General features: G+C 44.5%; 2 long non-coding RNA genes across 2 annotated transcripts; both read left to right on the forward strand.

Annotated features, from left to right (window-relative positions):
* The first annotated feature begins 18,316 nt into the window (after positions 1-18,316).
* On the forward strand, positions 18,317-30,284 carry LOC139836065 (uncharacterized). The gene is made up of 3 exons (XR_011751971.1): positions 18,317-18,649; positions 28,678-28,758; positions 30,002-30,284. It is a non-coding gene; the product is annotated as an uncharacterized lncRNA (long non-coding RNA).
* On the forward strand, positions 19,435-21,645 carry LOC139835211 (uncharacterized). The gene is made up of 4 exons (XR_011750971.1): positions 19,435-19,474; positions 19,551-19,975; positions 20,134-20,258; positions 21,512-21,645. It is a non-coding gene; the product is annotated as an uncharacterized lncRNA (long non-coding RNA).
* Positions 30,285-72,089: the final 41,805 nt, after the last annotated feature.

Consider the following 72,089-nt stretch of genomic DNA (forward strand, 5'->3'; position numbering starts at 1 on the left):
CAGGTGATGCCATTGTTATTTCTATCCACTTCGTCGTAAGCTAACAAAGTAACTGCCTGCTATTAGTTCCTACATGCTATCGCTCTGCCATCCTGCAGTACAAATTTATTTGAAGTCATGACAGCAGCTACTTCCATCATAATTTTGTCTGCCATCTGGTTCTACAAGTTGGTGTGCATTCCCTCTTCTACAAGTTCACAGGTGGTCCCACTATATTCCGTTTCTGGTCCATCCTAAGTCGTAGCATTAACTATCCTATATGTGTTGCTCATTACAACTTTATATCCCGAAACAAATTGATTTGTTTCCCTTATCTACAAGTTTATGAGTGATGCCATTATAACTCCTATCTGTTTTATTCCTAGATATTATAGTAACATCCTGCTATTATTTAGTTCATGGCCAATTTTAAGTAATTGCACATGTTGGTTCGCATTCCCTGCTCTATAGCTTTTGGAATCGTAACTTCTATATTTGGTTTACATTCCCTGCTCTGTAGATCTAGCCATCATAACTTTATCTTGCTCAGTCGTTGTTACAAAAATTATGGCCTGCTACTATGTTGTTTGTGCCAATTTTTTACTCCATGAACATGTTGGCTTGCATTCCCTGTACTACAGGTGATGCCATTGTTTTGTATCTAGTTCATTGTAAGCTAACAAAGTAAGGACTTAGTTTGGCATGCTATCACTCTGCTATCTAGCCTGTAGTACAAATAAACTTGTCATACTACTAGATAATTGTAGGATAACGTTGCATAGAAAACAAAAATTTTCCTACGGCGAACACGCAATCCAAGCCAAGATGCAATCTAGAAGACGGTAGCAACGAGGGGGTATCGAGTCTCACCCTTGAAGAGATTCCAAAGCCTACAAGATGAGGCTCTTGTTGCTGCGGTAGACGATCACTTGCCGCTTGCAAAAGCGCGTAGAAGATCTTGATCACGATCGGTTCCGGCGCCACGAACGGGCAGCACCTCCGTACTCGGTCACACGTTCGGTTGTTGATGAAGACGACGTCCACCTCCCCTGCTCCGGCGGGCAGCGGAAGTAGTAGCTCCTCTTGAATCCGACAGCACGACGGCGTGGTGTCGGTGGCGGTGTAGAAGTCCAGCGGAGCTTCGCTAAGCTACGCGGGCAATATGAAGTGGAGGAGCAAAGCTAGGGTTTGGGAGGGGGTGGCCGGCCACTCAAGGGGGGCGGCCAAGCTATGGTCTTGGGGGTGGCCGGCCCCCTCCCTTGGCCCCTCATTATATAGGTGGATCCCAAGTGTTGGTGTCCAAGTCTTCGAATAAGACCCGAAACCAAAACCTTCCATAGGAGGGGGAAACCTAGCCCAACTAGGACTCCCACCCAAAGGTGGGATTCCCACCTCCCATGTGGGGGGTGGCCGGCCCCCTATGGTGGAGTCCACTTGGGACTCCACCCCATCTAGGGCTGGCCGGCCATGGAGGTGGAGTCCCTTGTGGACTCCACCTTCCTTGGTGGTTTCTTCCGGACTTTTCTAGAACCTTCTAGAACCTTCCATAGAACCTTCCGCGACATTTTATTTCACATAAAATGACATCCTATATATGAATCTTATTCTCCTGACCATTCCTAACTCCTCGTGATGGTCCGGGATCTCATCCGGGACTCCGAACAAATATTCGAACTCCATTCCATAATTCAAGTGCTACCATTTCAACATCCAACTTTAAGTGTGTCACCCTACGGTTCGAGAACTATGCGGACATGGTTGAGTACTCACTCCGACCAATAACCAACAGCGGGATCTTGAGATCCATAATGGCTCCCACATATTCAACGATGACTTTAGTGATCGAATGAACCATACACATATATTACCAATTCCCTTTGTCTCGCGATATTTTACTTGTCCGAGGTTTGATCTTCGGTATCACTCTATACTTTGTTCAACCTCGTCTCCTGACAAGTACTCTTTACTCGTACCGTGGTATGTGGTCTCTTATGAACTCATTCATATGCTTGCAAGACATTAGACGACATTCCACCGAGAGGGCCCAGAGTATATCTATCCGTCATCGGGATGGACAAATCCCACTTTGTTGATCCATATGCCTCAACTCATACTTTCCGGATACTTAATCCCACCTTTATAGCCACCCATTTACGCAGTGGTGTTTGGTGTAATCAAAGTACCTTTCCTAGTATAAGTGATTTACATGATCTCATGGTCATAAGGACTAGGTAACTATGTATCGAAAGCTTATAGCAAATAACTTAATGACGAGATCTTATGCTACGCTTAATTGGGTGTGTCCATTATATCATTCACACAATGACATAACCTTGTTATTAATAACATCCAATGTTCATGATTATGAAACTAATCATCCATTAATCAACAAGCTAGTTTAAGAGGCATACTAGGGACTTCTTGTTTGTCTACATATCACACATGTACTAATGTTTCGGTTAATACAATTCTAGCATGATATATAAACATTTATCATAAACATAAAGATATAAATAATAACCACTTTATTATTGCCTCTAGGGCATATCTCCTTGATCTCCCACTTGCACTAGAGTCAATAATCTAGATTACATTGTAATATACCTAACACCCATGGCATTCGGTGTTGGTCATGCTTTGCCCTAGGGAGAGCTTTAGTCAACGGATCTGCTACATTCGGATCGGTGTGTACTTTGCAAATCTTTACTTCTCCATCTTTGATGTACTCGCGAATCGAGTGGTAACGCAGCTTGATATGCTTCAGCCTCTTGTGTGACCTTGGCTCTTGTGCATTGGCGATGGCACCCATGTTATCACAAGAAATGATTAATGGGTCCAATGCACTAGGAACCACACCGAGCTCTACAATGAACCTCTTCATCCATACCGCTTCGATGAAGCCTCTGAAGCCGCTATGTACTCGATTCTCGTTGAAGACTTCGCCACCGTGCACCGCTTCGAGCTTGCCCACCATCGCAGCACCATTCAATATAAACACGTACCCAGATTGTGACTTAGAGTCATCGGGATCGGTGTTCCAACTTGCATCGGTGTAACCGTTTACAACGAGCTCTTGGTCACCTCCATAACAAAGAAACATATCCTTAGTTCTTTTCAAGTACTTCAGATATTCTTGATCGTCGTCCAGTTGTTCCATTCCTGGATCACTTTGATATCTGCTAGTCAAACTAACAAAGATGTGCTATATCCGGTCTAGTACATAGCATGGCATACATGATAGATCCTATCGCCGAGGCATAGGGGATGTTACACATCCTTTCTCTTTCTTCTGCCGTAGCCGGTCCTTGAGTTTTACTCAATACCTTGCTCGGTAACATTGGTAAGAACCCTTTCTTACTTTCGTCCATTCTAAACTTCTTTAGAATCTTGTCCAGATATGTACTCGTGATAGCCCTATTAGGCGTCTTGATCTATCTCTATAAATCTTGATGCCTAATATATATGATGCTTCACCAAGGTCTTTCATTGAAAAACTATTATTCAAATAACCCTTAACATCGCTAATAGTTCTATATCATTCCCGATCAATAATATGTCATCTACATATAATATCGTGAATGCTACAGAGCTCCCACTCACTTTCTTGTAAATACAGCCTCTCCATGACACCGTATAAACCCGAAGTCTTTGATCACCTTATCAAAGCGTCGGTTCCAACTTCTTGATGCTTGCTTCACCATAAATTGAACGCTGAAGTTTGCATACTTTGTCAGCATTTTTAGGATCGACAAAACCTTTGGGTTGTACCATATACAACTCTTCCTCAATGTCTCCATTAAGGAACGCCGTTTTGACATCCATCTCGCCAAATCTCATAATCGAAAAATGCAGCTATTGCTAACAAAATCCTCACAGATTTTAGCTTCGCTACAGTGAGAAAGTCTCATCGTAGTCAACTCCTTGAATTTGTCGGAAACCCTTTGCGACAAGTCGAGCTTTATAGACGATAATATTACCATCAAGATCTGTTTTTCTCTTGAAGATCCATTTATTCTCGACAGCCTTTCGGCTATCGTAAGTCTACCAAAGTCCATACTTTGTTATCATACATGGATCCCATTTCGATTTCATGGCTTCTTGCCATTTGTTGGAATCGGGCTCATCATCGCTTCTTCATACGTCGCAGGTCCTCATCATTGTTATCTACAATCATGACATTTAGACAAGGATCATACCGATCAGAGTGGCACGTTCCCTTGTCGATCTGCGAGGTTCGATAGTTTCCTCGTTCGAAGTTTCATGATCATTATCATTAGCTTCCTCTGTTGCCGGTGTAGGCGTACAGTACAACTTCCGTCATCGCGCTACTCGATCAACGAGTATAGATTCATCAATCTCATCGAAGTTCTACTTTTCTTCCAGTCACTTCTTTAGTGAGAAATTCTTTCTCAAGAAAGGTTCCGTTCTTAGCAACAAAGATTTTGCCTTCGGATTTGTGATAGAAAGTGTACCCTATAGTTTCCTTAGGGTATCCTATGAAGACGCATTTCTCCGCTTTGGGTTCTAGCTTGTCCGGTTGTAACTTCTTTACATAGGCTTCGCAACCCCAAACTTTCAGAACGATGACTTAGGTTTCTTATTAAACCATAATTCATACGGTGTCGTTTCTACGGATTTTGATGGTGCTCTATTTAAAGTGAATGCGGCTGTCTCTAATGCATAACTCCAAAATGATAACGGCAAATCTGTAAGAGACATCATACTACGAACCATATCTAAGAGAGTTCGATTACGACGTTCGGACACACCGTTTCGTTGAGGTGTTCCCGGCGGTGTCAATTGTGAAAGTATTCCGCATTTCTTTAAATGCATGCCAAACTCATAACTCAGATATTCACCTCCACGATCGGATCGTAGAAATTTGATCTTCTTGTTACGTTGATTTTCTACTTCACTTTGAAATTCCTTAAACTTCTCGAAAGTTTCGGATTTATGTTTCATGAAATAGATATACCCATATCTACTCGGATCATCTCGTGAAGGTTAGAACATAACGATAACCACCGCGCGATGCTACGCTCATTGGTCCACATACATCTCGTATGTATGATTTCCAATAAGTCAAGAGCTCGCTCCATCATACCAGAAAATGGAGTCTTTGTCATTTTACCCATTAGACATGCTTCGCATCTATCAAGTGACTCAAAGTCAAGTGATTCAAGTAATCCATCAAGATGGAGTTTCTTCATGCGTTTCACTCCAATATGACCAAGACGACAAGTGCCACATATAAGTAGAATTATCATTAAGTTTAATTCGCTTAGCATCAATGTTATGTATATGCGTATCACTACTATCGAGATCTAATAGAAATAAGCCATTCTTTTGTGGTGCTCGACCATAAAAGATATTATTCATAAAAATAGAACAACCATTATTCTCAGACTTGAATGAATAACCGTCTTGCATTAAACAAGATCCAGATATAATGTTCATGCTCAACGCAGTACATAATAGCAATTATTTAGGCTTAAAACTAATCCCGAAGGTAGATGTAGAGGAAGTGTGCCGATTGCGATCACATTGACCTTGGATCCGTTTCCAACGCGCATCGTTACTTCATCTTTCAAATAGCTTGTCGTTTATTCTTTAGTTCCTGTTTCGAGTTACAAATATGAGCAACCGAACCAAGATCAAATACCTGTACTAGAACGAGAACCAGTGAAATGAACATCTATAACATGTATATCAAATATACCTTCTTTCTTCTTCTTGACAAGGCCGCTCTTCAGATCAGCCGGATACTTGGAGCAATTACGCTTCCGGTGTCCCTTCTCCTTGCGGTAATAGCACTCAAGATCGTGCTTAGGGCCGTTCTTAGGTTTCATAGGAGGCGTGGCAGCTTTCTTGCCACCCTTCTTGAATTTTCCCTTAGACTTGCCCCTGTTTCTTGAAATCGGGTGGTCTTGTTGACCATCAACACTTGATGCTCTTTCTTGATCTCAATCTCAGCAGCTTTTAGCATGCCAAAAAGTTCGTGTAACTCCTTGTTCATGTTCTCGCATATTGTAGTTCATCACAAAGTTCTTGTAACTTGGTGGCGGTGATTGAAGGACACGATTAATCCCTACTGTTAGGAATCACTATTCCCAAGTCATCGAGTTTCTTCGCATGCCCGGTCATGGCGAGCATGTGCTCACTAACGGAGCTGCCTTCTTCCATCATACAAATGAAGAAATGTTTCGATGCTTCATAGCATTCCATCGCCGCATGAGTCTCGAATATAGCTTTCAGCTCATTCATCAACTCATGAGGATCATGGTGCTCAAAACGTTTTTGAAGATCGGATTCCAGATCGCACAGGATGGCACATCGAACTTGAGAGTACCGAGTTTTCCGAGTCGCGTAAACAGCCTTTTACTTCATCGGATTCATTTTCTCGCAGGAGGGTCACCTAGCGGTGCATCAAGCACAAATTGCAGATTTCCGCCGAGAGAGGAAGATCCTCACATGACGGAACCAATCGGTGAAGTTGCTACCGTTGCTCTTAAGTTTCTCTTTCTCTAGGAACCGATTAAAATTGATTGGGGACGCCATCTCTACAACATATATTTGCAATAGTTTAGACTAAGTTTATGACAAATTGAGTTCAAATTTTAATTCAACATAATTAAAAACCTAAGTGAACTCCCACTCAAAACAATATCCCTCGCATTGTCTTAGTGATCACACGAACCAAATCCACCGCACCTAAACCCGATCATCACGAGAAAAGGTGTGATTTCAATGGCGAACACTCAAAGTGTTCATCATATCAACCATATGATTCATGCTCTACCTTTCGGTATCACGTGTTCCGAGACCATGTCCGTACATGCTAGGCTCGTCAAGGCCACCTTAGTATCCGCATGTGCAAACTGTCTTGCACCCGTTATATGTACTTATTGAATCTATCACACCCGATCATCACGAGGTGCTTCGAAACGACAAGACTTGGCAACGGTGCTACTAAGGATGAACACTTTATTATCTTGATATTTTAGTGAGGGATCATCTTATAATGCTACCGTCGCGATCTAAGCAAAATAAGATGCATAAAAAGGATTAACATCACATGCAGTTCATATGTGATATGATATGGCCCTTTTGTTCTTGCGCCTTTGATCTTCATCTCCAAAGCACGGATATGATCTCCATCATCTTCGGGCATGATCTCCATCATCGTCGAGGCGTAGCGTCAAGGTCAATGGCGCCGTCTTCATGATTGTCCTCCATGTAGCAACTATTACAACTACTTTGAAATACTACTCAACATGAAATTTAAAGACAACCATAAGGCTCCTGCCGGTTGCCACAATACAATAATGATCATCTCATACATATTCATCATCACATTATGGCCATATCACATCACCAAACCCTGCAAAAACAAGTTAGACGTCTCTAATTTGGTTTGCATATTTTACGTGGTTTAGGGTTTTCGAGAGAGATCTAATCTACCTACGAACATGAACCACAACGTTGATACTAATGTTTTCAATAGAAGAGTAAATTGAATCTTTACTATAGTAGGAGAGACAGACACCCGCAAAGCCTCTTATGCAATACAAGTTGCATGTCGAACGAGGAACAAGTCTCATGAACGCGGTCATGTAAAGTTAGTCCGAGCCGCTTCATCCCACTATGCCATAAAGATGCAAAGTACTCAAACTAAAGATAACAAGAGCATCAACGCCCACAAACCATTGTGTTCTACTCGTGCAACCATCTATGCATAGACACGGCTCTCGATACCACCGTAGGATAACGTTGCATAGAAAACAAAAATTTTCCTACGGCGAACACGCAATCCAAGCCAAGATGCAATCTAGAAGACGGTAGCAACGAGGGGGTATCGAGTCTCACCCTTGAAGAGATTCCAAAGCCTACAAGATGAGGCTCTTGTTGCTGCGGTAGACGATCACTTGCCGCTTGCAAAAGCGCGTAGAAGATCTTGATCACGATCGGTTCCGGCGCCACGAACGGCAAAGACCTCCGTACTCGGTCACACGTTCGGTTGTTGATGAAGACGACGTCCACCTCCCCGTTCCAGCGGGCAGCGGAAGTAGTAGCTCCTCTTGAATCCGACAGCACGACGGCGTGGTGTCGGTGGCGGTGTAGAAGTCCGGCGGAGCTTCGCTAAGCTACGCGGGCAATATGAAGTGGAGGAGCAAAGCTAGGGTTTGGGAGGGGGTGGCCGGCCACTCAAGGGGGCGGCCAAGCTATGGTCTTGGGGGTGGCCGGCCCTCCCTTGGCCCCTCATTATATAGGTGGATCCCAAGTGTTGGTGTCCAAGTCTTCGAATAAGACCCGAAACCAAAACCTTCCATAGGAGGGGGAAACCTAGCCCAACTAGGACTCCCACCCAAAGGTGGGATTCCCACCTCCCATGTGGGGGTGGCCGGCCCCTATGGTGGAGTCCACTTGGGACTCCACCCCATCTAGGGCTGGCCGGCCATGGAGGTGGAGTCCCTTGTGGACTCCACCTTCCTTGGTGGTTTCTTCGGACTTTTCTAGAACCTTCTAGAACCTTCCATAGAACCTTCCGCGACATTTTATTTCACATAAAATGACATCCTATATATGAATCTTATTCTCCTGACCATTCCGAACTCCTCGTGATGTCCGGGATCTCATCCGGGACTCCGAACAAATATTCGAACTCCATTCCATAATTCAAGTGCTACCATTTCAACATCCAACTTTAAGTGTGTCACCCTACGGTTCGAGAACTATGCGGACATGGTTGAGTACTCACTCCGACCAATAACCAACAGCGGGATCTGGAGATCCATAATGGCTCCCACATATTCAACGATGACTTTAGTGATCGAATGAACCATACACATATATTACCAATTCCCTTTGTCTCGCGATATTTTACTTGTCCGAGGTTTGATCTTCGGTATCACTCTATACTTTGTTCAACCTCGTCTCCTGACAAGTACTCTTTACTCGTACCGTGGTATGTGGTCTCTTATGAACTCATTCATATGCTTGCAAGACATTAGACGACATTCCACCGAGAGGGCCCAGAGTATATCTATCCGTCATCGGGATGGACAAATCCCACTGTTGATCCATATGCCTCAACTCATACTTTCCGGATACTTAATCCCACCTTTATAGCCACCCATTTACGCAGTGGTGTTTGGTGTAATCAAAGTACCTTTCCGGTATAAGTGATTTACATGATCTCATGGTCATAAGGACTAGGTAACTATGTATCGAAAGCTTATAGCAAATAACTTAATGACGAGATCTTATGCTACGCTTAATTGGGTGTGTCCATTATATCATTCACACAATGACATAACCTTGTTATTAATAACATCCAATGTTCATGATTATGAAACTAATCATCCATTAATCAACAAGCTAGTTTAAGAGGCATACTAGGGACTTCTTGTTTGTCTACATATCACACATGTACTAATGTTTCGGTTAATACAATTCTAGCATGATATATAAACATTTATCATAAACATAAAGATATAAATAATAACCACTTTATTATTGCCTCTAGGGCATATCTCCTTCAATAATAATTTTGCGTGCCATCTTGTTCTTCAAAAGCTGCATTATTGACTTGTTTCTCTGACTTGGCATGACGCTCACATATGGAATGCTGAACATATTGGTTTGCATTCCCTCTTATACAAGTTCACAGGTGATCCCACTATATTCTGTATCTGGTCCATCCTAAGCTCCAGCATTAACTATCCTCTATGTGTTGCTCATTACAAGTTTATATCCCGAAACATCTTGATTTGCATCCCCTTCACTATAAGTTCAGGAGTATTATTTAGTTCATGGCCAAAATGAAGTAATTTCACTTGGCACATGTTGGTTCACATTCCCTCCTCTTTAGCTTTTGCCATCGTAACTTCTATTTTTGGTTTACATTCCCTGCTCTGTAGATGTAGCCATCATAACTTCATCTTGCTCAGTCGTTGTTACAAAATTTATAGCCTGCTACTATGTTGTTCATGCCAATCTTGTACTCCCTGAACATGTTGGTTTGCATGGGACTCGACAGTAGTAAGTCTGCTGTTTCATTCTAACATGCTCTGTTATATTGGCTATTGGTATGCGGCATGCACTCTTTGTTTGCTTATTGTGCGCATTACAATGATCTTGTTATAACGAAGAAATGATTAGTTCCAAATTCTTTGGCAAACAATATTGTAGTGTCTTTGCCTTTCCATTGTTGATGTCGTAACTTGTAATGTCTTTGTTTCAGATATAGGTGCTGCATGGACAACTTAAAAGATTGCCGGATCGCTTCATTGTATTGCTAGGTTTAATTACCATTCAATTTCTCTGGGTTCTGTAATATTTTTTCAAAGCCTGCAGCTGATGTAATATTTAGTTAGTTTTTATAGTTCTTTCGCGCATTTTTTCTTTGGTGCTTGTGGTAAGTGAGGCTATCCGACAGAAATCATGAGCTGCGTAAATATTCTCAGTAAATCACAAATTCCCATCACTTAAACGGCCCAATTAAGCGAAATCACACATGTGCCGGCACGCAAAATCCTAAAGCGCCTATTATGCCGTCATATAAGCACTAACTAAACGGGCTGGCCCACGTACATATTGGGCCAGCCCACTTGCTTTAAGGTGGACCCCACCCACTACTGGGCCGGCCCAGTAACAGAAAAGTGGGCCCCACAAGCTTATTGGGCCGGCCCGCTAACTCGTCTGGCCAGCCCACCTTATTTACCGTGGACCCCACATACTAATTGGGCCGGCCCACTAACTTGTTGGGCCAGCCCGAAAGCTTTTGTGGTGGACCCCACACACTAAATGGGCCGGCCCTTTAACAGGTTAGTGGGACCCACCTGCGTTTTTGGCCCGACCCACCATCTTGTTGGGCCGGCCCACTCGCCATACGGTGGACCCCACATACTAAATGGGCCGACCCTTTAACAGGAAAGTAGGACCCACCTTGGTTTTTGGCCCGGCCCACTATCTTGTTGGGTCGGCCCACTTGCTATACGGTGGACCCCACGTTCTAAATGGGCCGGCCCTTTAGCAGGAAAGTGGGACCCACCTACGTTTTTTTGGCCCGACCCACTTTCTTGTTGGGCCGGCCCACTTGCTATATGGTGGACCCCACATACTAAATGGGCCGGCCCTTTAAAAAGGAAAGTGGGACCCACCTGTGTTTTTGGCCCGGCCCACTATCTTCTTGGGCTGGCCCACTTGCTATATGGTGGACCCCACATACTAAATGGGCCGACCCATTTACAGGAAAGTGGGACCCACCTGTATTTTTGCCCGGCCCACTGGCTTGTTGGGCTAGCCCATTTGATCTATTGTGGACCCCACGTACTAAATGGGCCGGCCCGATAGCAGGAAAGTGGGACCGACATGCTAATCGGGCCGGCCCAATAACTTCTTGGGCCGGCCCACTTGCTTCAAGGTGGACCCCATTTTTTAAATGGGCCTGCCCATTAAAGTTCTGACCAGTCAACCTGAGAGGTTAGGCCCGGCCCACGTAACTAATGGACCAGCCCAGCTATATAGTTGACCGGTCAAACCAAGTCAGCTGGCCTGGCCCGCAAACTTAATGGGCCGGCCCGCTTAAGACGTGGCAGGCCTCGTGTGGGCCTACCATCTACCACGGGGTTTAGCCGGTTAACGCCGTTAACTGGCAGTTAACGGCGTCTGCCACGTGTCAGTTTGCATGACGTCAGCAGTCAACGGGCTCCCGGAAACACTTCTGCAACGGTCCGATATATGTCCGAGATACACCTCCTCGCCCTACCTTTTGTTTGTTGTTTGCCAGCTTTGCGAGTCGTAGGCGAGTTTAGGGTTTTTGTTGATATCTCGAAATGTTCGGGATAACTTGTTGGGATGTTGACACATGTACTACCTTTTCGAAAATGAAGTGGATAACTTTTGCTACAACTTAAAAATTGCTAAGGGATATAATATGCAGAGGCATCTGTGAGCCCCTTTGCGAAAGCATCGGAACTTTGACTTGCTAATGTCCCCTAGGACCCGAGTTCTTGTTATCTGTTTCTAAGACTGAGCGCGCTAACCACTCGTGGGAGGTTTTATCGGGACCCCCCATCACCCATTACCATTTCTCAAGTCTGTTGAAAAGGGGGCCACAACCTTGGTTTTATTTGCCTATGCCATGTATGCCATGCTTTACTTACTGTTGTCTTCGGGTGTTTATTACTGTTGCCTTCGGGTGTTTATATTCTGTATTGTACCCCGCGGAACGTTTAGCGAAGCGTGTGGTTCGCACGCCTAGCCGTTAACGCAAACCCTGAGTCCACATCGGAGTACGGCCGAACTTCGTTCCGGGTAGCTTAGTCGGGTGGCCCCCCTAGGCATTCTTGTTGATTTGGGAACGGTCTTGTTGTGAGACTCCGCGCTTGTCTACGCGGGTTCGAGCATGCGTGTATGGTAACATTGGTGCACCCCTGCAGGGTTAAATCTTATCGATAAGCCATGTCCGCGGTTATGGACGACTTGGAGCTGTTTAACTCGATCATAGAACAACTTACACCTAAAGTTGTCGCTAATAACTTGCTAATTATTTGCGTAGTAAGTTAGCCCTATTATAATGGAATGGATATAAAATTGTCAACAGTGTGAGTGCCTTGTTAGTACCTCTTGGCTAAGGGGGATCGCACTGGCTGGGTTGTTGTTTGCAGAGTATAGAACTGCTAGAATATGCGCTCTCTCACCTTCTCTATTAGACGGATGTTGTAGCGTGTCTCTATTGGTTAGTGCTTTGCTGCCGCTAAACTCCACATATAGCCAGGCGAAGTTTACACCGCCCACCAGCAAGCATAGCTGGTCTTGTCTCGCAAGTACGTGCCAACGGTACTTACCCTCGTTTTTCTCCCTCTTTTTCCGGAACACGCTTTTCGACAAACAGGTACTACAGATGATGAGCAGTACGCAGGTGGCTACTTTGTCGAGTTCACGGACGACGACTTCGTTGCGTAGCAGGATCGTTCCTAAGGCAGCAGCCTGTGGCATGTTGGTTATGGGAACACCGCTTGATTATCTTCAGGACTCTTAGTCCAATTTGGATCTTGTCTGTACCCAGACTATTTGGCTATCTTATGTATGATGTACTGATGGGATATGTTTCGAGTGTCATTTGGATCTTTCTCATTAGAGCGTTGCTATATATATGAACCTTATTTCCATCTTTTGTGTCGTACATAGTCATGTTGTGATATTCAAGCTGTATTCTACCCTTGTATCATGTTCACAGTGTGTGTATGTGTGAAGTGCACAGGAAGGTGAAGCACTCAGGCCTGGAAAGCCTACCGTGAGCCTTTGAGGTGGGTGTTGTGTGCATGGGCGTGTCGAGCTGTTGCTTGGCCTACCCATATGCTTGGGAATGCGAGGCGACCTCACGGTCCTTTGTAGTGACCTCATGCACATAAACCCCTCTTACCTGCGCGCTCTGGGTTTTCCTACTCCTGGGGCTTACAGACTTGGTATCGTAGCAGGATCGCTTTAGGAGCCCCTTGCAGCGGACGAAGTTGAGTCTAGAAACTAATATTTTAGTAGCTACATAGGAAAAATTGTGCGCGAGAGTAGGAATTCTGCTTTTATTTCTTACCCCACCCACCCTCCCTCTGGTAAGGACGTGCAACGGTTTTACTCTATTCTTATCTTGTTTCATCTAGGCTTGGACGTGTTTGTGGGAAACCATAGTGGCATAGGGAAAAGTGTTTTGAAAATTTTCTGTACTATGGTTGCTTCATTATCATCCTTTGTCAATCTCCACATATAATCTCTTCCTTTGACATGTTGGTATGTTCATGCTAATGTGATTCCTTTCTGTTGATCCGTTAATATCTCGACCACTTTTTGTTCCGGTGCATATATCAACTTTCCTTCCCCGAAGTTGTTTTTGCCAAGCTCATACCCTATTGTTTCCCTTCCAATATGCATAACTAGTGTCAACACGACCCAAGTTATTGACACTTGCTATTGCAACATCTTCTGTATAGCGGCACTTCATAAACCTCGCAAGGTATCTTTGTGAAATCGTTGTCTTTGCTATCGTTCTAATCTTTTACATGTTATGGCTACCTCTCGTGTACTTGAATTCTTGTACCTTGAAGATATCTTGTCATATTCATGTTTCCTCTGAAGTTCTCGTTAGCACTAATATTGGGTTTTGTTAAATTCGATAAATGTGTTGATCTTGTTGTTCCGGCGCAACCCACCTACGTGCCTCGTCCGAAGGTTTTGTTTCCCGCCCTCCCACCCCTCTTTCTGTTCCACGGAGATCTCAAGTTCAGCTAAAGTTCTGTTTCAGCTCTACAAGACAAATGGTTCCTCATCCTTCCAATCAACCCTTTTTCATCTACAATTCTGTTTGATATCGTAGCATCACATTCTTTCATCTATCAAAGTTTTAACTTATTGTTCGAGGTTTTCCTCTTTATTCTTCTTAGTTCCGGCTTTAATGTCATCCTTGGCATGGATTGGTTGAAGGCCAACAAAGTTGTCATTGATTGCGCCGAGCATTCAGTTTCTCTTCCTACTTCATCAGGAACCTTGATCTATACACCTTCTCAAACACCTTCCGTTCAGCTCTTTGCTTTGAATCCTAGTTCTCTTCCGGAGCTTCAGTCTATACCGGTGGTTTGCGACTTTCCTGACGTCTTTCCTGAAGAACTTCCAGGTATGCCACCTGACAGGGCTGTTGAGTTCGTCATTGAACTAGAGCCTGGAACAGCTCCTATCTCAAAGAGGCCATACAAAATGGGTCCCAATGAGTTGGCTGAACTCAAGAAGCAGCTTGACGAGTTGCAAAAACTTGGTTTCATTCAGCCAAGCACTTCTCCATGGGGATGTCCTACCATCTTCGTGAAGAAAAAGGATAAAACTGATCGATTGGTGGTTGATTACCGTCCTTTCAATGAGAAAACGATCAAGAATACATATCCTCTACCTCGCATCAATGAGCTCTTTGATCAGCTTGCGGGTGCAACTGTGTTCTCTAAGATGGATTTGAGAAGTGGTTATCACCAAATCAAAATCCGCAAAGAGGATGTACCCAAGATAGCCTTCAAAACTCGTTATGGTCTCTACGAGTACACCGTCATGTCTTTTGGCCTCACTAATGCTCCTGCCACTTTCTCTCGGTTGATGAACTACATTTTCATGGAGTACCTCGACAAGTTTGTGGTACTCTATCTCGATGATATCCTTGTCTACTCCAAGTCCAATGAGGAGCATGAAGAGCATCTTCGCCTCATCCTCATGAAGCTTCGTGAACATCGCCTCTATGCCAAGTTCTCCAAGTGCGAATTTTGGCTTCCTCAAGTCGTCTATCTTGGCCATGTCATTTCGGGAAAAGGCATTGCTGTCAATCCTGAAACCGTCAAGGCGATCGTTGAATGGCTTCCTCCGAAGAATGTCAAGCAAGTGAGAAGTTTCCTCGGTTTGGCAAGTTACTGCCGCCGCTTTGTTGAGAATTTCTCCAAGATCGCCAAGCCTCTTACCGATCTCCTAAAGAAAGACATGAAGTTCCTTTGGTCTCCTCAATGCCAAGAAAGCTTTGATCTCCTCAAGCAGAAGCTCACTTCCACACCTGTCCTTGTTCTTCCAGATACTTCTAAACCTTTCCAGATATTCTGTGATGCCTCTCTTCATGGTTTAGGTGCTGTCCTCATGCAAGAACGTCAAGTTGTGGCGTATGCTTCTCGTCAGTTGAAAAAGCATGAACTCAACTATCCCACACATGATCTTGAGCTTGCAGCCGTGTTACATGCTTTAATAACATGGCGCCAATACTTGTTGGGCAACAAATGTGAGATCTTCACCGACCACAAGAGTCTCAAATACATCTTCACACAACCCAACTTGAACCTCCGTCAAACGAGATGGATGGAAACTATCAAGGACTTTGATCTGTCTATCGCCTACACCTGTGCAAAGCTAATGTCATGGCTGACGCCCTTAGTCGCAAGCCCTATTGCAACAACCTCATGATTCAAGAAAGTCAACCTGCTCTTTATGAAGAATTCAGGAAATTGAATCTTGAGCTTGTTCCCCAAGGCTACCTTGCAAACTTGGTGATCACGCAAACTCTTGAAGATAAGATCCGAAAAGGACAGTTGCGAGATATTTGCAGCAAGAATATCAAAGAGAATATGCACAAGTCCAAGTACAAGTCTTTCTCTCTCGACAATCAAGGAACTCTCTTCTTCCAAGGTCGTTTTGTTGTTCCAAATGATCCAGACCTGAGAAACCTCATTCTCAAAGAAGCTCACGACACTCCTCTTTCTATCCATCCTGGCAGCACAAAGATGTATCTCGATATCAAGTCTACCTATTGGTGGACTAGGATGAAAAGGGATGTTTCTCGTTATGTCTCAGAATGTGATGTCTGTCGCCGTGTCAAAGCAGAACATCAGAGACCTGCTGGTGTCCTCCAACCCCTGAAAATTCCTGAGTGGAAATGGGATAAGATTGAGATGGACTTTGTGACTGGTTTTCCAAAGTCTCGGAAAGGCAATGATGCTATCTTCGTGGTGATCGACCGGCTTTCCAAGGTTGCTCACTTCCTTTCTGTCAAAGAAACAATATCTGCTAGTCAGTTGGCTGAGCTCTACACTGCAAAGATTGTTTCTCTTCATGGTATTCCCTTGGAAATAAGCTCTGATCGTGGAAGTATCTTCACTTCCAAGTTTTGGGCAAGCTTTCAGAAAGCTATGGGAACTAATCTGCTCTTCAGCACATCTTATCATCCGCAAACGAGTGGGCAAGTCGAAAGAGTCAACCAGATTCTCGAGGACATGCTCCGTGCCTGTGTTATCTCCTTCGGCATGAAATGGGAAGAATGCCTTCCATTCGCTGAGTTCTCTTGCAACAACAGCTATCAAGCCAGTTTGGGTATGGCACCCTTCGAAGCTCTCTATGGTTGCAAATGCAGAACACCTCTGAACTGGTCTGAAACTGGTGAAAGGCAAATCTTTGGCCCCGATGTCATCAACGAGGCTGAAGAAAAGGTGCGAATCATTCGTGACAATCTGAAGATAGCACAATCTCGGCAGAAAAGCTATTATGATAGCAAGCACCGTGATATGTTATATCAGCCTGGTGATCAAGCCTACCTTCGTGTTACTCCTATGAGGGGCACTCATCGCTTCGGTATCAAAGGCAAGCTGGCGCCAAGATACATTGGTCCTTTCAAAGTTCTAGCAAAGCGTGGTGAAGTCGCTTACCTCCTTGAACTCCCTGAGAAGCTCTCCAAAGTGCACGATGTCTTCCACGTGTCACAACTCAAGAAGTGCTTCAAAGATCCGGGCCGTGCAGTTGATCACGAGTCCATCGACCTCCAAGAAGACCTCTCCTACAAAGAGCATCCCGTTCGGATTCTTGATGAAGCTGAACGTCGAACTCGCAACAAGTCTGTCAAGTTCCTCAAGGTGCAGTGGTCGCACCATTCCGATAAAGAAGCAACTTGGGAGCGGGAAGATCAACTCCGTTCCGAGTACCCGTCCTTTTTCTCTTCTTCCTGAGAATCTCGGGGCGCGATTCCTTCAAGGGGGGGGGGCGTTTGTAACATCCCAAGAGTAACACCATAGATCCTTTTTACCTTTCTTGCATTTGTTCATGTCATCATGTTGCATTCATGCATTTCACCACCTTGGTTTTACTAAATTGCATTTGCTTTTTTCTTTTGGCTTTCTTTTGTTTGCTTGTTGTCTCCATCTCTTCCTCTATCTTGGTTCATCCCCTCCTCTTGTGATGTTCCAAGAAAAGCTAACAAGCCAACCTATCCCTCCACTTGATCTATATTTCAAATAGGTCATGCCAAAATTTCTTATATGGTTACTATAAACCTACCTCTCCTCTCTATTTTTGCAATGCACATGTTTTATGATCTTGAGATGGTTTACCTTCTCAAATGGTTGAACCATTAAGGTTTACCAAATATTTTTGCTTCTACTAAAACTCTCTATGGCTCCCTCAATTTCTTTTTATTCTTTTATTTCTCTCAAGCCTACCATAGTTGGTATATAAGGCTGAGCCTTCTCTGAATTCAAAAGTCCTTTTCAATTTTCAAATTCTTCCCTTGTCAAATTTCAGAAAGTTATTCAAAGGAGAAAGAAATATAAACAGAAAAAGAAATAAAAGGAAAAGCCTAAAACTAACCCAACCCAGCCTACTCTAACCACGCAGCAGCCCACCAAGAGGCCCTCTCCCTCAGCTTCTTTTTGGCCCTTTGCAGTTCACGTAGAGGAGCTCCTGTACGTCCTCCTCCCTGTACGAACCAAGCCAACGCCACATGATTCCTTCCCCCTCCATGGATGCTCGCCACCTGCCCTCTTTCCCTTCTTTAAACGCCAGGAGAGCTCCACCGAACCCTAGCTGCCTCTTCCTCCTCTCCAAGCCGCCGCCCATCTCCATCTTTTTCTGTACGTGGGAGAGAGGGTTTCTGCCGGAGTTTTTGCCGACCACCACCGTCGCCATGGACGTCATCGACCCCACCTGACCGCGGGAACGGAACCGCGTCGTCCTCCTCTTCGTCTTGGACGCCCTACTGAAGCCGAGCGCCGTCCGCAGCTGCTCGAGCACGTCCACGCCGCCGTCGACGTCTACCCCGGCCTCCCTTTCTTCTTCGTCTCCGGCAACGTCCCCTCCGCTTCCCCCTCTTCAACGACGACCCAGGGTGAGCAGCCTTCCTTCCTACATCTCCCCTGCATCTAAAGGTATAAACGATGCCCCCCATAGGGGGCTTCACAGCGATCTCACCACGTGAGCCGTCCGATCTTTACGGTGCGTTCATCTTGGCCGTTGGTTTGTCACAACAACACAGCTGCTGGTTGGCTGCCTCACACGTGCGCGTCTGTCCCTGGCACTAGAAAAAGCCATGCATTAGCGGTTGTCTACCCGCGTCTGGGTGCGTCTGGGCCCATGGTCGGTTGGGTCCACACGTCAGTCGGTGTGGCTCGTTTTCAGGTTGGGGTTCGCCTTGCGCCGCCGACGAAAAGATCTACTCCGCGCGGGGTAGATTGGTCAAAGCACCACCACCGTCCGCCCTACTCCTCCAATCCCCTCCCCATCGTCTTTCTCCTCTCTGGAAGCGGCGCCGCTGGTGAAGCACGGTGCGAGCGTGCAGGGAGGCGCCGCCCGAGTATCTTGCACGGTCCTCTTTCTCTACAACGGCGCCGCCGCCGCGCTTGTATCCTCCCATGCTCATCTCCGCCTCGCTCTTGCTCTCATCTCTGCGCGCTGCGCCTCCACTCCCGAGCACCAACACAATGACGTGTTACAGCTAGTGGTCACGGCCGGAGCCCCCTCGCTGGCCATAGATGTGCTTCTGCACGAGACTTGACAGAAGTGGGGTTTGACCCATCACAAACCCTAGATGCAACCAGATCTGAGCTTGTTGGCTCCATGGAAGAGCAACGGGAGGGCAACCTAGGTCCGAGCGCGGTGGCGGCGTGTATGTCGTCATTGTCGCCGGTGGCGACTATGGAGGGGTCGCTCGCGGGTACGCCTCCCTCTCCCTCCCTCGTCTTTACTGTCTCCCTCGCCCGTGTCATCTCCTCTCCCTCTCTAAAAAGCAGCCGGCGGCGACGATGTAGAGGTGGCGAGCGCGAGGATCTCGGCCGCGCGGGCCATCGCTGGGAAGGGGCGCAGCCTTCTCCCTTGACGGAGCTGTAGGCGGACCAGTGCCCCGTCGACCTCTCTCCTCGTGTGATGCGTCGGCCCGGCCATGAGCGCGACGGCCTCCTCTGTCCGTCGCCGCCGTCGTGCGGCATGTCCTTCTCCCTTGGCCGAGCTGGAGGAGGACGAGCACGTCGGCCTCCTGGCCGCTCGTCATTCGACCTCCCACATCCTATCCAATCTGATGCCAAATTGATTTTTGGACGAGCACCTCGCCGGGGACGCAGTTGGTTCGGGCGAACTCCTCAATGACTCACTCGATGCATACCCAGGGTTTGCTCAACTTCTAGCGTCCCATGGCCAGACCGAAGTTCCCAAGACCCAGGTCAGCTACTTTTTCTTTTGATTTTGAAGAGTTGCTGGTTGCCTTCACCGGATTGGAACGCCCATCGAGGATGCGAGCTTCGTCTCCTTTTGATGCAAATTCTAATGTTTCTGAGTGAAATAAATAAGCGATTGTTTCTATTTTCTATTTGTGGATAGGTGTTGATAACCAGTCTGCGGCCTCGTCGCAGTTCATCGGGGTTCGGCAGGAGGTGCATTGGCGCAGGAATGAACGAGGAGGCTGAGCTGTCCGTGGCGCTGTCGCAGCCGTACTTATCTCGTATGTCCATCCCACCCTCTCCCAATCTCCATCCTCTTCACTTGCACCTCTTTGTCGCGTGTGGCAGCTCGCGATCCCCGCCTCTATTTGGATAGCACCATTGAGGCGATGTCCTCGGCTGCCTTCCATGCACTCATCTGCCCTTGGATCACCCGTCGTCAGTAGGCCATGGAAGTGAATTATTCTCATGACTTAAGTTGTTTGTGTTTGATGGTTGATGCTCAGTTCAGAAAAAAAACATAGCTTGTGATTTGGGGAAACGGGGAGCTTTAGTTTCATTGATCTTTTGCATGTCTTGCTTGTATGCTTAAAAGAAAATCTAGATTCTTTAGTAACCTGCTATTTGTGATAGACTAAATCATGGTACCATGCTAAAGAATCCTAATAGCATAAAAGAATCATGGTAGCATAAAAGAATCATACTTAATCATGGTAGCATAAAAGATACAGACCATGCAGATGCAACACACAAGATTACTATAATTGGTTCTAATTAAATTCTAAGTGACTTACTATAGAACTGCACACTTGTTTTTGAACCGAGTATGCAATTATCTTCTTATTCCTAATAACTTAGAACATATGTGTTGCTTTGTGGTTAATTGCTTTTCTTAATGGTTATTTGAGTTAAGTGTAGAGTTTAGAAATGACTTGAACCATATTACTTCAGAGAAGAGATTATGCAACTGCATAGCTGTAGTAGTTGTACTACTTTTGAAACAATACAATTCGGTGTACATTATACCCAGGTTCAGGAAATTTCTCAAGTCAAGTACTATTACTATGTGCATTTAGCAACAACAAAATCATTGATTCAAATATTCATAAATAAAGTATCACTGTTTGCCAAACCTTCGCTTATGTAAAGCCCAGGTTATGAAGGACTGTATCTGTATGGTTAGCTGCACAATTACCTTCGTGTAAAGTTCTTATTTTTTGAATCCAAGATCACTAAGCTTAAAATTTACTCTGAATTCAATGATGAGATAATCAACTTTCTGAATGTGGTCAATTTGTTGTGATCTTCAATATTCTTTTCTATTTGAATCATCGATAGATTTGCTGGTAGACTGAATTAGGTTATGATAGATACAATTTTCTTGCATGGTGCAGCTCTTAGAAATGGATAAACTTGACATGGTACATTAGTCTGTTGTCACACTGCCTCTTCCTCATGGTAGCACGGGTCAATTCTAGGAAATATGACAGAGATCGGTTGCTTCCTTTGATTTTCTCACGTTCATTTTTTCCGGGTAGTCCATTGACAACCCATCCACGCCATCGTCCTCGCCTCACAATTTTCATTTGTTATGCATAGAGAACTCTTCAAGGTTGTATTTTTCTTTCGCAAATTTGATGTGCTTTGAAATGTGCAGATTTTAGTCTCGATGATTATTTGGCTGAACATGACACCAATTCCCAAGCAATAGAGATGGTGTGACAGTAGGATAATGTACCTGTCCTTTTTTTTTCATATAGTTTACCGATACAATTATGGTATGCGTATGTAACGACCAATCTCAGAAATAAGTAGAGTTAGGGAGATTGAGGAAATATGATGGAAAATTATAATTACATGGTCATCCCAAATAGGGATGATTGAATACAAAATCTATATTGTTATTAGTTCATGAAAGTACGCATAATGTGATAACTTGGATGTTTATGTTCAAGAGAAGGTGCTCTGTTTGGTAGCTATTTATCTCATTTTGGCTGCTTGTTTTCAACTTGATTTTAAGGTATTAGTTCTTCAGTTACCGTTAAATTTTCTTTTGATATTGGTTCATATTACCGAATAATAAATATTCAAGTAAGCACATAGTAATTTCATGTACCATCAGTAACCTCTTACGACATACTCCTATGTGATATGAATTGATAATTTCCTGTTGCATGAACATTGTCCATTATGGTGTCTCCTGTAATATGCTTTGTTTCTCTGTATGTAAGTTTGTCAAGAGATCGGGTAAATATAGGTCCTCATGCAAAACCTTAATTTGTAAACTATTGATCCCTTTTCTCGTGAACCATTTCTTTCCTAAACTTTAACATGCCTCCCTTATATTTGTGATATTTAAAAAATAGAAGGGAATCATCCAACATATATTATTTTTGATCTTGGTCCTTTATTTGCATCCATATTTATTGAAACGTGTCTACATATTTACTAATTCATAGGAATGCACAAAATATAACATGTCTATTAAGTGCTGCTAGCTACAGTCTCAGAGGAGGCCTTCTGATAGCATTTTCGGTGACGAGCATTCTTTTGGACTTTTTAGAAGCAATTCTTAGGCGACGAGCATGTTGAATCTACATAGATTGTTTTCAGGGTCATACACTCTTCCAAAGGTCTGTTGGTTGATACAGTCATATGTCATTTTGCCTTTAATAATCAAAATTGGTGTCTCATTCTCAAACTTCTCTTTGTTCAAACACTTAAAGAAGCCTTTGATGGCTTCTGTGACAACATTTTGAAGAAAAGCTGCATTTAAAAGATCAGTGATGAAGCCATTGAAGATGCCCTTGAGAAGGTTCAACACTACCTTTTGTTTTACTGATACTATAAATTTATAGAATAAGGAACTCAGGTTTGACACACAAGGTGTGGAACCGTGAGAAGATTGTCATCATCCCCGGCCACCAAAGTTTAAAATAGCCGGCTATAGCCCGGCTATAGCCGGCTATAGCTGGCCGGAGGGACCTGCCGCTACAGCTATGCCCTTCAAACGGTAAGACGGGATAATCCGCTATTAGCCTCAAAAACCCGCTATTAGCCTCAAAAAATAGCCGCTAAGGCTATAATGCTGTAAATATAGTGGGAAAGAAAAGGAAAAAAGGAAAACTAGAAATTGTGGCTACTTATAATGTTGTAATATGTGGACCGAACCGTATCTTATTCATAGCTTTTTATGTAACTGTGTTAATATGTTATGCCTAATGCCAATAAATTATCAAATTTGTGAATTGTTGATAGAGATATATATGAATTTTAATTTTTTCCCCATGAATTAGCAAAACCGCTAAATGGATGATTTAGCCGCTATAGCTCAGCTATAGCCTTTTATAGCTACCAAAAATGTTGCCGCTATTTTCAATAGCCGGCTATTTTAAACTATGCCGGCCACTCATCTTCACCAGCGACGAGCGGGCGAACCGATAACTGGGGACTTCTGCAACGAGTGGAAGATTAGGTATGTTTATGCCATCAAAGACCTCATCCATTTTGGAGTATGCCTTATTGATTAGTCCCATTCATTTTTTTAATGTGGGACCATTTTAGAGTTTATTTATTTAAAATAATATTTGTGTACTCAAAAGATTACACTTATGTTGTAGGAAAATTCACAATACAGAGGTGTTTGCCAGATTGTGCCCGCTCAAGAAGGCCCGCTGCTGACTAGACGAGGTATTCTACTGACCGCTTGTGGTTTAGTGGTTTAGCAGTATTTTCTTAACCTGCTCTAATACTTGTATAGGTTCTCCTTGGTACTGATTTTCACAATGCTGGAGCTTTTGGTCAATTTGCAACTGGAATTGAAAATACTAATGCAGGTTTGATATTGGAACTGGAAAGGTTCTTCTCAAGCTATGCAAACAAGTTTAAGTACTCCCAGATATAATTGACATAGTCTTAAATGATAAAGTAAAAAGATGTATCTTTCTTTTAGATGTTATTGTCCATCTTACTGCTACAGGACAAGCTAGCACAGATTTCCTACTGTGTATTAATATAATTTAGTTAGCTTTATGATAGTTCATTAGAATAGCCAGTCTTGCATTTTTGTGACTACTTACAGTAGTTTCTTTGGATCGTCTTCTTGGCTGCACCAAGCCTTTTAATAAGTTCTTAAAAATTAAAATCCCCATTTTACATGTCTTTTATACATGTCTAAAATGAAAACCATGTGGCTTTTGTCACTGAGTGAAATTGCTATTTTTTTTCTTGAAAACGCAATTTCATTTCATTGAAAAGATAGAGTTTACAATCCTCTGAGTAGTTCTGCCATCAACCTGGGATGTCCACTAAATACATGTAACTCTGTTGTAAATTGCTATTTTTGTACTGTCATATTTTACATAGTCTGTATATTTTCCTGTACACATTAGCTTCCTGTCTAGCAAAATGTCTTGGCAGCTAGGGTTCAGAGACTCACCACCTATCTTAATAACAGGGGTTCCTCCCCATGTTAGTTTGTTTTTGGTCTTTCGAAAAAAAGAAGTCAGTCATGAGCAAGTGCTTGATAAAAGATAGGTTGTCGTTCAGGTGTGTTTATGTACTATCATACCTATGGTCTGGTTTGGTTGTAAGAAGCAGCTCCGCAATTAGTTAATATAAGCCGTTCCTCAATAGGTTCTTAGTTCCTAGAAAATTTGGCTTAACAATTTTGCCGGCAAATGATACGTGTGAGTTGCAAAAATAACACATTCATTTCTTATTTAGTGTGTGAACTCAAGGGAGATGACCATAGAAAGATAGAGCGGCTATTTATGAATATAATTTGGCTGACTAAACTAAAATTCAACTTGCTTTGTAGTTACTTTGGTTCCACATATATTTACATTTTAGCCTGCTTTGTCCAGTGGCTCAAAGTAGACCCATGTCCCTTTTTCCAATAACTTTTTTTGTTAATAGAGTGAGCTACAACATTTAGTTTGTGCGTAGTTTTTAGTGAGCAGTGCTTTTGTTTACACAATTAGTACTCTTTTCTATATGGCATTTAAGTCTTTCCTTGGCCCTGCACCGCCTCACGTGGCATTGTGTTCGGCCATATATGTTCACCCGAGTTTTAAATGAGGTATGTCATGTTGCTTCTCTTTGTCTGTTCATGCAAAGTTCAGTATTCCTGTTCCTAGAATAATCTATGGATAAGAAAGATAGAAAGTATTATAGCAACCATTTACACCAACATTGACTCAGAGTTCCTTCTTAGTCACTGAAGGATCAAACTGTAAAATCGGTGAGAAAATTTAAAGATTATCATGGTTTGCAAGAAGCATTAAAAAAACTGCTAAAGACTTGAAGCGTTTATTTAAATAAATAATCCATATAGATAGATTCATCATTTTATCTTTGCATATAGATAGATGCATCATTTTATCTTTGGTTAGGCTTGAAGCATTTATTTTTGTAGTATTTTATTTTCTTATTCCATAAAAATAATTCATCGTACTTGATTCTCTACAGCCCTGTCTATCTTCTTAGTCCAGAAGAAATAACTTTGTACTTGATTTTTCTACTCCCCCATTTATCCTTGCATAAAAGAAGAATTTTTATTAGCTCTAAAAGGCTCTTTGGATGCACCATCGTTGGTCATTACACAGTATATAGCTCACTTTGGGAAATTTGCCGCATTGCTTGGTTTCACTTTGTTTGGTAGATACATATATATGAAAACATGGCTATGATTTCTGTTCATTTTAACTCGAGTCTCCGGTTCTATCTGCAGGTACTAAGGGCATGTACAATGCGGCGCTTAGCACATGCGCTAGGGATAGTAATCCTGGCCGTTTTGATCAAATCCCTGCCGATCCCAGGAATACATCTTACATCGGCTCTTACCCATGCGCCTGGCACTCCGGCCTTTTTTCCTGCATGTAACCCAACGACAGGTCATGTCAACGCGCTAAATAAATTGTTTTAGCACCTCTACCAGGGCTGCACGTTGTAGTTAGAGACTCTTATCCATAGACCTTTACAATAATTATTACTTTTTGGCTGTCCAAGCTCCTATATAAGAGTGTAGCATTGTACATGCCCTAAGCATTGAGTATCTTAACAACTTTATTGTTGAGCGGTGTTTGATTTTTGTGATACCCACAATCTGCAGGTTGGAGGGGCCCGTGCATTATAATAGCCATATAGGCAAACATAAAGGTTTTAGATTTTCCTCTACTTCTTTTTTAGAGGTGACTACCTTGCCTTTGCTTCATCTCTGTATTGTTGTTCGCATATGAATTTAATTTGGAGATGCCTCCTTTTCTCATTTTATCATCTCTGTAACTGTTATGTCCAGGTAAAGGTTGTTTCTCCTTTGTTACCATCTCATCGCAACTAATTCATTTTAGAGATAATGGTGTTTCCTTTTAATTTGGTTTTGGATTTATCGTTCCAGTTATGTGTACGTTTTCCTTCATACCGAAAACTACATGGTATCATGTTGCTTCTTTAAGCATGGTTATTCTTTGGATATACTGCCCATAAGAAAATCTACTTTGTATTGATGAACGCGTAAACCACATGGCTGTCCTCAAAGGATCAAATAAATGAAGTTGATGATGATATATCATTATTTCTCTTTTGGTGCTCATTCTCCGTAAAAAAATTAATCTTGGAGAGTCATTCATTTATGTTAATATCTTAATAGTTATGTTAGATCTAATATTATATTTAGTTCAAAACTGTGCACATGTCTTTCCAATTGAAGTTTATAATGCCCATGCATATTGGTTAAGTTAGTCACCCAGACTAATGGCTTTTTGTATGAGTATTTATAAAAGTTAATGTACTGAATATATTAACTATGTGAGGTGTGTCCTATAGTGAGGTAATACAGCAATGCCTTATTTGCAGTTTAAAAAATCCCATATTATGTGGTGTCAAGTGTATTTAGCTGGATCATTCTCGGCCCAATGCATATTGTTCTCTTTGTCATCTATCAGATTGTTCTTTTCTTTATATTTTATAGGTAACTTTGTAATTCCAAATTAAATGTTTGTGCATTTTCTTTGACAGGGAGGGTGAACCCGAAGTTATGTGTATATGGATTCTTGTCATTTGCAGGTCACAAAAGGAGGACTAAACTGCAATTGGCACCAATTACCAATTATTAATCCGCCTTGATGGATCTTATGTACGAACCTGGAGGGAGAGTGTCCAGTGAGTCGTGTTGATGTACTACCAGAAAACAGAAAAAAGATCAATCAATATCTCAATAACGTAGAGTTTCAGTTTTTTATTAAGTGTATTACAAAATGATCATCACTATGTTGTTGTATGCATACAGAAATTATTATTATTTTCCTACTAATACACGAGCTTCACGGGATCGTGCGCCAAGGCGCACATCTAAATCTAGTGTCTCTATGTCGCTGCTCCACCACATGTGCGAAGATCTGAGCGAGATCGAACCGATAAAACGAAACAAACGGTTCCAGTTTTCTGTTTCGAGGTGGCTACTTCCGACGATATTTTCGGGCGATCTACTCCACTCCAGCGCGCGTACTTCACACCGTTGGAAAGCTGAGAGTGTGGGCTACAACTTTGGTTTTGGAAGCGACCAATTTCGATGCCTGTAGACGACGCCATCTTCGTTCAAAGATCTGACCAGAAAACAGATTTCAGTTTCGCTGTTTCTCGCTCACTTCGCTGTACCGACTTCTCCGACGTATCCCCGGCGAACCAGGTCGTTTCAGCACGCCATACTTGTTCCAGTAGAAGCACAGCTATACCCTCTTTCTTCTGGTTGTCGAATCAACCAAAACGGAGTAGCAACGCCATCGTCATCGTCTCCCAAAGATCGCTCCAGGAATCTGTTTTCAGTTCTTCAGACAGATTGTCGTGTCGTCGGTCCGTTTTCCGATGGACATCACCGCCGTTTCCGTGCATCGTTTTTCCACCAAACCAGCTCCCTTCGAACCAGGTTACTTCCCTCTCACTCAACTTGTTGAGATCCACGAGTAACCGTGCCCAGGCTGGTCACCATAGACGCCCAAAGTTGCATCAGCAAGTGTCCGTTTTTCAGTTTCATCAGTCTTTTATTCAGTTAAACTCCGGTACAGATCTTAGCTTGGCTGAGTCCCGTTTCCTTCAAAAACTGAATCACTAGCCCACTGGCTAGCTCCACCCGTGTGAAAAACATCTCCCGCCCAAAATCTGTCACAGTTTTCGAAATCCAAATTCAAATTTTCGTTTTCAGCTTTTTGCTCACAGATGGTTGTTAAATCTTTTACAAATGCATTTTCACAAATCCAATTTTGACAAATGAGATATCTACATTGCTCAACTTTTCATGATCTATCCAACTATGAACTTAGTTTAGAGTTTTGGATAAATAAAATTTGGACATAATTAAAATCTGAAATAAATTGATTAAGATGGCATAATTCATATCTCTCAAATTACAAATCCAAATTGTGCAAATTATATATCATTTTTCATCAGAAAAGTGAGAGGACTTCAAATCTTGCATCCTCATGCATCATTGGCATCATCTCTGAATTGTCCCAAATTAAAATTGCAAATTGAACTAAGTGTTATGTGAGGGTGTTTATCATTTCATGTAAAATATGAGCACCCCACTTAATTTTGACTTGCACAAATCATCTTGCCATGTCATCATGCATCATATTGCGCATTGCATTTACTTGTATTGATTTGAGCTATACTTTCTTGTATGTGCTATTTGGTTCTTCTCGAGTAGACGCCGACGCAGAGCAGTACGAGCAGGAGTACGAGTTCCCCCTGGAGGATCGTGTCGGTGCTTCTACCTCTGATCTGACAGGCGAGCCCACCCCTTCACCTATTTTACTTTTACATGCCCATTTGATCTATTGCTATCCTTATGTTGCGATTCTGTTGTGTTACGTGTCCTATCCACCTGTTACCTATATGTCCGAGATACACCTCCTCGCCCTACCTTTTGTTTGTTGTTTGCCAGCTTTGCGAGTCGTAGGCGAGTTTAGGGTTTTTGTTGATATCTCGAAATGTTCGGGATAACTTGTTGGGATGTTGACACATGTACTACCTTTTCGAAAATGAAGTGGATAACTTTTGCTACAACTTAAAAATTGCTAAGGGATATAATATGCAGAGGCATCTATGAGCCCCTTTGCGAAAGCATCGGAACTTTGACTTGCTAATGTCCCCTAGGACCTGAGTTCTTGTTATCTGTTTCTAAGACTGAGCGCGCTAACCACTCGTGGGAGGTTTTATCGGGACCCCCCATCACCCATTACCATTTCTCAAGTCTGTTGAAAAGGGGGCCACAACCTTGGTTTTATTTGCCTATGCCATGTATGCCATGCTTTACTTACTGTTGTCTTCGGGTGTTTATTACTGTTGCCTTCGGGTGTTTATATTCTCAGACCGTACCCGCGGAACGTTTAGCGAAGCGTGTGGTTCGCACGCCTAGCCGTTAACGCAAACCCTGAGTCCGCATCGGAGTACGGCCGAACTTCGTTCCGGGTAGCTTAGTCGGGTGGCCCCCCTAGGCATTCTTGTTGATTTGGGAACGGTCTTGTTATGAGACTCCGCGCTTGTCTACGCGGGTTCGAGCATGCGTGTATGGTAACATTGGTGCACCCCTGCAGGGTTAACCGCGGTTATGGACGACTTGGAGCTGTTTAACTCGATCATAGAACAACTTACACCTAAAGTTGTCGCTAATAACTTGCTAATTATTTGCGTAGTAAGTTAGCCCTATTATAATGGAATGGATATAAAATTGTCAACTGTGTGAGTGCCTTGTTAGTACCTCTTGGCTAAGGGGGATCGCACTGGCTGGGTTGTTGTTTGCAGAGTATAGAACTGCTAGAATATGCGCTCTCTCACCTTCTCTATTAGACGGATGTTGTAGCGTGTCTCTATTGGTTAGTGCTTTGCTGCCGCTAAACTCCACATATAGCCGGGCGAAGTTTACACCGCCCACCAGCAAGCATAGCTGGTCTTGTCTCGCAAGTACGTGCCAACGGTACTTACCCTCGTTTTTCTCCCTCTTTTTCCGGAACACGCTTTTCGACAAACAGGTACGACAGATGATGAGCAGTACGCAGGTGGCTACTTTGTCGAGTTCACGGACGACGACTTCGTTGCGTAGCAGGATCGTTCCTAAGGCAGCAGCCTGTGGCATGTTGGTTATGGGAACACCGCTTGATTATCTTCAGGACTCTTAGTCCAATTTGGATCTTGTCTATACCCAGACTATTTGGCTATCTTATGTATGATGTACTGATGGGATATGTTTCTCCGTTGAGTGTCATTTGGATCTTGCTCATTAGAGCGTTGCTATATATATGAACCTTATTTCCATCTTTTGTGTCGTACATAGTCATGTTGTGATATTCAAGCTGTATTCTACCCTTGTATCATGTCCACAGTGTGTGTATGTGTGAAGTGCACAGGAAGGTGAAGCACTCAGGCCTGGAAAGCCTACCGTGAGCCTTTGAGGTGGGTGTTGTGTGCATGGGCGTGTCGAGCTGTTGCTTGGCCTACCCATATGCTTGGGAATGCGAGGCGACCTCACGGTCCTTTGTAGTGACCTCATGCACATAAACCCCTCTTACATGCGCGCTCTGGGTTTTCTTACTCCTGGGGCTTACAAAGCCCTACACCAAGAGGTGAATTCGCTCCTCTCCACGTATGCTTTTGATACCCCTTTGGATGGCTTGCTACTTCATGCCAATACCCTATGTTCAATCAGGTACATCGACCAAAACGCGAGCCATGGAGACCAAGCCAGTGGAGAGAGAGCTGGAAATGATGAAGATGGAGCTACAGCGCCCAGGCCGGAACTTCCGCCCCCCAGGACCGGAACTTTCGGCCAGATGCCCTTAAGATGCCTTCCAGCACTCAGGGAAAAGGATCCAGCCGGAACTTCCGCCCCAGAGGACCGGAACTTCCGCCCGCCGGAACTTCCGCCCAAGTTCCGAAAGTCCGTCAAAACCATACTGGATGTTACTGCGAGACAATGGCGGAATTCCGGAACAAGGCCGGAACTTGGCCGGAACTTCCACCCCGACCGGAACTTCCGGCCCGCAAGACCGGAACTTCCGCCCATGACCGGAACTTCCGCCCAGAACGACCGGAACTTCCGCCCCATCGAACTTCAGCAAGATAGCACTTTTCAGCGTGTAACTTACCTCTTCGCCCCTACCTATAAATAGCCTTGTTGGCTCAGATCTGAGATTAGACTTGATGTGAAATTAAACATGAGCTTAGCACCCTTGTGGGAACCCTACCTAGATCTTTGATCTTGTACCCACCCGGGCTCCTTATCGACTCGTGAAGATCTCTTTGGTGACTTCTACCGTTTGTTTGATCTTTTGCTTGCACTTCTACCTATTTGGTCTTTTGCTTGCACTTCTATCAACCTTCCGGTCTTTTCACCCTTCTAGATATTGCGAGCTTCGATTTGTCGATCTCTTTGCAGGACTTCTACCGGAAGGTCTTTTCTCGCAACCTCTATCGAGTTGGTGGTTCGGGCCAACGAGGGAAAACCGTTTTATGTGCGTGTGTGTGTTGTATCCCCATGATTCCCCTACGTGTTCTTCGTGTTCATCGCGTTCATCCACTTCCCCCACGAATTCCACCCAAATCCGTGAAGATCGGGCACACCCTTGGGCTTAGCCCTTATCACAATGGTGCTAAAATCTTTCACAAAGCGGCGGTAGAACCCGGTAAGTCCATGAAAACTTCGAACTTGACCAACATTGGTAGGAGTGGGCCAATTGTGGATGGCCTCAACCTTGGAAGAATCAACTTCAATCCCATTAGCGGAAACCACAAATCCAAGGAAAACCAACTTGTTTTGAGCAAAGGTGCACTTGGGTAGGTTGACATAAAGCTTCTCAAGACGCAAGATGCATAAGACCTCTCTCACATGTTGCACATGTTCCTCGAGTTTTTTGCTATAAATGAGAATATCATCAAAATAGATAACCACGCTCTTGCCAATGAGAGGACGCAAGATGTGATTCATAAGACGCATAAAAGTGGATGGAGCATTGGAGAGACCAAAAGGCATAACGAGCCATTCATAGAGACCAAACTTTGTCTTGAATGCCGTTTTTCATTCATCACCAATTGCCATGCGAATTTGGTGGTAGCCACTACGCAAATCGATTTTAGAGAAAATCGTGGCACCACTTAATGTAGGATAACGTTGCATAGAAAACAAAAATTTTCCTACCGCGAACACGCAATCCAAGCCAAGATGCAATCTAGAAGACGGTAGCAACGAGGGGGTATCGAGTCTCACCCTTGAAGAGATTCCAAAGCCTACAAGATGAGGCTCTTGTTGCTGCGGTAGACGTTCACTTGCCGCTTGCAAAAGCGCGTAGAAGATCTTGATCACGATCGGTTCCGGCGCCACGAACGGGCAGCACCTCCGTACTCGGTCACACGTTCGGTTGTTGATGAAGACGACGTCCACCTCCCCGTTCCAGCGGGCAGCGGAAGTAGTAGCTCCTCTTGAATCCGACAGCACGACGGCGTGGTGTCGGTGGCGGTGGAGAACTCCGGCGGAGCTTCGCCAAAGCTACGCGGAAGATATGGAGGAGAGGGGGGCGGCTAGGGTTTGGGAGGGGGTGGCCGGCCTCAAGGGGGTGCGGCCAACTTGTGGCTTTGTGTTGGCTGGCCCCCTCCCCTATGCCCCTCATTATATAGGTGGAACCCCAAGTGTTGGTATCCAAGTCTTCGAATAAGACCCAAACCAAAAACCTTCCATATGGAGGGGAAACCTAGCCAAGCTAGGACTCCCACTAGAGGTGGGAGTTCCACCTCCCATATGGGGGGGTGGCCGGCCCCCTAAGGGGGAGTCCACTTGGGACTCCTCCCCCACTAGGGTTGGCCGACCATGGAGGTGGAGTCCCATGTGGACTCCACCTTCCTTGGTGGTTTCTTCCGGACTTTTCTAGAACCTTCTAGAACCTTCCATAGAACCTTCCGCGACATTTTAATTCACATAAAATGACATCCTATATATGAATCTTATTCTCCGGACCATTCCGGAACTCCTCGTGATGTCCGGGATCTCATCCGGGACTCCGAACAAATATTCGAACTCCATTCCATATTCAAGTACTACCATTTCAACATCCAACTTTAAGTGTGTCACCCTACGGTTCGTGAACTATGCGGACATGGTTGAGTACTCACTCCGACCAATAACCAATAGCGGGATCTGGAGATCCATAATGGCTCCCACATATTCAACGATGACTTTAGTGATCGAATGAACCATTCACATACAATACCAATTCCCTTTGTCTCGCGATATTTTACTTGTCCGAGGTTTGATCTTCGGTATCACTCTATACCTTGTTCAACCTCGTCTCCTGACAAGTACTCTTTACTCGTACCGTGGTATGTGGTCTCTTATGAACTCATTCATATGCTTGCAAGACATTAGACGACATTCCACCGAGAGGGCCCAGAGTATATCTATCCGTCATCGGGATGGACAAATCCCACTGTTGATCCATATGCCTCAACTCATACTTTCCGGATACTTAATTCCACCTTTATAGCCACTCATTTACGCAGTGGTGTTTGGTGTAATCAAAGTACCTTTCCGGTATAAGTGATTTACATGATCTCATGGTCATAAGGACTAGGTAACTATGTATCGAAAGCTTATAGCAAATAACTTAATGACGAGATCTTATGCTACGCTTAATTGGGTGTGTCCATTACATCATTCATATAATGATATAACCTTGTTATTAATAACATCCAATGTTCATGATTATGAAACTAATCATCCATTAATCAACAAGCTAGTTTAAGAGGCATACTAGGGACTTCTTGTTGTCTACATATCACACATGTACTAATGTTTCGGTTAATACAATTATAGCATGATATATAAACATTTATCATAAACATAAAGATATAAATAATAATCACTTTATTATTGCCTCTAGGGCATATCTCCTTCAGTCTCCCACTTGCACTAGAGTCAATAATCTAGTTTACATTTGTAAAGATATAACACCTTGGGCTTCTGGTGCTTTATCATGTTTTGCTCACAGGAGAGGTTTTAGTCAATGGATCTGACATGCTCAGAACCGTATGTATTTTGTAATTCATTTGCGTCTCAATGCATCACTCATTTCCAAATGAGTCGGCATTAAATATGTTTGGTCTTCTGGTGGAACCTTAATTCCGCGGTCTGAAATATGTCACTAATATTGTCACACACAATATAGCTTCAAAGTTCTGACTCTGTCGGAAATACACCAAGCTCTCAAAGAACTTCTTGACTTAACATCCTTTGTCATTGTCAAAACAATGACATATTCTGCCTTCTTTTGTAGAATCCGTCATAATATTTAGAACTCTTCTAAATCTAGCATAGACAACTTCTAGCTCATCGTGCTACCTTTTAAACAACACTTAGTCTAATTTGAGATTGAAATTTTATTTTCATATGTGACAAAACAAATATCGGTGTAACACCTTACAGCGATTTGTTTGTCATTTCTTCATACAAAAATATATATATATATATCCTTAGTTCTTCTAAAGTACTTAAGGATATTCTTACTGTCGTCCAATGATCATCATATGAATCATTCTGGTATATGCTCATAACACTTTATAGCATATGACATCTGATTGTGTACATATTATTCGTGATCTATAATCACTCATGTGTTTTTACTCATTGAGTGTCCGATACACTCAAGTCTTGTTAAACCTTCACATGACAAGAACATTTTCTTAATATTTCTATATTGAACTATTTCAATATCCATTCTATGTACTTTGACTTGAACATATTATGTGTTTCAATCTATCTTCATAGATCTTGACACAAAATTTGTTTCAGTCCATATCCTTTCATTGAAGTTAATTTTTCAATGAAACCTTTTTAATCAAGTATGTAATTACATTATTTATAACCAACTATATGTCTTCTACATAAGTATTATAAATATGTCTCAGCGCTCCCACTTAATTTCTTGCAAATGCAAGTCTCTTCATCGTCTCTGATGAAATCAAAAACTCTTTGACTATTTCATCCAGTGAAGATTCAAACTCCGCTATACTTACTTCATCAAATTGAAGTTTGTATACCTATCTAGTATTCCACGGACCAGCAAAACTCTTGGTTGTATCTTGTATACACCTTTTAATACATACTTCTGATAAGTAATGTATTTTGCCATCCTACTAGCATATCTCATAAAAGAAATATGTAGTGATTACTAGAATAATCCACATAGACTATAAGCATTGCTACGGAAGATCTAATCTTATCGTAGTCAACTCTTTGAACTTTGTCATAAACAATTTTTCGATAAGTCGAGCTTCTTTAAGGATATTCCATCCAAGTCCATCAATTTTATAGATCCATTTACTTTCAAAAAGTATTTATCTATCTTGGATTTCATGGCATATAGCTATTTTAACGGAGTCAGGGCCCATCATAACTTCTTTGTTTGTAGTTGGTTTATCATTGTTCAAAATCAATCCTTTGTCCACAAATCATTTATTTGATCACACAAAGTAAACCATACCTACAAGGTTCAATATGTACTTCGATCTCCATGACTAAAACACTTTGTAGTCATGGGAGCCATGATCATTGTGGCCGCTTCCGAAACCAATTCCGATGCTGCGCTACTCTGATCATTATGCTCAGGTTCATAAACCTTATCAAATTATATTGTCCTCCCACTCAAATACTTCACTAGAAACAATTTCTCAGAAATAAGAAACATTGACAAACACTTTTGTCTTTGTCTCGTGGGAAGAATTCCCAATCAAATCTCTGGGATAACCAACAAAGACATTCATCCGATTTTGGTTGTTTAACTTTTAGACCAAAATTTAAAGAAAGGACTATTAGGGTTTATACCCATGCCATAACTCGTATGGTGTCATTTCTACGGATCATGATGATGCTCTATTCAGTGTAAAAGCGGTAGTCACTAAAACATAATCCACAAAAATATAATGGCGTCATAATATTTTATCTCATCATTAATCCAACAAGGGTTGGATACATCTCTCGGATACTATATCATCATTATGATGCTCCAAGAAATGTGAGTTGTAGAACAATTTCATGATTCTCTTAGATGTTCACTAAAACTCGTAATTCAAATATTTTCACCATGATCCAATCATAGATATTTGACTTTTCTATTACGATGATTTCCACTTCATGCTGAAATTTATTTGAATCCATTCAAATGTTTCAAACTTCTTCCTTATTGAATATATCCACATATATATACTCAGTTCATTGTTGAAAGTTTTCATGAAGTAGAAGAATCTTCCGCACACAACTATGCCCAGTGAACCACATATATCATTATGTATGTTTTCACTAAGTTAGTTGCCCGTTCAACTCTTCGGCCTATGAACGGTATTTCAGTCATTACCTTTTAGAAAAGATTTTGCAAGTGCCAAAACGATTCAACAAATCGAATGACTCCAAAAATCCATTTGCATGGAGTTCCTTCATGCGATCCTTTCTAACATGACCTAAATGGCGGTTCCACAAATAAGTGGAATTCAAATCATTTGCCTTATGGCATTTTTAGCGTCAGTGTTATGTATGTGTGTTTCACCATTAAGATTTATAATAACTTATCCATTGTACATGGAGTAATGTCATAATTTAAACAACTCATTGTTTTCATTTGACCAGAGCGAAATAACAATTATTAAGTTCTTTATTATAAATTCTAAGGGCTAGATAGAATGCTAACGACGAACATAATAACATTTTATTTTGTTCCAGGCGTGCATTCTTATCATATTCCTTGTCAGTCACTTAGGCCATTGTATTCTTGTATTGCGTTGTTTTGTATGACACTTCATACCAACCAATATAGTACTAATACCCAAGAATTTCATTGTGTGACTTAACTAAGAATACAACCATAACATGTATATCATTTATATACACCTGAGCTAGACTTTCTAGTCTTTTCTTATCTTTTTGCCAGAATATCTTTTGCAGTTTCTCTTTTAGCTTTCCTCATTATTCAGAAAAACACTTCAACATCAATAACTTCTAGGTTTGTTGGTCAAATACCAATAACCTTGAGGTTCTTACTTTGAAGTCGATCATCATATGACAAGTGTTCTAGATTTCACTTATTAGTAACTATGATGAACAATTTCACTCATAATTTTATCCATCAATTCATGACAACTTTTTGAGACCATGTATGTACATGCTAGGCTCATAAAGTTTTTAACCTTAGTATTCGCATGTGCAAATCTAGCTTGCACCCGTTGTAATCACACGTAGAATCTATAACACCTGATTATCACGTGATGCTTCGAAACGACGAGTCTTAGCAACGGTGCATACTAAGGATGATAACTTCATGGATATGCGAATATCATTAGTGCCCCAATAGTTGGAGGATTGTGACGTCTGGCGTCTTCAACCTTCATACATTCCCATAAAACTTATGAGTTTATGTAGTCTCACCAAATTATATTCTATCATCTTGCAATAAGGTCTTAGATATCACATATATATCATACCTTGATTATTTCTGAATACTAAATTTTCAGCTCCTTACTTTTCAAACAAATTTGAACTTCAAGTTTTACGGAGACAAGATAACTTTAGGTACTAATTGAAACCATAGCTCTTTGAATCAACAATGTGAGGTTTACTAAAAGTTTGCAATATGACTTAATTAATTCTTGATTCTTAAACAATACGATACCAATCCGTAAAGTTTCTTGTCAGATTTTAACAGTATTTCTATCTCAATTACAAGACTAGCGCATGGTAGAAAACGGATGCCAATACTACAAAATTAATTCAAAATACTACTCAGACTATGTTTATGATAATTAGTTCATGTTTTAATCTAATTACTAATGAACTCCCACTTAATACAACATCCCTCATAGTTGTTAAGTGGTACACGATCCAAATCCACTACACCAAAACCGATCATCACGTGAGATGATGTAGCTTCAATGGTGAACATCAACATGTTGATCATATCATCCATATGACTCGTGTTCAACCTTTCGGTTTCCGTTGTCCCGAGACCATGTCTGTACATGCTAGGCTCGTCAAGCAAACCCAAGTATTCCGCGTGTGCAACATGGCTTACACCCGTTGTATGTGAACGTTGAGTCTATCACATCCGATCATCACGAGATGCTTTGATAAGGGGTGTCCCGATCTTCTCAGTAAGCGACGGTGGTGATGAACACACGATGGTAGCAGCGGAAGGAATCGATGATGATGAGGAGGATAACTTGTATGACGCCGACGAAGTCTCTCGATTGGTTCCTGATGCCAATGCAACAGCTCTCAACCCTGCAAGATATTCGCAACTCTACACACTTGCGCACGTAGCCGCCGACCACGAAGCGGTAAATTGCAATCTTCTAATCCCCAATGGAACAGCAGATTACACACAAACTTTCAGTAGTATAAAACTCCAGATCGATGCGAATTGGAGAGTAGTATTCAATAGTTTTGCAGAGCAAACAACTAAGAACTAACATCTGCAGGGCGCGAAGATGGCGCCATGGAGGGCGGCGCGCGGGGTGTGTAGCGCCCAGCGCCTGTAGCACGGCCCTTCATTTGCAGTTCTTCAGCCAACTGTGACTCAGCTTCTCTTGCATGATGTAGTAGCTCATTCATAGTAGCGTAGCTGTGATGACGCACAATGCCCTTGATGTTAAATCGGAGACCATTCAGAAATCGCTGTAGTGTCATCTCAAGAGACTCACGGACACGGGCACGCTGCATAAGCATCTCCATCTCCATGTAGTAAGCATCAACCATCAACACACCTTGTTTCAATTGGGTCAACTTGTCAAAGACGGAACGCAAGTAATTGGTAGGCACAAAACGAGCTCTCATTGCCGCCTTCATAGCACGCCATGTGATAATAGGCAGCTCACCATCTTCTTCACGAGCACGAACAAGTCCATCCCACCAACGCAATGCATAGCCATCAAATTCAGAGGAAGCAAGCTTGATCTTCCTATCTTCAGTATAGTCAGGATGTAAACGCCATAATCTCTCAATCTTCAGCTCCCATGTAAGATATTCTTCAACATCAGTACCTCCTTCAAATCTGGGAATTGAGAACTTGGGCTTACCCAAACCATCGTCTTGTTGTTGAGGAACACGTTGGGCTCCGACGGGGACAAAACCACGACCACGGAACGCATCTCCAACGCCACGTCCAAGACCACGACCAACACCACGCCCTTGAGCATTAGCAGCTTCAGCATTGTCACCTTGCACACTGCCATCTTCATCAGGTGGTGGTTGTTGTTGCACCATTGTACGTATCTCACCAACGGCGGTTGTCAAAGCTTGTATAGATGCTTGAAGAGTCGTCACCAATGTTTGAACGGTGTTAACCGCTGTAGTAGTCTCATCGACCTTCAAGTGAACTCTCTGAATATCCTTGTCCAACACATCACTAGCAACTCGTATTTCACGTTGCATGTGATCACGAAGTGCCTCAAATTCACGCCAAGTAACTGGTGTAGCGGCGTCCTTTTTCTGCATCACATCAACATTCTCGGTAGAAGACATGATTAGTAGGTTAGTGCACTAAACAATTTTTTTTTGGTGGTACTCTCACAACTCACTCAAAACTGATAAGAAAGGTAAATCTTACCGCTCCAAAGTGAATTAGTATTGCTTACCAACTTGGATTGACGGACTAGGGCACGGATGTAGCGAAGCGAATATCAAGGGTATAAGAACAAATCACACGACAAAGCAGGATAAATGTGGGGCTGTAGGTGGGCTACCTATTTGCACCAATAACAAGCTCTAGCGCTGACCGTAGACGACCAATGATACTCACACAAGGCGATATAATGGGACAATGCAACTATATGTGGGAAAAGTTGCAATGCACTAGAGAGACGCTAGCAAAGCTCAACGAGACAGGCACAAGATTGCTCAACTACGGGTGCAGGAAAACAAACTTAGGCCTTCACTTGATTCAACTAGCACAACACTTTTCGTTTTGGATTTTCTATTTGTAGAACACACGCAGCTATGTAGCTCTTTTTTGCTTCTTTTCAATTTTCTCTTGTTGTTTTTATTTTTATTTTCTGACACAACTCCTTGATAACACGGCCAACAGAAATTGCAAAGCACCAAAACCCTAACGAGCAGCCTGTCGAGCGGTAAAACTAGTCTCTTCTGGGGAAGTTCCTAGTCACTTTATATCGATAGGCTGTGTCTATGGTTGGGAACAAGCACACTGTATGCTATGTGGACTCGGAGTAACAAAAACTGACACAATATGATAAACTAGATGATAGAGAAAACACAAACCCTAACAATTCTACTAGAGGAAAGATCAAGATACGCAAAAACAACTACGAAAAGCAACTAAAACTCGAAATTAGTGCAATCTAAGGCTATGGCAAACCCTAACCCTAACTTTTTATGGCTTTTTCTGGATAGGAAAACACTCACAACTCGACTATGGGGTGGATTGTGGATGGCTTACCGAGGAAAACTGGAAATCTGATACCAAGATGATAAGGGGTGTCCCGATCTTCTCAGTAAGCGACGGTGGTGATGAACACACGATGGTAGCAGCGGAAGGAATCGATGATGATGAGGAGGATAACTTGTATGACGCCGACGAAGTCTCTCGATTGATTCCTGATGCCAATGCAACAGCTCTCAACCCTGCAAGATATTCGCAACTCCACACACTTGCGCACGTAGCCGCCGACCACGAAGCGGTAAATTGCAATCTTCTAATCCCCAATGGAACAGCAGATTACACACAAACTTTCAGTAGTATAAAACTCCAGATCGATGCGAATTGGAGAGTAGTATTCAATAGTTTTGCAGAGCAAACAACTAAGAACTAGGGTTTATCTTAAACGTGGTCTAAAGCAACTTTGGGGGCGTCCCAGGGGCTTATATAGGCGTTCGGGACGACCTCAGGTCGAAAAAGTACGAAAATAACCGACCCAGAATAGATCTGGTCGAGACAGACTCGGACTCGGCCGGTCTGGGGGCCGGTCGACCGGGCCTGGGACTGGGTGGTCCGGTCCTAGACCGGGTCTGTGACCGGGTGGAAACCGGACGAAGGGTCCGTGTTCCCTGGATGTGGCCCGGATGGCACCGGTTCAAAATCCGGTTGGTGACCGGGTGGCCCGGTCCCACGGCCGGTCTGACCGGACCTGGGACCGGCCTGAAGATCTCCTCCTCTCGCGCATGCCTCCCGCTCCTCCCTCGCGCGTCCATGGGATGTCTTCACGTCCGGCTCCATGTCCAGCTTCACGTTCAGCTTCTTGTCCAGCTGCTCCTCTCCTCCTCGTGCGATGCTTGATTCCTCCTCATACCTGATCATACACAAGTAATACGACTTAGGTAGTATAAAGTTCTCGTCGATCAAAGTATCGTTTAGGAACAAGTTCACCTGTTGTTTAAGTAGCTTCGCACGAGCTCGTGTCATTGGTCCAATCCTAACTTCATTGGACTTGAGCTTCACAGCTTCATCTTCATCTTGCAATGACGGAGGTAGTAGTGAAGTAGGGATGTCCTCATCATGCTTCGAAACGACGAACTGTACAACGGTGCATACAAGGGGAGAACACTTTATTATCTTGATATTAATGTGAGGGATCATCTTATAATGCTACCGTCACGATCTAAGCAAAATAAGATGCATAAAGGATTAACATCACATGCAGTTCATATGTGATATGATATGGCCCTTTTTGTCTTTGCGCTTTCGATCTTCATCTCCAAAGCACGGACATGATCTCCATCATCAACGGGCATGATCTCCATCATCGTCGGCATAGCGTCAAGATTCATGGCGCCGTCTTCATGGTTGTTCACCTCATGTAGCAACTATTACAACTACTTTGAAATACTACTCAACATGAAAATTTAAAGACAACCATAAGGCTCCTGCCGGTTGCCACAATACAATAATGATCATCTCATACATATTCATCATCATATCATGGCCATATCACATCACCAAACCCTGCAAAAACAAGTTAGACGTCTCTAATTTGGTTTGCATATTTTACGTGGTTTAGGGTTTTCGAGAGAGATCTAATCTACGTACGAACATGAACCACAACGGTGATACTAATGTTGTCAATAGAAGAGTAAGTTGAATCTTCACTATAGTAGGAGAGACAGACACCCGCAAAGCCTCTTATGCAATACAAGTTGCATGTCGAACGAGGAACAAGTCTCATGAACGCGGTCATGTAAAGTTAGTCCGGGCCGCTTCATCCCACTATGCCACAAAGATGCAAAGTACTCAAACTAAAGATAACAAGAGCATCAACGCCCACAAAACCATTGTGTTCTACTCGTGCAACCATCTATGCATAGACACGGCTCTGATACCACTGTAGGATAACGTTGCATAGAAAACAAAAATTTTCCTACCGCGAACACGCAATCCAAGCCAAGATGCAATCTAGAAGACGGTAGCAACGAGGGGGTATCGAGTCTCACCCTTGAAGAGATTCCAAAGCCTACAAGATGAGGATCTTGATCACGATCGGTTCCGGCGCCACGAACGGGCAGCACCTCCGTACTCGGTCACACGTTCGGTTGTTGATGAAGACGACGTCCACCTCCCCGTTCCAGCGGGCAGCGGAAGTAGTAGCTCCTCTTGAATCCGACAGCACGACGGCGTGGTGTCGGTGGCGGTGGAGAACTCCGGCGGAGCTTCGCTAAAGCTACGCGGAAGATATGGAGGAGAGGGGGGCGGCTAGGGTTTGGGAGGGGGTGGCCGGCCTCAAGGGGGTGCGGCCAACTTGTGGCTTTGTGTTGGCCGGCCCCCTCCCCTATGCCCCTCATTATATAGGTGGAACCCCAAGTGTTGGTATCCAAGTCTTTGAATAAGACCCGAACCACAAACCTTCCATATGGAGGGGAAACCTAGCCAAGCTAGGACTCCCACTAGAGGTGGGAGTTCCACCTCCCATATGGGGGGGTGGCCGGCCCCCTAAGGGGGAGTCCACTTGGGACTCCTCCCCCACTAGGGTTGGCCGGCCATGGAGGTGGAGTCCCATGTGGACTCCACCTTCCTTGGTGGTTTCTTCTGGACTTTTCTAGAACCTTCTAGAACCTTCCATAGAACCTTCCGCGACATTTTAATTCACATAAAATGACATCCTATATATGAATCTTATTCTCCGGACCATTCCAGAACTCCTCGTGATGTCCGGGATCTCATCCGGGACTCCGAACAAATATTCGAACTCCATTCCATATTCAAGTACTACCATTTCAACATCCAACTTTAAGTGTGTCACCCTACGGTTCGTGAACTATGCGGACATGGTTGAGTACTCACTCCGACCAATAACCAATAGCGGGATCTGGAGATCCATAATGGCTCCCACATATTCAACGATGACTTTAGTGATCGAATGAACCATTCACATACAATACCAATTCCCTTTGTCTCACGATATTTTACTTGTCCGAGGTTTGATCTTCGGTATCACTCTATACCTTGTTCAACCTCGTCTCCTGACAAGTACTCTTTACTCGTACCGTGGTATGTGGTCTCTTATGAACTCATTCATATGCTTGCAAGACATTAGACGACATTCCACCGAGAGGGCCTAGAGTATATCTATCCGTCATCGGGATGGACAAATCCCACTGTTGATCCATATGCCTCAACTCATACTTTCCGGATACTTAATCCCACCTTTATAGCCACCCATTTACGCAGTGGTGTTTGGTGTAATCAAAGTACCTTTCTGGTATAAGTGATTTACATGATCTCATGGTCATAAGGACTAGGTAACTATGTATCGAAAGCTTATAGCAAATAACTTAATGACGAGATCTTATGCTACGCTTAATTGGGTGTGTCCATTACATCATTCATATAATGATATAACCTTGTTATTAATAACATCCAATGTTCATGATTATGAAACTAATCATCCATTAATCAACAAGCTAGTTTAAGAGGCATACTAGGGACTTCTTGTTGTCTACATATCACACATGTACTAATGTTTCGGTTAATACAATTATAGCATGATATATAAACATTTATCATAAACATAAAGATATAAATAATAATCACTTTATTATTGCCTCTAGGGCATATCTCCTTCACTTAACTCATCAAGCATGTCATCTAAACGCGGAATGGGATGTCGGTAACGAACAGTAATGGCATTGATGGGGCGACAATCCATGCACATTCGTTGCGTCTCATCCGGTTTAGGCACAAGAATCACGGGAACCGCACAAGGACTAAGGCTTTCGCGGACATACCCTTTAGCGAGGAGATCTTGTATTTGGCGTTGGATCTCCTTTGTGTCTTCGGGGTTGGTGCAGTAGGCGGCACGGTTTGGAAGCGGAGCGCCGGGTATGAGGTCGATGCGGTGTTCTATGCCTCGAAGTGGCGGAAGTCCATGAGGGAGCTCGTCGGGGAAGACATCTTGAAACTCCTTCAAAAGAGACAACAAAGACGAAGGAATGTTGGTTAAGTCGTTAGTCGCCGACGATGGTCCCTTGCAAATGAGCACGTAGTGCAATATGGTGGATGGGTTCTCTTGGACCTCTCTCCACTCACTTTTGGTGGCTAGAAGGACACTCTTTGTCTCGCTCATATATGGCTTGTGGTGCTCACTATCTTTTTGGTGGGTCGCTCCCTCTCCTCTCATCTCACTATGGTGGGTGCGGAGTTGTGCCCTCGCTAAAGCCTTCGCATTGTCCGCGATGATTTGGCTAGGAGTCTTCGGGCGTAACTCGAACTTCTTGTCCTTGACCTTGAAGGTGTATGCATTGGAGTGTCCATCATGTATAGCCTTCTTGTCAAATTTCCAAGGGCGGCCAAGCAACATGTGACACACCGTCATGGGCACCACTTCACACTCAATAGTGTCCTCGTAAGGTCCAATCTTGAAGTTGATGGTGACGGTATGTTGTATCTTGACGTTGCCCTTGTCACTCAACCATTGGATATGGTAAGGATAAGGATGCTTGCGGAGGGTGAGGTTGAGCTTCTCACACAATTCGGTGCTAGCAAGGTTATGGAAACTTCCACCATCGATGATTGTAACATCCCAAGTTTCAATAAAAGGAAACAAGAGAGAGAATTCAAGAATCCAAAAATCAGAGCCAACAAAAACTTTTTCTCATCATATAGGACTATGCATATAGCTCACCTTATTAATTTAATTGAGTGTGCTTTTGCCATGATGCTTGCTTATGTGTTACTCTCACTCTAAAACCCTAACAATGATCACTTGATCTTCCAAAGTCAAATAAAAATAAAATAGAAAAGAAATTCTAAAAATCAATTTCACACCCACATATGGCCTATGCCATTTTTACAACTCTTTAATCTAGACCAATTTGGTTTGCACCATTAGTTGTAAATGGATACTAAACACTTATTAACACTTTTGGAAACAATCAAACTCAATTCAAATCAAATTTGAATCAAATTTGTGATCACATGTGATTATGGTCATGTGAGACAATTTCAGCAAGATACCCACTTTGAGCCCCTGGTTTTCATTTTTCTCTTTCTACACTTGGCCAACTCTTTGTACCTCTTCCAAGACCTCATCAAGGACTACAATTTTGCTCAAGGCACCCACCTCAAACTCTGTCTAGAATTCAAATGACAATCAAACCAAGATGAGACATTGAAACAAAACTAAGATCATATGCAATTTGAGATTTTGCAAACCAACTCCAAATTGAACCAAACCACCACCATTCTACTCCATTTAATATATGATTACAACCCACCAAAAAGAATTTCAAAATTCAAAAATCAATTTCTTGCGGGCATTCTATCAAACACCTTGTATGCAGGGTTTAAATTGTTGCCCATACCGAATTGTGGAGAGGACCAAGTCCAAGCCTGAGCTCCTCTGCAGCACTGGAGCTTCCTCTCACCTCCCTGCATCCTCTCACCCACTTGCCAAGCACTGGAGCAAGTCCAGCATGACAAAATCTTGCCATACCGTGGCATGCCTCTCTCATGCTCTCTCTCCCTCTGGTCAATTCCAGCATGCCCTGCCGTGTCAACTCGCTCCCTCACACTCACCTGATGCTGCCCAGTCCAAGCCACGACCCTCTCTCGCACAGCAACGGCCAGAACACGCGCGCCCAGTGGTGCCCAGAACTCGCCCATGCCGCGCCAGAGCGCGCATGGCGTTCACTCTGGACGCGCCAGAGCGTCAGCCGTCCCGCGCCAGAGCGTCACCTCTGCTCTCTCTCTCACCGCCAATCGACGCCTCACCTCACCCTGCATCGCCTGGACACGGCCACTTGCCCGCGGGAACGCCGCAGGTGACAAGCGCGTCCACGACCGTCCGCCATGGCCTGAGCACTCCCATCAAGAGCACCATCGCTGCGGAGCCTCGCCAGAGCCACGATCACACGCGTCAGCCTCGCCAGTGCAACAGCAACACGACGCGCCCATGCCTTGCCTCTTCGCCGCCCTGGAACGACGACGCCGTCGACGACCCTAGCTCCGCCCTTCGGCCACCTCCCGCTCCTATAAAAGGAGGACCTCTCCCACTGATCTGAGCACGCCAACCTCTTCCTCTCATCCTCACAGCACTCCTCGCCACCTCAATTTCATCTATTAGCCACCACACCGTCCCAATCGCAAGCTCGCCGCCGCCGCCAGTACACGGAGTTCGCCGGAGCAGGAGGCCACCCCAGGACACGCCGCTGTTACCAGGGAGATCCTCGTCCTCGAAAACGACGCGGCGCACCACTCCGACGCTCGCCGGAGCTCCGACGGCCGCTCCGACCCCCTACCGCCGCCGCCAGTGAGTGCACTTCTCGTCGTCGACGACGACGCTCCTCCACCGTGCGATCCCCTTCTAATCGCACGGCCCTCCTTTCGCGTACCGTTTCGCTGGAGAAACCCCACTGATAGGTGGATCCCACCTTGTCAGCTGGCCCGCTGCGAAGCTGGGCCGGCCCATCTCCTTCTCTCTCTGCCTAGCCCGTTAAATCTCCCGCCAGCCCACGAATTCAAATCCCATTTGAAAAATAGAGAAATACCCCAATCTGATGTAAAGTTTTGAAATTTAATAGGGAGAAATCTACTAGGCCAAATTTTGCAAATTTTATATATTTGGAAACCTTATGAAATTATCTACACAATGCCACTAGTTTGAACCCTAGAACTGTTGTAGAATTATAGTGACAAAATAAACAAGGCAGGGACTTTTCTGCCTTAGAATAATTCTTAAAAATCAACCATAAATGCTTTTCAATTAATTTCAACTCCTATAATTCACATTTCACTTATACTAATTATTTATCCAAAAATATGCCATGCTTACTTTGAATGATCATGGCCTAGTTAAATTAAATGACTTTATGGCTATTTCTAGTCAAAGATATTGTCCAAAACTATTAAGAAATCTTATGGGAGTGTTTCTCTCATTTAAATCTTGTCACCACCAATTCCAAATGAGGTAGAGACTCTGGTCAATTAGGTCTCATAGAAATGGGTGGTGATATTAAATATTGGCCATGCTAGAATTAAATGGTATGAGGTGCTCACCTCATTTAAATCATTTTTCTCAAAAGGGTAAGTGTGAAGAGGTTGACTTGGGTCAACCTAGGTCACATATTATGCATGAGAGAAATTAAACCTTAATAAGATAATGAGAGGAAATTATTTCTCTGAATAATTAAAAGTAACATTTAAGATTAGTATGGGAGGAAATTATTTTTCTTAAATAATAAGAAGAACACACCCACCAACTAAATAGTAATGGGTGATGCTAGTTTAAAGTGTGTAGACCATGAGTGTGCCTAGTTTAGTAAATTAGTTTGGTATGATGATTGTGTACCCCGTATTCGTATTTTAGACGCTAGTACCGAGGAGTACCAAGAGGAGGAGGAGGTCTACTTCCAAGGAGAAGAAGACCACTTTGACCATTTCCCCAACCAAGGCAAGATAATACTCTTGCAAAGTGCAAAGCTCACCATGAGCAAAGCATTACCCATTTACTTAATGTTTATGATCCTATTTCCCAGTTTTACTTTACAAGTTTTATTAACTTTTGTTTTATCAAAGTACTTTTTGATTTCTGGTTCACTTGGATAGTATTGGAGTAGTACAAGATTATCAAAGTTAGCCTAGAAGCAAAGCAAAGTGTTTAGCACCCCTCATACCTAGATGCTAGTGCTAAACTAAAAATGACTACTCTAGATGGGAACATGTGTTTAAGAAATGATGAGGTTGAAAAACCTTGGAATGATGAGTCATTTCCATTGAATGATTTTGAAGGTGAATATGACATGAATTTGACTTGGCGAAATGACTAAAACTGATGATTGAATTGGATGCGATACCATTCCAATTTTTGAGTACCCCCACAATACCTGATTATGGGTAAGGCTTAGCTGGAAATTTATGTGTCTTAGTATGGGTTCCCTCTGAACACACGTCATAGGGGTTACGCTTGAGGCTGCCTCCGTTGTTGAGAATGATGTGAATTGAGGTGAATTGTACGGCCAAGCCCTGTGCAGTTCCCGGGTTAACAGTTGGTTTTCACCGGGAGGCCAAGCTCATGGGGAGAGGTGCCTATACTAGGGTGTGTAAGTGAAAGGTTAACGGTTGATGATCCGCGTACTGAGTTACGATTATTCGGGGTTTTATCCCTGACGGATGTAATCAAATGTTGTGGCACAAGTGTGCAACCTCTGCAGAGTGTAGAACTATTCGAATAGCCGCATCCGCGGATATGGACAATTGGAAAGGCCATACTGTTTCCGTCATCAGAATTTATATCTATGTGACTGGGGATTATGAACTTGATTTTGAATGGTGACTTTGAATTTGAATCACAACAGAGTTGTGGGAATGACACTAATGTTCTCACTTGAGTTAGTTAGCACATGAGGAGTTGTTTACTAAAATGTGTATTAAATAAAATTGGCTTTATGCAAATAAACTTAGAGCTTAGAACACTCTCCATAGTAATGTTAGTACTTACATTAGTATTAGATTGCGAGTACTTAAAGTACTCACGGCTTTGTCCCTGGCTATTCAAATGACCAGAATATGAAGTCGAGCAGCAGTACGAGGATGACGATCAGCAGGACGTCTACCACAACTCATAGCTTCTAACGTCAAGCGTTGGCCTGTGGACTAGAGAGTCCTTGTATCTTACGCTTCCGCTATGAACTTGTGTTTGTTCGTTGATCATTAGATCAACTATTCGTGTAATATGGATCATGTGATTCCAATTTGTAAGACATTATGGTTTGTAATGAATGATGACTGTGATACTTAACTATTATGCCTCGCAACAACAATTTCCTGGGATTGCGATGTATGACATAATAGGCATCCGGACTTAAAAATCCGGGTGTTGGCAAGTTGGTATCAGAGCCATTGTTTGACCTTAGGAGACCCTAGTTAGAAATGGACGTTCTGAAAGATTAATTTCAAAAATGAATGGAGTATTTCTAAAAAACTTAGTCTTTGTCTTCTCCTTGAGTTCTTTGGAAAAATAAGAAGTCATGCTATTCCTTAGAAATAACACTAAAATTTTGCCACACTTGTTCACTTCTCTAACTTAATCCTTCACTTTCAGATGGAGCCCATGAACACGAAGTTTTACCAGCTCGGGAACGGGGGAAGCTTGGTCTTTGAGCACGACCTCAACGCCCTTTCCGACCACCTTGGTCGCCCGCACCCGGAGTTCCATGGAGTGCAGGTCAATGTCCAGCCAGGAGGCGAGTTGCAGTGGATCATCACCGCTGACTTGAGGGGCAAGATGGAGCCTCCCACTTCTGAGAGGATCCTCTTCTCCTTCAGGGAGAGCAACTGGCTGGACGGACTTGCCCGCGCCCTTCAGGAGGCACTCGCACGCTTGTGCGGGATGAGCGGGGAGGCACACAAGAGCCCTCGCTTTTCTCACCTAGCGAGGCGCAACTCTGCTGGAGAGCCCATGGACATGTCGCCCCACCCGGAGCTGAAGCACCATGTGGAGCACCTGGACTTCATCTTGTACCACACTCAGCAGGACCTCGACCACGCGCGTGAGTATGCAAACCAGACTCACGCCCACATCATCGAGCAAGGTGAAGCCATCAAGCTCCTCAACAACGACCGCAAGACCCTCCGCCAGCAGCGGGCAAAGAAGGATGCCACCATCACCCGCCTCCGCGCAAAGGTAGCTGCACTTGAGGCCACTGTCAAGAACCAGGAGGAACAGATGAAGAAGATGGAGGAAGATGGAGAGGACATTCAGGGAGGAAGTGCCTTCCTGAGTGATGACGACGACTTCGAGGAGGACGAGAACACCGAGGAGGAAGACTACGAGTTCCTCGATGCTGGAGAAGATGACCATGTCGCCATAGATGTGGATGAGGATGAGGAGTAGTTCACTTGTGCACTATCGTAGGTGTGAGTTGTATCCCGCCCCATGTATCTTAGCTTGGAGAAGAAGGGTTCTTAAAACCCTTAGTGTGTTAGTTTGTAATGTGTGTTGTTTGTCATGAATGAATGTATGTTTGTGTTATCATGAAAAGACTTCAAGTTTTAAACTTTTTGAACTTAAACACAAAACAAGCCATAGAGAATTTCCCTCTTATCTCATGATCTATCTCAATACTCAGATGGCCCCTCCAGTACGCAACGCGACTCAAGAAGCAATGATGCAGATGTTGCAAACTATGCTGGAAGGTAGAGAAGCAGAAAGAGCTGAAAGGCAAGCCAACCTTGCAGCACTTCAACAGCTTGCCAACAACAATCAAGGCCATCATGATCATCCAGGATCGAAGCTCAAGAACTTCCAGAATACCAACCCGCCAGTTTTTAGGAAGACTGAGGAACCACTGGATGCAGATGATTGGCTCCAAACTATGGAGAACAATCTAGAGGTAGCTGGAGTTGAAGAGAATGAGAAAGTGTTGTTTGCCACGCACTACTTAGCAGGACCAGCAAGAGCTTGGTGGACAAGCACCTGTGCCATGAACGCGGGACAGTTTATGACTTGGACTGATTTCAAGCTCAAGTTCAGCAAGTACCATGTGCCCCCGGGTCTGATAAAGAAGATGAGAGATGAATTCCGTGAACTGAAGCAAGGCCGGATGTCCGTGGTGGAATACCGCGACAAGTTTCTCACACTGTCAAGGTACGCCCCGGATGAGACCGACACTACGGAGAAGAGGAAGGAAAGGTTCCTGAACGGACTGCATGATGAGATGCAGACTGTGTTAATCAACATCCCCTTCGCCGACCTCGAAGCCCTTGTTGACTCCGCCATCCAAATGGAGGGCAAACTGCACCAAGCCAGCAAGAACCGCAAGCGCCGCATGATGAATCAAAGTGGATCAAGCCACCCCCAGAAGTATCGCCCTAGCTCAAGCGGAGGTTTCACTCCGAGAAACAACAAGCTCCCGATGCAGAACTCGCGCCCCGGTTATCAGAACCGGAGTGGAGGAAACTCGAGGCCAGGAGGCCACTACAACAACAACAACAACAACAACAGCAACTACAACAACAACAACAACTACTACAACCGCGCTCCGCCGAGAGCCCCCAACAACAACAACAACACCAACACCGCACCAAGGACCGGAAGCAACGCTATCCCCATTGCGAACAAGCAGGACAAGACCACCATCACTTGCTATGAGTGTGGTGTAGTGGGGCATTACTCCAATGAGTGTCCCAAGAGGCTCGCCAAGCTCGCAGGCAACCCCGCACCCCCAGCTCAGCAGCAACGCCGTGTCTCCACCGGCAAGAAGTTCGCCCCCAACAACCCGAACAACCGCGGAGGTCGCCTCTACCACATGAATGCCGAGGAAGCCCAGGAAGCACCTGACGTGGTGCTGGGTATGTTCTCTGTTAACTCAATACCAGCAAGAGTGTTGTTTGATTCTGGAGCATCGCATTCGTTCGTTACAGAAGATTTTGTGTGCACTAGTAAGATTCAACCAATCAGCTTGAAACATGTCATGATAGTTCAAATACCTGGATCAACAACTAAAGCTAGGAAATTTTGCAAAGATGTACCCATCAGAATTCATGAAATAGACTTTTATGCAAACTTGATTGTTCTGGGAACCAAAGGATTGGAAGTAGTACTGGGTATGGATTGGATGGCGAAACATCATGGATTGATAGACTGCGCCAAGAAGGCCATCACCATGACTAGTAGCACCGGAATAATAATAGAACACATGTCTGAAAAGCTACCCAGAAATTTCACCTGCAACCAAAGTGTAGCCAAGCCAACTCTGGACCAAATCAGGGTCGTTTATCGATACCCTGATGTGTTTCCGCATGATCTACCCGGTATGCCCCCGGATCGGGATATCGAGTTTATCATCGAGTTAATCCCTGGAACAGGACCTATAGCCCAGAGAGCCTATAGCATGAACCCCGCAGAATTAGTGGAACTGAAGAAGCAACTAGATGATATGCTATACAAGGGTCTGATTCGACCAAGTGCGTCGCCTTGGAGATCACGTGTTTTGTTTGTGGATAAAAAGGACGGTGCCACTCGTTTGGTTACGGATTATCGTAAGCTTAACGATGTCACCATCAAGAACAAATATCCCTTACCAAAGATAGAAGACCTGTTTGATCAGCTGACCGGTGCCCAAGTATTCTCAAAGATTGATCTGAGGACAGGTTACCATCAACTAAAGATCCGAGCAACAGATATTCCCAAGACTGCCTTTACCACCAGATATGGACTGTATGAGTACAATGTCATGTCCTTTGGACTGACCAATGCCCCCGCTTACTTCATGAATCTCATGAATAAGATCTTTATGGAATTCCTGGATAAGTTTGTCGTTGTCTTCATCGACGACATCCTTATCTACTCCAAATCAGAAGAAGAACATGAGCGACATTTGGAAGTGGTCCTAGAAACCCTGAGGCAGCACAAGTTGTACGCCAAGTTTAGCAAATGTGAGTTTTGGCTGAAAGAAGTAGGATTCCTGGGACACCTCTTGTCTGCGGGAGGAATTGCCGTAGATCCCGCAAAAATCAAAACCGTTGAGGAATGGAAAGCCCCAACCACCCAGACTGAAGTCCGAGCATTTCTGGGATTAGCAGGATATTACCGTAGATTCGTTGAAGGATTTTCAAGCATCGCAAGACCAATGACTCAACTGCTGAAGAAGGATAGGAAGTTTGACTGGACTGACAAATGTGAAGAAAGCTTTCAGCTACTCAAGCTCAGATTAACCACCGCCCCAATATTAATCATGCCCGATGTCACCAAGCCATTTGATGTCTATTGTGATGCATCCAAGAATCTTGGATGTGTGTTGATGCAAGGAGGCAAGGTGATATCATACCTATCAAGGCAACTGAAGCAACATGAACAGAACTATCCAACTCATGACTTGGAGTTAGCAGCCGTAGTTTTAGCTCTGAAGGTTTGGCGTCATTACCTCATGGGTAATCGATGCGAGATATATTCAGATCACAAGAGCCTGAAGTACATTTTCACCCAGAAGGAGCTGAACATGAGACAGCGCAGATGGATTGAATTAATCAAAGATTACGATATAGAAATTCACTACCACCCCGGCAAGGCCAATGTGGTAGCGGATGCCTTGAGCAGACTGCCGTGTCATTTGAACTCCATGATCGCAATAGAGCAACCCAGCCTGTATCAAGAATTTGAACAGTTCAGACTAGAGCTAGTGAGCGAAGGATTCTTAGCTAGCATTGAGCTCCAACCCACCTTGATGAGCCAGATAAAGGAAGCCCAGAAGGGAAATGCCAGCATTGACGGAATCAAGAACCAGATACCCGCAGGAAAGGCACCAGGATTCACCGTAGATGAAGAAGGAGTTCTTTGGTACAACGAACGCCTGTGTGTACCGTCAGATTCAGAGTTGAAGCAAGTCATTCTGAAGGAATCTCACGATACCCTGTATTCCATCCATCCCGGAGGAACCAAGATGTACCAAGACCTGAAGGAACAATTCCGGTGGCACGGAATGAAGCGAGAGATAGGAAGCTACATCGCCAAGTGTGATATCTATCAACGAGTCAAGGCAGAACATCAACGCCCCACAGGACTGCTGCAACCCTTGCAGATTCCTGAGTGGAAATGGGATTCTGTCGGTATGGACTTTATCACAGGATTGCCCAAATCTAGCCGAGGAAATGACTCCATTTGGGTAGTCATCGATAGGTTGACCAAAGTTGCACATTTCATCCCCGTCAAGACCACATATCAAGGCCCAAAGCTCGCAGAGTTATACATATCCAGAATAGTCAGCCTGCACGGAACACCGAAGTCAATTGTGTCAGATAGAGGATCTCAATTCACCTCAAGATTCTGGCAGAAGGTGCATAAAGGACTAGGAACCCGTCTAAATTTCAGCACAGCTTATCACCCACAGACTGACGGACAGACCGAGCGAGTCAACCAGATACTGGAGGATATGTTGAGAGCCTGTGTGCTAGAGTACGGATCCAAATGGGAAGACTGCTTACCATACGCAGAATTCTCCTACAACAATAGCTATCAAGCCAGCTTACTGATGGCCCCCTTTGAAGCCCTGTACGGAAGGAAATGCCGTACCCCTCTGAACTGGTCAGAAGTCGGAGATAGTCAAGTTTTCGGCCCCGATGTTCTCCGCGAAGCCGAAGAGAAGGTGCACAAGATCCGCGAGTACCTCAAGACCGCCCAGTCAAGACAGAAGAGCTACGCCGACAAGAGACGCCGAGAGATGACATTCGAGATCGGAGATTTTGTGTATCTCAAAGTCTCACCCCTCAAAGGAATGCAGAGATTCCAACTCAAAGGAAAGCTCGCCCCCAGATATGTCGGACCATTCAAAATTCTGAGCCGCCGAGGAGAAGCTTCATATCAGCTGGAACTACCGGAAGAAATGTCCGCCGTACACAATGTGTTTCACATCTCACTACTTCGGAAGTGCCTAGAAGTGCCGGAGAAGACCGAAGTGTTCAAGAACATCGACCACAGAGCCATTGATATCAACAAGGACCTAACCTACCGCGAAGTGCCTATTCGCATCCTTGAAGAAGCATTCAGGACCACCCGCACTAGAAGTATCAAGTTCCTAAAGATACAATGGAGTAATCACACCGAAGAAGAAGCAACTTGGGAACGCGAGGAAGACATGAAGAAGGAATACCCAGATCTCTTTAGTACCTAGTTTTCTCTAGATCTCGGGACGAGATCTTTTGTAAGGGGGAAGGGTTTGTAACATCCCAAGTTTCAATAAAAGGAAACAAGAGAGAGAATTCAAGAATCCAAAAATCAGAGCCAACAAAAACTTTTTCTCATCATATAGGACTATGCATATAGCTCACCTTATTAATTTAATTGAGTGTGCTTTTGCCATGATGCTTGCTTATGTGTTACTCTCACTCTAAAACCCTAACAATGATCACTTGATCTTCCAAAGTCAAATAAAAATAAAATAGAAAAGAAATTCTAAAAATCAATTTCACACCCACATATGGCCTATGCCATTTTTACAACTCTTTAATCTAGACCAATTTGGTTTGCACCATTAGTTGTAAATGGATACTAAACACTTATTAACACTTTTGGAAACAATCAAACTCAATTCAAATCAAATTTGAATCAAATTTGTGATCACATGTGATTATGGGCATGTGAGACAATTTCAGCAAGATACCCACTTTGAGCCCCTGGTTTTCATTTTTCTCTTTCTACACTTGGCCAACTCTTTGTACCTCTTCCAAGACCTCATCAAGGACTACAATTTTGCTCAAGGCACCCACCTCAAACTCTGTCTAGAATTCAAATGACAATCAAGCCAAGATGAGACATTGAAACAAAACTAAGATCATATGCAATTTGAGATTTTGCAAACCAACTCCAAATTAAACCAAACCACCACCATTCTACTCCATTTAATATATGATTACAACCCACCAAAAAGAATTTCAAAATTCAAAAATCAATTTCTTGCGGGCATTCTATCAAACACCTTGTATGCAGGGTTTAAATTGTTGCCCATACTGAATTGTGGAGAGGACCAAGTCCAAGCCTGAGCTCCTCTGCAGCACTGGAGCTTCCTCTCACCTCCCTGCATCCTCTCACCCACTTGCCAAGCACTGGAGCAAGTCCAGCATGACAAAATCTTGCCATGCCGTGGCATGGCATGCCTCTCTCATGCTCTCTCTCCCTCTGGTCAATTCCAGCATGCCCTGCCGTGTCAACTCGCTCCCTCACACTCACCTGATGCTGCCCAGTCCAAGCCACGACCCTCTCTCGCACAGCAACGGCCAGAACACGCGCGCCCAGTGGCGCCCAGAACTCGCCCATGCCGCGCCAGAGCGCGCATGGCGTTCACTCTGGACGCGCCAGAGCGTCAGCCGTCCCGCGCCCTCGCGTCACCTCTGCTCTCTCTCTCACCGCCAGTCGACGCCTCACCTCACCCTGCATCGCCTGGACACGGCCACTTGCCCGCGGGAACGCCGCAGGTGACGAGCGCGTCCACGACCGTCCGCCATGGCCTGAGCACTCCCATCAAGAGCACCATCGCTGCGGAGCCTCGCCAGAGCCACGATCACACGCGTCAGCCTCGCCAGTGCAATAGCAACACGACGCGCCCATGCCTTGCCTCTTCGCCGCCCTAGAACGACGACGCCGTCGACGACCCTAGCTCCGCCCTTCGGCCACCTCCCGCTCCTATAAAAGGAGGACCTCTCCCACTGATCTGAGCACGCCAACCTCTTCCTCTCATCCTCACAGCACTCCTCGCCACCTCAATTTCATCTATTAGCCACCACACCGTCCCAATCGCAAGCTCGCCGCCGCCGCCAGTACACGGAGTTCGCCGGAGCAGGAGGCCACCCCAGGACACGCCGCTGCTACCAGGGAGATCCTCGTCCTCGACAACGATGCGGCGCACCACTCCGACGCTCGCCGGAGCTCCGACGGCCGCTCCGACCCCCTACCGCTGCCGCCAGTGAGTGCACTTCTCGTCGTCAACGACGACGCTCCTCCACCGTGCGATCCCCTTCTAATCGCACGGCCCTCCTTTCGCGTACCGTTTCACTGGAGAAACCCCACTGACAGGTGGATCCCACCTTGTCAGCTGGCCCGCTGCGAAGCTGGGCCGGCCCATCTCCTTCTCTCTCTGCCTAGCCCGTTAAATCTCCCGCCAACCCACGAATTCAAATCCCATTTGAAAAATAGAGAAATACCCCAATCTGATGTAAACTTTGAAATTTAATAGGGAGAAATCTACTAGGCCAAATTTTGCAAATTTTATATATTTGGAAACCTTATGAAATTATCTACACAATGCCACTAGTTTGAACCCTAGATCTGTTGTAGAATTAAAGTGACAAAATAAACAAGGCAGGGACTTTTCTGCCTTAGAATAATTCTTAAAAATCAACCATAAATGCTTTTCAATTAATTTCAACTCCTATAATTCACATTTCACTTATACTAATTATTTATCCAAAAATATGCCATGCTTACTTTGAATGATCATGGCCTAGTTGAATTAAATGACTTTATGGCTATTTCTAGTCAAAGATATTGTCCAAAACTATTAAGAAATCTTATGGGAGTGTTTCTCTCATTTAAATCTTGTCACCACCAATTCCAAATGAGGTAGAGACTCTGGTCAATTAGGTCTCATAGAAATGGGTGGTGATATTAAATATTGGCCATGCTAGAATTAAATGGTATGAGGTGCTCACCTCATTTAAATCATTTTTCTCAAAAGGGTAAGTGTGAATAGGTTGACTTGGGTCAACCTAGGTCACATATTATGCATGAGAGAAATTAAACCTTAATAAGATAATGAGAGGAAATTATTTCTCTGAATAATTAAAAGTAACATTTAAGATTAGTATGGGAGGAAATTATTTTTCTTAAATAATAAGAAGAACACACCCACCAACTAAATAGTAATGGGTGATGCTAGTTTAAAGTGTGTAGACCATGAGTGTGCCTAGTTTAGTAAATTAGTATGGTATGATGATTGTGTACCCCGTATTCGTATTTTAGACGCTAGTACCGAGGAGTACCAAGAGGAGGAGGAGGTCTACTTCCAAGGAGAAGAAGACCACTTTGACCATTTCCCCAACCAAGGCAAGATAATACTCTTGCAAAGTGCAAAGCTCACCAAGAGCAAAGCATTACCCATTTACTTAATGTTTATGATCCTATTTCCCAGTTTTACTTTACAAGTTTTATTTACTTTTGTTTTATCAAAGTACTTTTTGATTTCTGGTTCACTTGGATAGTATTGGAGTAGTACAAGATTATCAAAGTTAGCCTAGAAGCAAAGCAAAGTGTTTAGCACCCCTCATACCTAGATGCTAGTGCTAAACTAAAAATGACTACTCTAGATGGGAACATGTGTTTAAGAAATGATGAGGTTGAAAAACCTTGGAATGATGAGTCATTTCCATTGAATGATTTTGAAGGTGAATATGACATGAATTTGACTTGGCGAAATGACTAAAACTGATGATTGAATTGGATGCGATACCATTCCAATTTTTGAGTACCCCCACAATACCTGATTATGGGTAAGGCTTAGCTGGAAATTTATGTGTCTTAGTATGGGTTCCCTCTGAACACACGTCATAGGGGTTACGCTTGAGGCTGCCTCCATTGTTGAGAATGATGTGAATTGAGGTGAATTGTACGGCCAAGCCCTGTGCAGTTCCCGGGTTAACAGTTGGTTTTCACCGGGAGGCCAAGCTCATGGGGAGAGGTGCCTATACTAGGGTGTGTAAGTGAAAGGTTAATGGTTGATGATCCGCGTACTGAGTTACGATTATTCGGGGTTTTATCCCTGACGGATGTAATCAAATGTTGTGGCACAAGTGTGCAACCTCTGCAGAGTGTAGAACTATTCGAATAGCCGCGTCCGCGGATATGGACAGTTGGAAAGGCCATACTGTTTCCGTCATCAGAATTTATATCTATGTGACTGGGGATTATGAACTTGATTTTGAATGGTGACTTTGAATTTGAATCACAACAGAGTTGTGGGAATGACACTAATGTTCCCACTTGAGTTAGTTAGCACATGAGGAGTTGTTTACTAAAATGTGTATTAAATAAAATTGGCTTTATGCAAATAAACTTAGAGCTTAGAACACTCTCCATAGTAATGTTAGTACTTACATTAGTATTAGATTGCGAGTACTTAAAGTACTCACGGCTTTGTCCCTGGCTATTCAAATGGCCAGAATATGAAGCCGAGCAGTCCTTGTATCTTACGCTTCCGCTATGAACTTGTGTTTGTTCGTTGATCATTAGATCAACTATTCGTGTAATATGGATCATGTGATTCCAATTTGTAAGACATTATGGTTTGTAACGAATGATAACTGTGATACTTAACTATTATGCCTCGCAACAACAATTTCCTGGGATTGCGATGTATGACATAATAGGCATCCGGACTTAAAAATCCGGGTGTTGACAATGATGACCTTGATCGACTTGCCACCAATACCGGCACGGGTTTGGAAGATGTTGCACCGTTGGTCTTCCATAGCTTGAGGTTGAGTTGTTAGCACCCTTGTGACCACAAGTGAGGGACTTGGGTCATACTCACATAAGAGATGGTCTTCTCCACATTCTTCCTCATAAGCTTCTTCACTTTCAACGGCGGCTTGCACAAGGGCCTCATATTCATCCTCACTTAGCGTCTCAATGTGACCGTTCTCCATAGTGATCATGACCTTGGTATTCTTGCACTCAAACGATTTGTGGCCTTGGGTGCCACACTTGAAACAAGTGACATTAGAGGGTCCCGTAGATGCCTTAGAGGAGGCGGTGGAGGACACCGTTTGCTTCATGCGACTTTGGGTAGTCGTTTGCTTGGATGGTGTAGAGGACATGGCGGGCTTGACACTTGGTGGAGGAGTTGATGTAGCGAGCTTGGAGGCGAAGTATGACTTGGACTTGGAGTACTTGATGTCCTCAATCACTTGGCGCTCGGCCTTCGATGCTTGGTGGACAACTCAACCATGTTGGAGTATGGTTGGAACTCCACAATCCTCTTGATGGGGTAGTTGAGGCCATTAAAGAAACGAGCAATGGTTTGGCTCTCGGATTCTTGGATGTTAGCTCGCATCATAGTTAGCTCCATCTCCTTGAAGAACTCCTCAACGGTCTTGGTGCCTTGCTTCAACTTTTGGAGCTTGTTGAAGAGGTCGGTCATGTAGTTTGTTGGGACAAAGCAAGCGTGCATCTCTTCCTTCATCTCTTCCCAAGTGTCAATTGGAGGTTCACCCTTTTCTTCCCTTAGAGTGAGGACTTGCTCCCACCAAGTGTTGGCATAATCCTCAAACTCAAGAGACGCCATAGCCACTTTCTTGGCACCGGAGTAGTTGTGGATGTGGAATATCTTGTCAACCTTGAGTGCCCATGAGAGGTAGGCCTCGGCATCCTCTTCACCCTTGAACTTCGGCATGGTGAACTTGAGCCTTCCAAACATGTTCTCTTCATCCTCCAAGTTTATTCGGCGAGGACGGATGCCTTCATCTCTTGCGGCTTGAGGTGGAATAGGAGGTCTTCCCCGGCCAACCAAAGCATTGGGTTGGTGTTGAAGGTGGACACTAGCTTCACTTGGTTCACGGTGAGGATGTTGTTGAAGATCTTGTCAAGGTTGTTGACGATGCTCATTGTTGGCCCTTTCATCTTCATCATGTGGTGCATCTCCTCTTCCACGTTGGTCATGGCGAGGGTGACGTCGGAGATCTCGCCGAGGTTGATCTTGAGGACCTTGGTCTTGGGGTTGGTCGTCACGCCCATGGTGGGCATGGCGATCCGCTTGGTGACGATCTTGTTGGAGAACTTGATCTTGTGGAGGACGTTCATGTGGGCGAGCATGGCGATGGAATTCTCCTCGCCTAGAGTTGGAGCGAGAGTCTTCATGACGAACATGTGGGCGATGAGGTCGAGGATGGTCTTCATGCCTTGAGGTGGAGCTTGAGGACGAATGGCCGCCATGAGGGTAGAATCTTGTGACGAGCTTGATGATGATGAAGTAGAGCGGTGTCGACGATGATGACCCAAGTTGGTGATGGCGCGCTCGAGGCTATCCATGCGCCGCTCCATGTTCACATCATTGGCCGCCATTTGACCATTCAAGTTGTCCGTAGCTTCACGAAGGAGAGCCAAGTCTTGGTTCACAACGGAGAAGTTGTGAGCCACCTTGTCGTATTGTTCATCGATGCGAGTCACGAAGAGTGTGAGTTGCTCCTTGAACTCTTGGCGTTGCGTCCATAGGTTGTGTTGAGTAGCCAACCTCTCGGTGTTGCGGAGGACTTCTCCGTCCCTTGGGTCATCTCCGTTCCTATCCATGATGGAAAGACAAGAACTATGTTGTGGGTGTTAGTGGAAGGAGACTACCTCGCACTCTTACCAAGGTAAGATCGTATTGAGGCAATCAACCAAGCCAAAAGTAAGATCAAGTGTATCGGGGACACACGCAAAACCACGCGCAAAAGCTAGCAAATATGGTGGTAGGTGAGTTTGGTGGAAAGCCAAAAGACGAAATCCAAGATCAAGTATGTTGTTAAAAGTGGGTGAGGTCCAAAAATCCAAATGTCAATGTGAAGATCACTATAAACACGGAAAAGTTGTGGAACGCACACATGGGATAAGCGGGGTTAGTGCAACCAAAAGTGAGCGGAAAAGTGTATGTAAAGGTGCTCGGTGTCACACTAACACAAGGAGAGGCAAAGCTTTGGTTGCAAATGAAGAGACAACAAGATTCACACGCGGACTCTCTTCTCTTCTCTCGTTTACTTAAAAGCTTATGACACTTTTGTATACGGTGGCACTTACACTCTTTTGTCTCTATGGTTGCACTTGCACTCTTTTGTATGTATGGATGTATGGTGCGACTTGCACTCTTTTGTGTTTTTGGGGCTTTTTCACGCACTATGTTAGCGTTAGCCTCCCTTTTTCTATCTTGCCACACGAGTGTTTGCTTGGAAGCTTTACTCCACACTACACACACACCTCACAATCGGGGCCACGTGCAATGTCTCGCAACACTAAGCAAGCAATGCTTGATACGATAGATCGCAAAAGGAAGAGGGTTACAAGGGAAAACTGCAAGTTATACCTGCGATGATTGTGGTGGTGGTGGTGGTAGCCGAAATCGAGCTCGGAGGAGGGCGCGGAGCTGCGCCCGGTCTGGGGCCGGTTGGACCGGACTCTGGACCGGCTGGTTCGGTTGGCGCCCGGCCGGCCGGGTGCTGGGCCCGCTGGTCCGGTCTGGGGGGGCGGTCAACCGGATTTCTCAACCGGATTTTGCGGTTTCTCTCTCATGTTCTTCCCCAAACCAAAACCAAAAGAGCAAATCGACGCGAAACGATGGAATTGGAGGCTAAAAGTTGGGGAAATAGTAGATCACGCACAACAAGACCGAATCCACGGACCAAAACCACTCAAAACGCAACCAAATCACAGATCGGTCCAAAGGCAATTTGGGGCTATTTTTGGGGATTTTTTGGAAATTTTTTCTAGAAACGAAATTGGGTGGTGGAGGGTCAAAATCGCGGTAACCAAAAGCTGCTGATACCATATGATGAGATCTGAGATCTAGGGATTGGCCCGATCTCGCGATTTGACCCCAAAATCCAAGGGAAGAGGTGGGAGAACGCGAGGAACACGAAAAACACGTAGAACGCCGGTACTCACGCACGCACACAAACCCGATACACCCGATACTTACCCCCGTGGCTCGATGGACCACGCCAATAGAATCACCCGGAAGAGGCACGCGGCAGAATTCCCGGTGAGAGATTGGTGTTGGAGAAGAAGAGATTGGTGAGGGAGAGAGAGTAGCTTGTACTAGAATCTCACTCAACAATATCCAAATCAACAACAAGGATGCCTTGATTACAAAGGGATGCTAACCCTAGGGAGACAAAGCTCAAAGTAGTGTTTAAGCTCAATTCAAGTCTAAGGGGTAAAGGAGGGGTCCAGGTTGCTTATATAGGCCTACATGGCCAGCAAGGCGAAAAGGTACACAAGTGGATAACTTAGGCAGTTTGGTGAGTCATTCCCGTCGGATCCGGTCTGGGGCCGGCCAGACCGAGCCTGTGACCGGGTGGTCCGGTCATGGGGCCGGTCAACCAGGCGCCAACCGGAAACCTCGCAAGTTTCCGTCCGGTTGCTCCCCGGTACGAGGCTGGTCAGGACCGAGGGAAATCCGGTCGGGCACCCGGTTGACCGGGCCTAGGACCGGATGGTCTGGTCGTGGGGCCGGTCCGACCGGGTCCTGGGCCGGCCATCTTCCTCTTCTTCCTTTGTGCGCTTCGAGTGTCATCGGGTCCAGCTTCGTGCTCATCTCCAAGTCCCGCTGCTCCTCTCCTTCCCTTGACCATGGTGTATCCTCCTCTCCGGGGTCTTGATGCGCCTTGTACCTAATGACACAAAGCACATCGGCATGAGGTAGCATTCCATCTAAAGGGGTACCGAGATGAAGGGTGGTGAGGAGCGAGTTCACCTCATCGTGTAGCGCTTTAACCCGAGCTCGCGTCATCGGTCCACTTGGGGGACTTGTTGGTCTTGGTGTGGAGGTGTCCGAAGGCCACCCCGCATCAAGCTCGGCGAAGTATGCTCTCATCTCGGCTTGTTCTTGTGGGGTCATCATTTGTATCTCTCACTAGGATAGGTGTATATGTATGGTGGAAGGAAAACTACACAAGTATCTCACCTTTCAAGATAGTATCGAGACAATGGTTCAAGTCAAGAGCTAAGCCAAAACGTATCGGGATTACTCACACACACACTCAAAAGCACACGCAAAAGGCTAAGAAACTCTATATTTGGTGGGTAGGGAGTGGATAGCAAACGAAAAAGACCAATGGAAAAGTCTATTGTCAAATGTGGGTAAGATCCAAAGTCAAATGTCAAAAGTGGTGATCTATGTCAAGGAAACACGGAAACACACACAAGGGAGAACAATGGGGTTAGCGCGACCAAGGAAGTGAGCTAAGTAACAAGATGGTCCTAATGAAGACTATAAGCTCGGTGTCACACCAACACAAGAGAGACGGTAGCTCGGTTGCACAAGAAAGAAGCAACAAGATTTGCACAAATGCCACTCTTCTCTTATCTCTCTTAGTGCTTACAAGCTTTGCACTCATTTGTATCGGTGGACACACACTCTTTTTCTATTACTTTTTCTATTTCTCTTCTTTTTTTCTCTATGCTTAGAAGCTTTATTTTTCTCTATGTATATGTCACACTTTTTCTTCTTTTGTGTATCTTTCTCACCGAGCTTGCTTCAGAGCTTTGCTCAACACAACACGCACACACCCTCTCACGGTCGTGACACTTGTGCAATGCTTCGCAACGCTCGGAAAGCCACTCTCAATGGGATAGGTACGCAAAGAAAGAAAGGGGCTACAAGGGGTAGGGGTGGCAAGTTATACCTATTGACGTTAGGCGGTGTCAAGCACACGAACTTGCGATGATGGTGATGACGATGGTGTCGAAGATGCGCCGGAATCCGGGGTGCCGATGCCGTTGGCGCGGTGTTGATGTAGGCGCGGAAGCGGTTCTCACGGACCAAATGCACTCCAAAACGGAAACCGGGCAAATTAAGTCAATGCCCGAAAAGTTGGGTCGAAACGAGCGGTCAAAAGTTGAGCTCCAAAAATCGTCAAAAATTAGAGATGGGCTATGTAGAGTATTTGGAGGATGTTGTCAAAATTTGGAGTCAAACGGGCTCCGAAAAGTTGTCGAAATTTGGGGCAAATAGAGGTGTCAAAACGGTGCGAAACTTGGGTCAGAAATTGTGAAATCCGGTCAGGTGGCCGGTTTGACCGGATCCTGTGCCGGACCATCCGGCGAGCCGCCCGGTTTGGCTCCGGTCCGAGGAATTTTCCAGGCGTGCCGCCCGGTTTGGTCCGGTTGGAGGCAATTTTGCGCGAAGTGAATATTGGAAATCGAGCCTGGGGCGGAGCGAGCCGTGGCGCGGGCGTGTGGCCGTGCGGGTGGATGCAGCTGGTCAAGGCGGATGGAAACGGGGCAAGCGTCGCGGACTAGCGGAAGTGGAGGCGCGGGCCGGCGGCAGGGCGTGCTGGGGGCGCGGGTCCTGGGCGAGGTGTGCTGCGCGCAGGGAAGAGAGGCGAGTTGGTGGCGGCGTGGGCGGAGGCTGGTGGCGGCGTGGGCTAGCGTAGCGTGGAGCGGAGCAGGTGGTCGAGCGGGCCAGCAGCAGTGGGCGACGGGCGACTTGCTGCGGGAGGATGTAGGTGGCCTGGGTGCTGCGCTTGGTGTCCTGTGCGTGGTTCGTGGTGGGGCGCTGCTGGAAGGTGCCTGGTGGATGGTGGCCGGATGCAAGCGTGTGGTGGCGAGCGGTGGCAGCAGGGTGGCCGGCGGCGTAGTGGTGGCGCGGGTGTGACCAGGGGAGGAAGATGAATGTTCTTCACGGGTTGACCATGAAAATGGAACCAAAACTACTCAAATTCGCATCAAACTTGATGAAATCGAAGGGGAAAAGACGGGGGAAACGTAGATCACCACAAATAACACCAGATCTGTGGGTCAAAACCACAAAAAACGCAACAAATCTGGAGATCAAATTTTCAGCTATTTTTTGGGGCAATTTTTTTGGGAATTTTTTTGGCGAAATTAAAGAGATTCGATGGTCAAATTCGTGGCAACCTTTGCTCTGATACCATATGATGGGGCCTAAGGCCGCGTGGGTTGCCCGATCTCACGAATTGACCGAGGGAAAGGCGGGGGGAGAGGAAGAACACGAAGAACACGGCGAAGAACACGATGAACACACGCGAACGCACGCAACACAACCCGATACAATTCCGGTTTACTCCCGATAGCCCGAACCACTATCACGATTGAATCCCTCAAGGAGAGACACAAGGTAGAATCCCCGAGAGAAAGACCGATATACGATCTATGGAGTCACACGTGTGAGAGACCACGGTAGAATCACAAGTGCGAAAGATAAACCATATAAGGAGTGCCTTGATACAACTCATAGATTTGTGTCTAAGAGAGGAGAGGGTTTCCCTAATCCCGGAGGGATGGTGGAGGCATAAGCCAAATTCTCACTCAAGTTATGTCTTACCTAATGAAGGGGGAGGTGGGAGCAACTAAGGAGGGGTAGTTTAGGCATAGAAGGGGGTACATGGGCCTTGGCCCTAATTGAATTGTGGAAGGCGCCTTCTCTCTTAGGCGACCTCGGGCGCTCTTCTTCCTTCTTCTCTTCCATGCCTCCGTGACTTCGGCCTTGAGTGTGGTTCTTGACGTTGATGTACATGATGCGGTCGAGACCGAAGGTCGGGCTGCATCATATTGCTAAGGTGACCTCCTTCTACTTGCGCTCTCTTGCTAAATCCAATGAACTTTGGCTACGCTTTGATTGCTCCTTTGCTTTTCTTGTGCTATTTATTGGGCTCTCGACAAGTGAAGGAACATTCAAGCGTTGGTGCCATCTACCTCCTCTACACATTCACGAAGACTCATCGTCGAGGACGACTCTTTTTCAAGTGGGGGGAGATGATGCAACCCGACCTACGGTCTTCGCTTCATCATGTGCGTCAACGTCAAGAACCACACTCAAGGCCGAGGTCACGGAGGCATGGAAGAGAAGAATGAAGAAGAGCGTCCGAGGTCGCCTAGGAGAGAAGACGCCTGCCACAAGTCAATTCGGGCCAAGGCCCATGTATCCCGTTGTATGCCTAAACTACCCCTCCTTAGTGGCTCCCTATATATAGGCTCCCACCTCCCCCTTCATTAGACTAGACATGACTTGAGAGAATTAGGCTCATGCCTCCACCATCCCTTTGGGATTAGGGAAACCCCCTCCTCTCTTAGACACCAATCTATGAGTTGTATCAAGGCACTCCTTATATGATTTATCTTTCGCACTTGTGATTCTACCGCGGTCTCTCACACGTGTGACTCCATAGATCGTATACCGGTCTTTCTCTCGGGGATTCTACCTCGTGTCTCTCCCTTGAGAGGTTCTATCGGGATAGTGGTTCGGGCTATCGGGAGTAAACCGGAATTGTATCGGGTTGTGTTGCGTGCGTTCGCCGTGTTCTTCGTCGTGTTCTTCGTGTTCATCTCTCACCCCCTCTTGTTCTTGGTCAATTCGTGAGATCGGGCAACCCATGTGGTCTTAGGCTCCATCACTCTTGTTGACGGCTTGAGTAGCTATCCAATGTTGGTGCGGTGTCATTGGTAGTTGGTTCCCCTTCTCCACTAGACATGGTTACAAACTAAAACAAGAACTATGTTGTGGGGGGTTAGAGGAAAACTCACAAGTCAAAGACTAACAACAAAATTGGAAAGGTGTGTCAAGGTGAGGAACAATCGGTTACACACGCAAAAACACACGCAAAAGGCTAAGACCGTGGCTTGGTTGCAAAATTGGTCCTAACGAAGACTACTAACTCGGTATCACGCCAACACAAGAGAGATCATGGCTTGGTTGCAAAATTGAGAAGAAACTAGATTTGCGCAAGACGCCTCTCTTCTCTTTTCTCTCTTTTGCTTCCAAGCTTTGGAATCTTTTGTATATAGGTGTCACTCACACTCTTTTTATTTTTATATTTTTTCTTTCTTTTCTAACTATGTAAGGATACTACTATCTATGTAAGTATGTCACACTTCTTTTGCTTATCTTTTCACAACGAGCTTGCTTCGTAGCTTTTCTCAACACACGCACACTTTCTCTTCGTATGTTTCTTTTGCAAGAGTCACATGGAGGTGGTCTCATGGGACACTTCGGACGTGACAAGACGCTCTCAATGCTATCAAACCCATTACTATTGGCCGAAGATGAAGCGAGATGTGGAGAGCCTATGCAACCATTGCACAACATGCTTACAAGCTAAGTCTACCACCAACCCTTACGGCCTTTACAAACCTTTACCGATTACATATGCTCCTTGGTCCGATATAAGCATGGATTTTGTACTAGGCTTGCCACGAACAAAACATGGTCATGATTCAATATTTGTGGTAGTAAAATGGCTCATTTCATACCATGCCATAAGACCGGTGATGCTTCACACATTGCTTCGTTATTTTTCGGGGAAATTGATAGGGCAAAGGTGTCCGATCTTTCGATGAGATGATGATAAATTGATTTGTTGGTGGAGTTCATGCTTGACGATTCGACTACACGTGCAAAGCTCGTGCACCAATGCAATTGCAAGGACAATCCCCGAGAGTTACTGATCTTGCGGACAATCAGCCTGACCAGCGAGGGTCTTAATTCCTACCTGAAATCGAGAACAAGTAAGAACTAATGATGCAACCAGAATATTGCGGATATAGACGAAATATTTATTGAATAAGGTGAGACCATGTACTCATATGGACGAAATTATGAAGTGGAGAACTCTATATTTCGTCCATGTCTTCATCTCCAATTATGGTGGCTTCAAATTTCTGAAATCTCCACTCGCAGCGTCATCTTCAATCCTCACATGTTTGCTGCCATCTCCTCCATGTGTGATCATGCTCCAATGGTTTTCCCTCTCATCCATGCTAGGTCCATCATTCCTAAGAGTAACAAACACATATGATTCAGGCAGCATCATATTCTCATGTATGTGAGGAATAGTTCCAAGAAACGAAAGTACCTGATAGTTAAGTTGTTTGGCATGAGCTGGAGTGATTGGTCCTTTTATTTGTTTGGTTGTAGGTACACCAGTTGTATCAATAGATGGCATTTTCTCATCATGCTCCCCTTCTTGAATCAAAGTTGTCCGCCGTCCTCACCAAAGTAAGGCTTCAAATCTTCAATGTTAAATGTAGAACTAACCGGACCCAATTCTGCAGTAAGCTCAAGTTTATATGCATTATCATTTATTTTCTCTAACACCTCAAAAGGACCAGCGGCACGTGGCATGAGCTTAGACTTGCGCAATGCAGGAAAACGATCTTTGCGCAAATGCAACCAAACAAGATCACCAACATCAAACACAACATGCTTTCTTCCTTTATCCCCAATAGTTTTATACTTAGCATTCATGCGTTCTATGTTGTCTTTAGTAGTCACATGCAATTTTAATATCAATTCAGCACGTTGTGTAGCATCCAAATCTTTTTGCACCGAAGATGGTAAAGGCAATAGATCAAGAGGTGCACGTGGAACAAAACCATAAACAATCTCAAAAGGGCACATCTTAGTGGTAGAATGCAGCGAACGATTGTAAGCAAATTCGATATGAGGCAAAAACTCTTCCCACAATTTTAACTTCTTCTTCAAAACAGACCGCAACATAGTAGACAATGTTCTATTTACTACTTCAGTGTGTCCATCAGTTTTGATGTGGGCTAAGCCCTAGGTAGGCCCGATCTTCATGGATTTGGGTGGGATTCGTGGGGGAGGTGGTAGAACACGAATAACACGAAGGGGAATCGGGGATACAAACTCACACACACACACACAAATCGGTTTGTCCTCGTTGGCCTGAACCACCAACTCGATAGAAGTTGCAGGAAAAGACCTTTCGATAGAAGTCCCGCAAAAAGATCGACGAATCGAATCCTAGAGATCTAGAAGGGTGAAAAGACCATGGTTGATAGAAGTGCAAGCAAAAGACCCAAAAGGTAGAAGTGCAAGAAAAATACCAACGATTGATAGAAGTCACCAAAGAGATCACAAGGATTCAACAAGGAGATCGCGTGGTACAAGATCTAGGTTCTATAGTAGGGGTTCCCACATGGAGCAAGAGCAAAGCTCAGGTTTAATTTCACATCAAGTCTGAATCTCAGATCTGAGCCCACAAGGCTATTTATAGTTGGTGGGGCGAAGGGATAAGTTACATGCTAAAACGTGCAGTTTTGGGCTGAAAGTCGCGCAGGCGGAAGTTCCGGCCTCAAGGGGCGGAAGTTCCGGTCTTCACGGGCGCAAAGTTCCGGTCGGGGCGTTACTTCCGGCCAACTTCCGGCCTTGTTCCGAAAGCGTTTGGTTTCCTTGCATAACTGTCCAGGGTTGTTTTGGCTTAATTTCGGAACTAGGGCGGAACTTGGGCGGAAGTTTCGGTCGCTCAGGGCGGAAGTTCCGGCTGGATTCTCTTTCCTGGTCGCTGGACGACATCTGGGAGGCATCTGGCCGGAAGTTCCGGTCCTGGGGGCGGAAGTTCCGGCTGGAGCGCTGGGTCTCCATCTTCTCCATTTTCAGCTCCCTCTCCATTGGCTTGTGTCTTGATCGATGTACCTGATTGAACACGGGGTATTTGCATGAAGTAGTATGCCATCCAATGAGGTATCAAATGCATACGTGGAATGGAGCGAATTCACCTCTTGGTGTATTGTTTGGCTCGATCTCGTGTCATTGGGCCACGAGGAGGGCTCCCTATCCATAGCACAAGAGAAGCAAGAGAACACTCAAAGCGTAGCCAATGTTCAACGGGATTAGCAAGGGGCCTTATGTAGAAGGAGGCCACCTTATCAAAGTGTCGGTGTGCTCTCATGGAGAGATCTTGTGTAGTCGAAGTGTGGGGTTGAACCCATTCGTTGAGGCGCATCCACAAATCACGTGTACCTTCACACAACAAAGACCAAGCAAAGTATGTTTGTGTGTCATATTGGAGCACATCATCGATGACATGTCCTTCAATGTTCACAACACCGTTAGCACAACACAAATTTATCAAGGATAATGCATGTGCAAGGTCAATGTGTAAGAACTCCTTATGAACATCTTCCGAATGGGGAAACACAAAAACTCCAAATTGTGAGATGACCATGGTGTCCATCTCATGTAGAAACTCAATTTCATTGTTGCACTCAAGGCATCAGAAAGAGAAATTGTTCAACATCCTTGAAGCAATAAGTGGAGAATTTGGCCAAAACACATACGGGAAAGTGTCCAAAATATCATCAACATGTGTGCACACAAACCATTGGAAAGAGAAATTGGTCCTCATATTTGTTGCAACACAAGACATATCATCCACAAAGTTCACCAAGTAAAAATTTGCACAACCGTGTGTGCTAACAAACCAAATGAAAGAGAAATTGGTCAACTTGTTTGAGGAAACACCAACGGTAAGAATCACATCATCATGCGTGAAAAAGAACCACAAGAAAGAGAAATTGTTTGGCATGTTCAATGCAAATCATAGGAAAGGTATTAGAGCCGGGTTCGATCTTTAAACGTTGTTTTCCATTCATCTCCTAATTGTATACGAATCTGGTGGTAACCACTACGCAAATCAACTTTAGAGAACATAATAGAAACACTCAATACATCAAGCATATCATCTAAACGAGGTATAGGATGACGGTATTGAATGGTAATATTATTAATAGCTCTACAATCAGTACACATGCGTGAAGAACCATCCTTCTTAGGTACCAAGATAATAGGAACAACACATGGGCTAAGAGACTCGCGAATGTAACCTTTATCTTGGAGAACCTGAATTTGTCACCGAATTTCTTTCGTCTCTTCAGGATTGGTACGGTATGGTGCACGGTTGGGCAGCGAAGCTCCTGAAATCAAGTCAATCTGGTGTTCTATGCCAAGAATAGGTGGTAGTCCAGGTGGAACATCTTGTGGGAACACATCAATGAATTCCTGCAAAAAGTTAGCAACCGCAGGTGGCAAACAAGGAGGCATATCCTCAAATGAAAAAAGAACTTATTTGCAAATGATAGCATACCATTGAGTAGTGTTCACATCAAGTTCAGCAATATCAGATTTTCTAGCAAGCAAACAAGGATTTTTCAAACGAATTTCAGTAGCATGGTTCGAATCAGATTTAGTATTAGTCTTATGTGGCACAAAATCTGCAGCAACAATCTGATTTTCACTCTTATTTTTCTCCTTGTTTTTTACTCAACTAGCTCTAGCAAGATCATCTTTGACTATTCGTTCAGGATTCATAGGTTTGAGACCAATTTTCTTTCCATCATGCATAAGAGAATACTGATTAGTTCTACCATTATGAACAGATTCTCTATCAAATTGCCAAGGTCTATGTCAACACCCGGATTTTTAAGTCCAGATGCCTATTATGCCATACATCGCAATCCCAGGAAGATTGTTGTTGCGAGATATAACAGTCGATATCATAAGTCATCATTCATTACAAACCATACTTGTCTTACGAATTCAGATCACATGATCCAATATTACACCAATAGTTGATCTAATGATCAACG

Source organism: Lolium perenne, chromosome 2 (assembly GCF_019359855.2).
Source record: "Lolium perenne isolate Kyuss_39 chromosome 2, Kyuss_2.0, whole genome shotgun sequence".
NCBI classification, from domain to species: Eukaryota; Viridiplantae; Streptophyta; class Magnoliopsida; order Poales; family Poaceae; genus Lolium; species Lolium perenne.